The sequence below is a fragment of the Nelumbo lutea genome, chromosome 1 (assembly GCF_056320005.1).
Source record: "Nelumbo lutea isolate HS-2025 chromosome 1, American lotus-T2T, whole genome shotgun sequence".
NCBI lineage: Eukaryota > Viridiplantae > Streptophyta > Magnoliopsida > Proteales > Nelumbonaceae > Nelumbo > Nelumbo lutea.
In genome coordinates, this window is record NC_142684.1 from 91391719 (window position 1) to 91463807 (window position 72089).

Sequence of the window (72089 nt, forward strand, 5' to 3'; positions counted from 1 at the left end):
CTTATGAATTTATTGTAAATGAATAAAGTACATATTTGATTCATGTTCCTGTGATGTGTTTCTGTGTAATACCCTTAAACTGGACACTTATGAGACTCGTGTCACTTTAGAATGTTCAGAGCCATTGGGTAAGTCTAGGGATATTTATCCTACTAAGGCTGACACTGGTGTGCTGCCAAATGTTGGGGTGGCCTGTCTCAGCCACCAGGGTGAGACCCAAAGCACATGCAGTGTAGAATTAATAGAACCTTTGAACCGGACCGGATTTCTAGTATTGCCCTGGACCTTGGATATTGATGGGCAAAACTGGAAGGTTATACCTGACCCCTAGACTCGATTATGATACTGCACTATGTGTCGGATTGGGCTATCTTTGATATACCAATCAGTGAGATCCTTAGCGGGGGTCAAAACCTGGGTATGTTGGGACAGTTCGAGAATTCATCTGAGTGGGTGATCATAGTGACAGGATCATCCCCTTTGCCGGACAAAGGTAATGATCAGGGATGCACTCTCTCTGATGGAAACCAAACTGCCGGTAGTTGATTTCAATCGTTGAAATTTGTTTTGCAAAATATATTTATATACATACATATATATATATATATGTTATGGTTTCAAAATGTTTGCAAAATGTTTTAATTCTCGGGATCCATGTGAGTAGAGAGTACAACACTGTTCCTTGCAGCTGAGGGAGAGGTCTTTTCATGTCAGGCAACGTTTGATCATTATGGGCTAAGAGGTTAAGTGTAAGACCATTGAGGGTAATACCTGATAGGATAATCTTACATCTGCCCACAGTCCCTCGGTGTTACAAGGTGGCTTGGCCCAGGGACCACTTAGGGTAAGTATTGGGCCCATAGAGCCCATGTGATGGGTTTTAGGGGGTGCTCTATCCAATACAGTGTATTCGGCCAGGCCTTGTAACAAAGGCTGGTTTGAACCCATGTGGCTGATGTGTAGATCAATGTTTGGGTCCCAAGCCATACAAGGAAACCCAATTGGGCAGCAGTTTGGAAGGCTAAGTGAGCATATAACCTTAATGGGCCTAAAGCCCATTTCGAACTTGGTTGATTTGATAAGTTAAATAAGGGGCGAATTCTGAGATTGAATCAGCAGATGGGATTGGGTCTTAACCCTATCCACTCAAAGAGTCTAGATCTGAATATGATTCAGATATGGAAAGCTCCTAATGAGATTAAGAGAGGGCTGATCTAATTTGTAGATATGATAAGGGGTTAACCTTATCACTTAAAGGGACTTTTGGTCCAAATATGATTTGGATCAGCAACTCCTAATGGGATTCGGAGATGATCCCTTTAAGGCTATAAAAGGAGGAGGGGGCAGTAGCCTTTAGATACACAAGAGAATACATCCTGTCTTCAGAGATGAAATCACAGAAGAGGGAATCCAGCACATCTATGAAAATTCTCTTTTTCCGCCTCCTTCCTGCTGCCGCCACACCTCCAGTTCGATCTCCAGTTTAGTGGAAGAAATCAAGATTGGATCTTGATATCCGTTTCTTGTGAAGGGACTGATAGGAAGTTGTGCTCACGTGCTGTCCTGCTAATTCTTGCGAAGGATTAGGTTCTTGGGAAGAACACTGTTGATTTTGCTCATTCCTGCACTGCGCTATCTTCAGTGGGAGCAGTCTTTGGATCATTCCTTAGGCGTGAACAGATCCATTGGGAGATACTACTTCTCTGTATCAGGTATATCTCTCTCCTACTATTTTTGGTTCAGATCTGGTTTGGTTCTTGGCTTAAGATTGATCATTGAAAAATATGATTTTTCTAAAATAGGAAATTCAATTCCCAGTGGAGGTGGGAGAAATTTTTGAAATTCACCCATTCTATTCCGCAAGATCCGGGCGTCCATAGGATGGATCTCCCATCCCTTCAATGGATCGAATGGATTCCTTGGGCGGAGTAAAGCTACAACACATCCACTCACTCTTCCACCAAGATGACGCCCTTCGAACCAGTTTACGGGATCCCACCGCCAAGTCTGCTGACTTATGTACCGGGCACCACTCGCGTAGGGGCAGTTGATGAATACCTACGTGACCAGGACATCATCCTACGTGAGTTGCAACACAACCTTCAGGTAGCTCGGAATCGGATGAAATGTCAAGCAAACCAACATCGATGTGAAGCTTCATTCATTGCAGGTGATTTTGTGTATGTGAAGTTGCATCCTTATTGACAGACTTCTGTGGCATTTCGACGCTCTATGAAGCTTGCCCCACATTACTTTGGGCCAGACCCAATCATTGAGAAGGTCAGTTCGGTGGCCTACCGATTGGCCTTGCCACCTGGCTCTCAAATCCATAATGTATTCCATGTCAGTTTGTTACGGAAGCATTTGGGACCAATCACCGCAACTTCCACCCAGCTACCCCCAATCTCGGATACTTCAACCATCCTTCAACAATCGAAAGCTATCTTAGATCGTTGTATTATCTACAAGGGCAAATACCGTCCAAAATCTGAAATCTTGGTAAAATGGGTAGGGGCACTAGCTGAGGATGCAACCTGGGAAAATGAGTGGCGCTTCACCAAATCATATCTTGACTTCCTTGTGGACAAGGATCCTTCAAGAGGGGGGGAATGATACGTGCACGAACTATGCGGCAACATCAGCAGGAGACTCGGTCAAAGTTGTTTTTTAGTTGTAGTATCTTGAATAAACCTTAGCCATTTCTGTTTTCATTTCTGTTTTAGTCGATAACCCATTTCTGTTGTTGTTGTTAAGCTCCTAAGTTTATGAGGGAGCAGTTCCGATTTTAATTCCTAGTTTGTAGCACAATAGGGCTATAAATATAGCCTGAAGGAAGGGAATGAAGGCATTGTCTTTCCTACCATCGGATTCTGCCTCTCTCTTCTCTTTCCCCGACTCTCTCTCTCTTTTTAAGCTCAAACATATCACATTAATAACTCCTGGAATCACTTCAGTCGAGTTTTAGCCCATAATACACGAAGGAAATGTAGTCGAACAGTTCTCAGGTCTAGAACATCAGAATAATCAGTCGATGCAGTTGAGGAGATCTTACAGAGCACCGACCTGCTCTGATACCATGTTTCCAAGAAGAAGAAGAAGAAGAAGAAGAAGAAGAAGAAGAAGAAGGAGAAGGTGAAGAAGGAAAGAGATGTGAGAGCCAAAAGAATCATTGCTAGCAGCGCCAGCATTGTTATTTATATGTTAGGGTGACCAAGACAAATAAAGAAGAGGAAAAGACAAAAATTCCCTTTTGTGGTATATAGTACAAATTTCATCTGTTTCTCTTTTGTTCTACATCTTTGTAGTGTTGAAGGATTGAGCTTAATAGAGAGAAAGCTGAGAAGTTACATTGCAAACCCCATATGGTTGGGGCAAGGCTCAAAGGTTGATTTGAGTTGAGTATCTTTATAACATTTTTGTCTTGCAAAAATTGCCTTAAGCTAGAATATCCTGCTTTTGGGTAGGAAGATTTGTATCACAAAGCATGGGTGGCTTCTAGACTAAAAAGTAGGCCCAAATCCATTCCATTTTTCTACATGTATAATCCCAATTCCACAACACAAACCACTTTAGACCACAACTCCTATGAAAGAAAATAACTAATGTGATTATGGATGGCAATTTTCCTTGTCCCCACCACTCCCTAACCCAGTGGGGACAGGGATGGAGACTGTCATGACAGAAATGAGGTTAAGGAATGAAGTTCCTACCCTGCCCCAACCCGACCTCGATTATATATATTAAATATTATTTATATTCAATATATAATATTATTTATGTTATATATATCAAAATATATTTAAAATATTATTTATATTTTAATTTTTCCCTTTATTTTAAATAAATCTTATTTTCTAATAAGAAACTTTTAATTAAAAAATGTGGAGATTTGGGACAAGCCAAAAATATGATCCCTGTCTTGTTGCCATTCCTACATGAGTACGTATGATATGGAATAGATTGATCAATAACTAATAGGGTACAAATATAGTCAAATAAGTTTTTTCTTTACCCCAAATTTTAATCCAGGTGGAGGGGTGGCCACCTTAATATTTTATTAAAAATATAATCATAATACATAATAAAATAGGGGAGGACATAGCCCACCTTGCCCTAATCCAAAGTACATAAACTCTCAAAAATCCTAAGCTCACTCTTAAGCTACCACCCATTCAGACTTCATTAAGAAATAAAAAAAATATAGATTTGGAAAGCCTATGCATTCATCAAATATAGGCATTTTGATATGCTTTTATAGTTGAGAAGCCACTAGGTAAGTGGTTTTTGTCATGGACTCGATTCCCTCATTTGCTAATGCGTTAGCCGGGTAATTCACTTCTTAGTGAAGAAAAAATAGATGCAATCTCATGAAAAACATAGAAAATATTCCATGGGGGGTTTGGAAAGATTAACAAGAATTTGATTATCACATTATCACATTCCACCTTCACATCTAGCCAATTGAGGGTCTCTCTCTCAACGGGAGGGTTTCTCTCTGCGTGAGGGTCTCTCTCTCTCAGCGGGAGGGTTTCTCCCTCTGTGGGAGGGTTTCTCTTTACGTGAGGGTCTGAGTTTTCATTTATTTCTCTTTATATTGGTGTTTGTTGGAGAGGTTCTTTGGACAGATTTGAGAGGCGATGGTTTTAATCTTTGTTTTCCCTTTGCTCTTTTTCTTATATCTATTGGGCCTTGGTTAAATTTGTGTATGTAGTGTGCCTTTGGGGTCTGCCATGGGTATCCATTTATTTTGTAATGATGTTATCGTTCCTAGCAAGCCTTTTTTCAGTGATCTTTGAGTTCTCTACGGTGACGTTCAAGCTCCATATGTTTCGGTTTCCATAATGACATGGATGGGTGGTTTTTTTGCACATTTATGTCCCTACAATTACAAGTCACAACTTTTTTTGTGCACTTTTGGCTTTCTGTGGGGGCCATTCCTTGAATGTTTGGACAGTGGAGTGTTAGGGAAAGTTTTGTAACAGGAGGCATCTTGGGTCTCTCCCACTTTCATGTTTTCAATTATTCCATGGATTGGCTTCCATGGGTACCTATTTTCTCTATACCCCTTGAGGGTTTCACATAGTTGATCTGGGCTCATTTGGTAGGGAGACACACTTACTGGCTTCATCTCTATTGGAGGCATTTAGCTAACCTTTTTGGCATTTTTTATATTTGCATTAGTTGTAGAGATTTCTCAAATCGTTTTTTCTCCCAGTGCTCATGGTTACTTGTTTTCATCTCGGCATGATTAACATGCTTTTTTTTTTGTATTTTTCATTACTTTTAATTTTTCTACTTTATAACTTGAGCATTTATGAATGAACTTGCCTTTAGACATCAAAAAAAAAAAAAATCAATCGAGGTCCCAACGCTGTTTCAAACCATCACAAAGGGCATAAGCCTCTACTTGAAGGGATGTTGTATGACCATAGTAAGAGACAAATCCAAGTAGGAACCTGCCCTTGCTATCCCGAATAATGCTACCCCCACCTCCAAGTCCTAGATTGCCTCTATAGGCTTCATTCGTGTTATGTTTTATGTAGCTATCTAGTGGCAGAACCTAAAGAACTTATTTAAATAAAAAAACATGGGCTTAATCCAGACAATAACTTGATGATCTGTCTAGAATTTACCTTCATAAATCTTCGGCATCTCTCAATGTAGTCATCATGGACTCTTGTCCGTGGATGGTTGAGTCTCCGAAGGTCCCAAGGGGATGGCTATGGAGAGAGAAGAAGTGAGAGAAGGACGACTGCTAAGGATGGTGGGAGAAGAGTAGAGGAGAAAGAGATAGAGTGAGAGAGTCTCTTTGAGAAGCCCTAGGGTTAGGGCTACATGATCATCTCTCCTTGTGGGGAGAGTTGTTCCCCCTTTTTATGGAGAGAAACTAAGTCTATAAGGAGAAGGATTTAAAAGGAGACATTTCCTATTAGGAAAGGGGATCTCTTTTTTTTTTATGTTGACTATTAAGGGAGCATCATTAGGGTTTTGCCACATGTCTCATGAGATATCTCAAGGATAAACTTTCCTTCCACCTGTGGATTCTCATAATCCATGTGTGCTACTTCCTTCTGTTACCCTTTCTAAACCGTCGTGGCGTGTGTGACGTCATTATTTGCATTGCTCGCCTTTACTAGGCCTATGGGGCGTCCCGTTATGCTTGTAATTTAAAGACATCATTATCTATAGTAATTCCGCACCTGTTCGAAGTTCATCATGGGCCTGCACATGCCTAAAGCTCATTGCAGGTTCACGCATGTCTGAAATTCATCACAGATCCGCGTAGGCCAAAATTCATCGCAACCTGTTTTGGATATGAGTTCATCGCAGATGTGCGACGAATTATGAACTCATCACAAACGGGCAATGGGTTATGGATTCATCATAGGCATCCATGTAGTGTTGGTTTGATACCCTCTGTACTCTAATGGTCTTAATGACCACTATGTACCTACATTAGCCCCCTACTTATCAGTAAGTGGGAACTTACTGATAAACATTTTTGTCATTTTGTTTACTTTGGGGTTTTGTGATGGGGCGATGAGGAACATGATTGTAGATGTTGTGGGGGCTATGCGTGTTGGGTGGGCAATGAGCATTCTGTTTGTATGTGGGATGATCCATGGGTCCCTTCACAACCAAATTTCAAATTACAGATCCCACCCATCCGTGTTCCAGATGGTAGTATTTGTAGAGTTAGTTATCTTCTTGACTCTAACAGATGGTGGGGATTGGATTGTTTTCATAGATTCTTTTTTATCTGATTTCAATTCAAAACATTCTTAAAGTCCCTATGTCTACAAGATCAAGTGGTGATGAGGGCTGGTTGTGGACATTGGAGTGTAGGGGTATTTTTTTCTGTAAAACCTGCCTACAAAAATATATCCTCTATTTCAATTGACTCTAATCAAGATGGTGCATTTTGGAGGAGGTTCTGGAAATTGAAGCTTTACCCGAGTATTTTATTATTTTTTATTAAAAATATTACATGGAGAATTGCGTACACGGGATAAAATCTTTGGTGTAAGGCCTGAAGCGTTATGTCCATTTGGGTGTAACGACATTGAATCATTGGAGCATTTATTTTGGTTTTGTTCATTTTCTAGAGCTATTTGGTTTGGGTCTTCTTTATGTTAGAGACCGGGTCAACCTTCAAATCTAATTGTTGCTGAATGTATTCAGAATTTTGTGATTGATCATGATGAGGAGATGATGTCTGACCTGATTTTCATGATCACTGTGTTGGGGAATATTTAGGAAAACCGTAAACAAAAGCATTTTCCAAAGGTATTTGGCTTATCCCATGGATGTACTTCAGAGTGTGTATCGTTTCTGCGGGGAATGGCGTAATATTCAACAAACAACAATACATGAGGTTGAGTGGGGTTCAACACATGAGTGGGAGTATGGAATCAAATTGTGTCCCTTCTGAGGCGGATGTAATTATTTACACTGATGCTGCTGTCAAAGATGGATCCAATTCTTTTGCATGGATGATTATTGGGGTGAATAATAGGTCTATCATGGTAGTCAGGCATCACTCCATCTCCCCTTTGCACTCCACTAGGCTATTCTCTCTCTGCTTTAAAGCATTGCTCGGTGTTTCATCATTAGAAAATTTGTGTGATAAATGACAATCTCAACGTGATTACTACATTGCGAGGGACATTGCTCTCTTTTTCATGGGTCACTAAACCAGTTATATCTGACATTAAGAATGTTGGTGCTAGTTTTGATGATTTATGTTTCTTTCATGTGCATAGATCTTTAAACTTGATTTCTCATACTTTGGCTACAAAATTTTGGGTAATTCACCATGAGTTAGTTTGGATTACTGCTCCTAATGTACTCCTTGACTTTTTTAGCAATTGAAATTTTAATTAACACAGAACCATTGTATTCATCAAGATGGCTATTTCTATACTTGATTTATTGAACAATTAACTAGTGTAGTAGCATCCATACAATGTTCTATAACTTTTTAGCAAATTTCTACAACATTCAAACAATTTTGTGTAGTTTTCTTGAAATTTCCTACAATATTTTGGAGTTTTTTTGTATTTTATTTGCCATTTTTTGTAATTTATAGAATATTAATTTCTATAATTTCTTAACATTTGTAAGGCCAGTGGGCATGTGGTGGTGGTCTATACTCTGAAGTTTGAGGAGAGGAAAGAAAAGGAAGTAGCCGAACCCCGAAGGGGTTGCTTACATATCCTCTAGGGAGGGATCAGGCCAATGTAGTTCACCGGAGTTGGAATTCTGATGATAAGTGGGAGAAAATGGTGGATGGCTACATATGAAGATAGGAAAAGATTGAGATGGACAAGGGAGAAAGATAGAAAATGAGCTAACATCAAGGTGATAGAGCAAGAATAGTTCCAAGGCCCCTTGAAATTGATGGAAAGCACCTATTTATAGGTTTTGGATGCACATTCCAGAGGTTTCTTAAGTTGTGATTTTCCTATATTACCCTCCTATTTTAGAATGTTCTTTCTAAACATTTAAAGCATGTCATTAAATCTCTTTTTAGAATTAATTCGTTAATTATCATTTTCACGTATCCTTTTGTCATTTAATTCACATGTCGATATCCATTCTTGTATGTGATTAGTTGGATTTATTTCTATAATGTTCACTTATTATGCACATGTTTACTTTTATTCAAGACTGCACTTTTGGTTTGTAGAATATTCATCTTTTAGTTATGTATAAATTAATTTTATTATTTTGTTACAATATTCAGCACTTATCAGTAAAATGGACTGAATTGACCCGGGTTCGGTCCCGGGTTGGTTGGATTGTGTACTTATGTAAGACCACCCTCTTACAACATATTTTGCAACGATGGATGTATGAGAGTGCAAATATATTGAGATACACCGTATAATGAATTGCAATGTAGAAGAGCAAACCAAACAACCATCCATTGTCGTTTTCTAAGAAAACAGTTTAAAAACAAACTAAAATAATTGTCATTTTCTCAAAAAAACAACACAACCCTTCACCTAGTACAACACTTTTTTTTGAGAAAACGCACCTGGAGAAACGATCATCAGCTCCAAAGACTTACTAGTTGTAGTAGAGACCTGGGATCAAATTCTAATTTTATCATTAAAAAATAAAATGGCACATGTGGACCAGTTTTGTTATGGTTTGACCAAAAGTATGTTTTTATAAATAGGGTTGAACTATGTTACCGGAAAGACATGATATTGAAAATTTGAAACTATCAAAAATAGCATTCCATGGGCACAAAAGAAGCCTTTGATTGGTCAAAACTCTTTGATGCCTTTACTATAGCATAGATTTTTCCCTTATAAAAAGGGTAAATTACAAAGACCCCCTTGTACTATGACCGTGAGACAAAGACCCCTTCTGTTAGCCTTCCATTTAAGGCAGCCGTTATAATAATTTTTAATCCCCATATTATCCTTGTAATAATTATTTGAACAATTGGAAGAAAAACACTGTTCATCTTCCTCGACCTCACCATGCACGAACAGCAGCAGCAACAGACTTCCATTGAAGTCCTCCCTCTCTCCCTCTCTCTCCCCCTATCTCTCTTCTTCTCCCCCTTTCTCTCCCCCCTTTCTTATTTGAGATTTCCTCTGTTTTCCGTTCCTTGCAGATGGAGAAAAATCGGACTGGGCACACCAAAACAAAATTTCTGGGTGAACATCAACATCGGAAGTAGCTTGAGTTGGGTCCGATGCCAACCCTGAATTAATTGCTCCAAAATTATAATTCATCTGATGATTATATAGAGTTACAACAACAACAACCATGATCAGAGTTCATTATGATACTAACCCATCTCTGATTTGTGACTGTTGAGAGGAGGAGTCAAACATTCACAAATTTATAAAAACACATCTCTGATTTGTGACTGAGAGGAGGAGCCAAACATTCACAAATTTATAAAAGGCTTTGGCTGATTGGATCATGGCTGTGAATCCAAGCGACGGGCGGTAGTTGGATTGTTGGAAAGATTCTCTGGCTCTCGTCTTCTCCTCACCAGTCACCCCTTTACACACTCCATTATTACTATGTCTATGTAAGTGAAAAAAGAGTCACAAGAGAGAGAATATATATGTATTGTCTGAACATGACAACTGATCCATCCATTCAATTTCCAAGTGGCCCTTAAAAACTTTACCTCCATTGATACCCATCTCCCTATCCAGCTATCCTCCGCACCTTGCTTTATTCTTCCCTCCTTGAGTCCCAACAGAGTCAAATAACCACGCTAGCGAAAGAAACTGGATTCTTGTAATTAATCTGTCATCGTCGTTGTTTGGTATAGATTGAGGTTGATTGGAACAATACTAGACGAACGAGCATGGCTAGTGTAGGAGGATGGAGTAGAGAGGAGGAGAAGGCGTTCTAGACTGCAATTGGGATGCACTGGGCTGCTGACGACTCAAAAGACCGATGGGAGAAGATTGCTTCCATGGTTCCAAGTAAGACTGTAGATGAACTGAAGAAACACTACGAAGTTTTGGTCGAGGATGTAGGTGCAATTGAGTCGGGCCAAATCCCGATTCCCACTTATGTCAAGGAGGAGGCTGCCAGCAGCAAAGATCATCATCTCTTTCCTGCTTCTGCTTCTCGGGCTGCTGATAAGAGGTTGAACTATAATTTTGGAACTGGGTTTTCTGGGTTGGGCACTGATTCAGGCAGGGTTGGCATCGGATCCAACTCAGGTGGGTTAAATAGGTTTTAAGAGAAAAAAGGGTAAAAAAAGAAAATAGAAAAAGTTTAGTGGGGTATTTTGATAATTTAACAGGGTTCTTTGTCTCACGATCATAGTACAGGGGGTCTTTGTCACAAAACAAAGTACAGGGGGGTCTTTGTCACAAATCCCATAGTACATGGGGAGTTTTTGTAATTTACGCTTATAAAAAATGTGTCTGGAAATGTATCAAAAAGTCAGGTAAATTTAAGGTCCTGTTTGATTCATGGGAATAGGGGTCTGTAATCAGAATCTAAATGGGCGATTCCGATACCAATGTTTGGTTGGGCAGAACAGAACCCCCATTTCCATTCCTGGTGGAATGACATTTCTCCATTTGAAAGAATGGTCATTCCCTTCCCCTCTTTTGGGAATAAAATCCCATTTCAGCTGATTCCAATTCCTGTCTGAATCAAACAAACTATGGAAATAGACCATTCTGATTCTGATCATGAAGAATTACAATTCCTGTCTGAATCAAAGATGAAGTTGTTTAAGAATATTACTTATTTCAGAGCAGGGATAAGACACTATCTAGAAAGTGTGGGTTGATTTCAGACAGTCATGAAACACCAAGTGATCAAATATATATATACCACTACAAGATTTATCTCAACCCTATTGTAAATTCAATACCATTCTTTAGTTCACAACTCAAGACCCAGAAGGACTCGCCGGGTTAAGCATAGCAAAGGTAAGGCTTTACTAACCGAAGCCAAGCTTAGTTTAGCCAAGCCTATTTATTATGTATACCTCATTTTAGGTTCAAGATAAGACAAACTAACCTTCAGAAAGGTAGTCTCAATATAAGCCCAGTCCTTTCGTATCCATGTACCAATCCTCTTTTGTAGTCATTACAGGGTCTAATAAATTGAAGGCCCCATTTGGTTCGTGGGAATAGGGATTTAGAATTGGAATCAGAGGGTTATTCCAATTCCAATTAATTAGTTTCAGAATCTCATTATTATTTGAGAGAATGTCATTCCTTGCTTTTTTATCGGGAATGAAATCCTATTTCTGCTGATTTTAATTCTCATTCTCATTCTTATCTGAACCAAATAGACTATGAAAATAGACTATTCTAATTTTGATTTTGGAAATTTTTGATTTTGATTCTAATTTGATTCTGACTGCAAAACAAACAGACCCCAAATTTAATTTATTCATCAATTTGATATACAATAACTACCAAAATAATCACTCAAAAGTGTAGAAGAGGATGATGAAAAGACAAAAAAAAAGCCAATGAACTCCGAAATTACTTTCCAACTAGTAGATTAATACACATTCATCATCCATGACTGCAGGTATGGCATAAGGTTGAAGAGTACAATTTATATGTACTGAGTTTCAGATCAAACGTAATATTGCTCCAACTGGACATCCTTCCCCTTGAGAGGTACATACTCTCCAAGGTAAACTTCAAGATGATCCGCCAAGCAGGACTTATCTATGTTCTCATGGTGATACGACTTGCAGACGAAGTAGATCACAGTTTGGACGACCAGACCCAGGAGAATCAAGAAGAAGAGCAACATGACACAGACGATTCCATACCCAACTCTGCTCGCCGCACCCAATGACCACCCATGTACAACCAGCTTCTCAAATGCAATCTGAATTAACAAAAATGCCAGATTAAACAACAGGACGATTGCACTAGCCACCCACATCTTGCCCTTGATCAAGGCTTTGCTCTTGATCATGGCTTGAATCCCATAACTGTCTTCCAGCACAGATACCACGCTCGCCAGGTGCCACACGACGGTGATGTAAACCAACCCAACCAAGTAGACAACCAGAAGAACCAGTAGAACCGCCATTCCGGCAGCACCGGCCGGTCCGACAGCGAAGGCAATCAGGATGACGATTAGCAGCGCGATCATGTTGTAAGCAAAAACGATGATGAAGTTCCACAAGAAGGTGACCATGAGCCTTTTCCAGACCTTGGGGACAACGCTCATGATCTTCCTGAAGGTGATTTCCTTGGCGGTGTAAACGCAGGCAACCGTGTAGACAACGGCCGACGTCGAGAGGAGGGAGAAGATGAGGACGATGAGGAGGTAGGCGGCCTTGAATAACCAGAAGGCGGTCCATTCGGAGGAGAGGCGGTCGAGGATGAGGTTGTATCTGGGGCTGTCAACTGGGGTGGTGTCTAAGGAGTCCTCGTTGCGGAGGATCTTTGCGAAGAGGAATTCGGATATCTGGATATGAGCTAAGAAGATGAAGGAGAGAGGGAGGATGAGAGATAAGGTGATCTTGGTGAAGATCTTCGACCATGAGCAGATAATCTTGTAGGCTTCTCTGTAGATGCCAAAAAACCCCAGGAACTGGAGCTCCTCTGGTTCTGTATCCATGGTTGTTTGAGGAATCACTCCCTCCTTGAGGATATCTATTACTGGGAATTGCAACAAGACGGGATTAATCGGAGATGTGAAGAGAATGGACTTGTTGTGGGGGTGATTATTTTACTTTTAAATTTGATAAGGGCCATAGAGTGCTTGGACTTTGAATTGTCAAACAGCCCCTGGTCTTCCATTGAATTACCAAATTAATTGAAACGTATTCTTGGGGGCAAGATTTTTTTTTTTTTTTTGATAAGCAAACAAGTAGGACAGATTTTTTGAATGAAGAAGGTATCTAGGGATCTGGCCATCTGGGGGGTGGTCCAGTACTGTATCAGTTAAGCAAAGGGAGTCAAAAGCTTGGTTAGAGACCTGAAACTTGCCATTTGCCTTTCCTCTAAGGCCCCGTTCCTTTCTCGATAAATAGAGGGGTTTTCCCGATTCATATATTGGTAAATCGATTTCTCTACAAGTATCGTAAGTGGTGGGCAAAAGTTACCAAAACTTAATTTTATAAAATTCTCCTCTAATAATAAAATTTATGGATAAAAATGGCCAATTGTTTTAATTTATCTAGATAAAATCTTAAATTTTTAATTCGGATCAGACTGAACGGTTGGACCAGAAAACTCAGGAACCAATCAGATAATAGGTTCTGTTTCACCCTAAAATCATTTTTGCCAAAAACCACTGATTTAATCAATGACCCATTGGCCGAGTGGTTAAGCTGTTGAACCATTGACCCGAACAAAGGTTTTTGACCATTTTTTATTATTTTTATTATTTTTTTAAGTCAGAATGAGCCATTCATTCAAGCTGAATGGTTGGACCATTCCAACCTGAGAACCGGACTCAAAATAATTCTTTATCCGGTCCAATTTAAAAAACCGTAGATAAAATTGATGATAAAACGAACATGAATAAATACATATAAATGATTTACCAAGGAGACAAGGAGCAAATGAGGCTTAAATGATATTAAATGGATCCATCATTCCATCCCACAATGAATAATTGGAGATTAGTAAAGCCAAAGTTCTGTTTGAACAATTAACATCTCCAAGTTTTAGTTTGGCAAGCCTTACTATGATGTGGCAAAGCTGCAAAAGGAAGATAGGTTTCTATTATTTCTTTTCAAAGCATCCTAGAATTTAATGGTTAGAATCATATTCAACTAATAGGCAATACCTAAATTCTCAAGAAGCTGATGTGGGACATTGAGCCCACATGTGGCTAGTCTAGAGGGACCCAGAACGATGGACGGTCGAGATTTGATTGACCTAACTTTGCCTGTTGACTGGTCGTATAGCCATGTAGACCGTCCATAGTAAGATAGGACAGAACATTTATAACCATTTGGATTTTATTAGCAATGGCATGCTTGTAATTGGAGGAAAGTGGGGGTCTTTCTTTTATAAATACGTTAGAAGGCGGCAAGAGAAAGACTCGTCCACTTTGACCAGGTAGTACCCCCGCGAAGGTGCTGAGAACGTTCTGATATTCTAGTCTGACGTCTGGTTTTGAATTTTAAATCCGACGTTGAGTCAACACGCCAATATTGGATAATATTTATGTTTTAAATTACTAAAATAACCTCGGCATCTTCTAGATGGCCAATTATGTGAGAAGTCAATGTCTTGGAATTAGAAAATCCACACTTGTGATTCAGTTTTCTCCACACATGGAGAAAGGATGAGAAAAATTTAAGATGTGTAGGTAAATCCATTATCCATCCATGATTTAGGCTGCGTTTGGTTTGAAAGAAGGGAAAAGTGGGTAAATCTGTATAAACCCTACTACTTGTGATAATTTAGGGGTCATTTAATAATGGCTGAAGTTGCAGAACTAAAAGATTTAGTTGCTTTATCTTTTAGTTGTTAAAATAATTAAGCAATAAAATTTTCAAGGATATAGTGGTTTATCCAATTCTAGCTTTCGTCATTAAGGAGCCCACAATCTCCTTAAAATCTTATTCGCTAAAAGACAAAATGATAAGCTTTTTAGTTCAGCATCTTCAGCTGTTATCAAACAACTCCTTACTAATTGTCTAATTTGTAGAATTTATCCTCGAACTTGGTTGACAGAATTTGTTATATCCCCATTTCCTTGCCACGAAGCCTTCAATTTTTGTGTGTGAATAAAGGCATCTTGGGTCCCATAATAGCAATTTTTTGAACTATTGTTCGGGAACCGTTTAGGCAATCGGTTCCATTTTACCCCAAACTCGACCCCACTGACTCAAGAAGTCAAATCATCGATCCATTCAATATTTTTTGGCCATTTTTCCTATTTTGATTATTTGTTTTATTTTATTTTTATTTTATCATTGAAACAAGCTATCTATTTGAACTGAATGGTCAAACCATCAACCCAGAAACTAATGGATAAAACGATTTTGATTCTGATCAGTTCTAGCCTTGGTGGTTCTGGGGTCGATTCCAGGGTCTAGCCATGGAACCTGTTCTTTCCTTACTCCCCTTTGAAAAAAAAATACCATGTTCTTTGAAAATGTGATTTTCAATAACACCAATATAGTTTAAAGCTTATATTATCTTTACTGGTCGATTAAATTAAGTAAATTAATATTTAGTTTATCATTATAGGGTTCAAAACTTATAATTTAAATTTAAATTTTGTAAATATTACGTTTTACATTACTTATTGTACACATTCAAATATTAAAATAAAAACAAATGATCAAATAACTTAAGTAACTCAATGGTCAAGTGAGACCATGGCCTTTGTAACCATGATTCTTTGGGTTCAAATCTTCACATTCCAAAAGCATTTTGGGGTTTATTTCAAGCCAAGTTTGATTCCAAGGAAAATTCAACCAAGGTCGGTTCATCAGATCAGTTTGGGTAGGATAAACCCCTAGACCCTAGAACCAGCATGGGTGAGGGTTGGTTTCAAGAATTTGGAACCAGGCCCTACCCTATAATAGATTGGTTAGGGTCGGTTCAAGGCCGATTTGAAGTTAGTTTCATTTGGTTCCAAGTAGAAGCTACCCATTTGCTCACCCCTAGTTCCAATTAATAATCATGATAATTGGGTCTAATAATTATATCTGATTATACTAACATTTATTATTATCTATATTAATAACAACTCAAACAATTATATTTGATAAAATAACCTTAATAAAAGTAATAGTAAAACATTAAATGTTTATATGTTAATAAATCAAGTTATTTAACCAAAATTTTCTTATATATTATTTATCAAATGTAGACATAAAATATTAAATATAATAAAGATATCTAATAATCAGTTTGGGTGTTAATCAGTTCAATACAAGCAAGAACTAAGAAGAACCCAATTATTAATTAGAACAAAATCATAGCACCCAAACCAAAACTATTGCCCAAAAACTAGAAATACATATTCTAATGGCATTCAGAAACAAAAGAAAAACAGAGATAAAGAAAAGCAAGCAAAGAAGACAAAAATGAAAGAAAAACAAAGACAAAGAAAAGAACGAAAAGAGGACACACAAAATTTACATGGTTCGGCTTATAGCTTATGTCCACAGGTGAAGGAAGAGCAAAAATCCATTATGTAATTTATAATGGAGAGGAATACAGAGCTATACACTCAGAACCTCACACACAGAAAACACTAAATCCCAAATACACCTAAAGTCTCACACTTCTCTCATAAGACAAAAGGCTAAGTATAGAAGAAGAAAAACCCTAAAATACACAAAAATCCCTAGCAACCCAAGCCCTATGTTTCCACCACAAACCACTATGAAATTTTGCCATTGGGTTTTTCTCAACTTAATTCAGAGCTGGTTCATTAAGTGAGTCGCAACAAAGAATTCAAGGCATAACATAACAAAAACAAATAAAAAAACTAAGGGGGCATTCTACAATTAATGTGAAATGTTTTTCTTGTTGTAGGTTTAAAAAACAAATCAAAACCACCTTGTTTGAAAACAAATTGTCTTAAAATTAAAAAAAAAAAACACAAGTAGCTTGTTCTTGATTGTGTCTATACTTTTTGTTTTCAAAACTAAAATCTTGTTCTTGAATCTAGTTTCAAAATTATGTTTTTATCTGATTATTTAACATTATTTTCCATATATCATATAATTTCTAATATACTAGAAAATTTGATTTTATTTTAAAAACCAATATTTTATTGATTCCAAAACCAATTTATTTTTTTTCTTTCGAAATTAAAAATATATTTAAAGAAAATGTTTTTTATCTTTTTCCATGTAACAATAAGACAAATGAATTTATGTTATATAATGCCCCCCTTAGTTATTGCATTAAACTAGGAGATAAACTCAATTTCCCAATTGAGTCAGATAAGAACCCTAATCCCATACAAAATAGTGCTCTTAGAAAACCATTCACCATCTGATGTCAATTGTCCATTCAAAAAACCATTCACCACATCAAGGTGTTGGTTCTGTAGGCGTTTATTCAATAAATACTACCAAATAGGGCCACTTCAGCAGTTCCCTTTTCTTGTTATTCCTTATGCACCAAGAGTGGAAAAAGTGGACTTCGGTTTTTGTGCACATTTACCATTTGGGGAAGTTATTTTTTAAAGTTTCCACAAACGGTTAGGCATTTTTTTCACTATTACACTGATGTGGTGCCTAGTTGTCATAAACGGTTGTAATTATTACCATTCTAAGTGTTACAAGAAAATAAAGTACAAATGTTGAATGAAAAAAATGTAAACTGAACCAAACACATAAAATGTTAGTCCCCAAATCGATGGTCTAAATTAGGGCTGTTCACGAGTCGGGTTGGGTCGGTTTACTGATGTTTTTCCAATTGACCCGACCTGGTCAGGTTACCTAAAATTGAAACCAAAACCGACTCTGAGTTAAACAAAACTAACCTGATCGGTTTGAGTTGGTTTGGGTCGGTTTCGGCTCTAGTGACTTAGTTGTTGTTCAAGTGTTCATTTTTGGCTCTACATTCCCAAAGGAAACCATCATTTCCTTAATGTTTTGTGGCCCATCCATGGATCCAGTTGTGGAGGGAGCAGAGTTAGAGAGACAACTTAGTTAAGTAGGTTGTAACTAGGATAGAGACAACTTAGTTAAGTAGGAACTAAGTTGGTTGTAACTACTAACTAAGAACTAACTACTAAGTCAGTTCGGTTCGGGTCGGTTTTGATTTTCACACATGAAAATTGAAACCGAACCGAATCATCGGTTTATGATTTTTTATAACCCGAAACCGACCGGTGCTGAAGAAAATTCGACCAACTCAGGTTGGGCCAGTCTGGGTTGGTCGGTTTGGTTGGGTTGGGTCTTCTTTTGAACAGCCCTAGTCTAAATTGTGGGGGGACGAGTTCACATCTGTGAACCCACCGTGAATCCATCATAAACCGAATCATCAGTTTATGATTTTTTATAACCCGAAACCGACCGGTGCTAAAGAAAATTCGACCAACTCAGGTTGGGCCTGTCTGGTCTGGTCGGTTTGGTTGGGTTGGGTCTTCTTTTGAACAGCCCTAGTCTAAATTGTGGGGGGACGAGTTCACATCTGTGAACCCAGCATGAATCCATCAATAAGAAGTTACCATGTTGGCATTTTGAATTTCAATATTAGTTGATGGATGTTTTTACATTTAACAATTAGAACCTGGTTGAATCAGAGACAAAATATAAAAAACACATTAAACCCACTTTCAGTAAGGGATTTCATTGCAATTCCTCACATCCCACCAGTGATCTCACTGTATACTAATGTTCTTGGACACAAAATCCACTAGCAATGGTCTATCCGTAAACAAGAAATCTTCTTTTTCCTCACATTACTCTTCCTCTTCTCCTTCCTCTCTCTTCTAACCTTCTTCTTCCAATCTTCTTCCTCTTTTATGAGTTCACACTTCCCGTGAACCAAACTCAATTCCACCACTACATGTCCTTCCGATTTTATCAATGTTCTTATTCTGTAAGTCTCTCTCTCTCTCTCTCTCTAACGGCCTGAATTATGGCTGAATCTCCTTTTAGGTTCTGTTTGGTTTGAAGGAAAAGGTAGGGAAAGGAAGGGAAAGACAGACCAATACAAGGTTTGTAAAGGTTTCCCTACCTTTCCCTTCCTTTTCCTACATTTTCCTTCTCAAACCAAACGTAACATTAGTAACTTTATTGGGATGAAAAAAAAGGAAGAGGATTTTTTCCCTTTTGATTTTATTGCTTTAACGAAAATAGAATAAAATCATCTAATTATCGCAAAAGAGGCTACTCCAATATATTACATTGGTTGGAACTTGGAAATTTCTCCCACGGCCTATAAACTGAATTTCCTCCATTTCCTTTGACAGAGCTCCTTTTTTCCCTGTAGATTGGCATTTCTAGTACTTAAAAACAATTTCTTCTTTGCTAAGTGTAATTTCAAATTGGAAAAAAGAGCCTTTAGCTTTGTATTGAAAATATCAATTTGTCCTCTCTCTCTCTCTTAGTTCCTTCTGATCTTTTATTTTCACAAAAGGTGCAAGAGACTTAACAGTTTATGTTTCATCCTCTTGTATTGTCCAAAGTCTCTCTAAAATCCCTTTCCATGAAAGCCAAAAATTGGTCTGAATCGTCTCATCAATTCTTAAAATAGTGTATGTGTGGACACTTGACAGTTAGGTGGTTAGAACCAAACCTACTGACCTGTCAAGGCAGTTGTACAAGATCCCAACCGACCAACTTCTCCATCCTTTATAAATATGTAAATCTAATTCATATTTAATATAGAAAAATACAAGAGTTTTATCTCATTGCACTAGCTTTTGTCATCGCATATCTACGTTGTTGTGTGATTTTCTTCATCGCAGTTCATATCTCATCGCGTGTCTCCACTTTTGTCATGGTATCAGATCCTTGACAACGATCAAGACTCGCTTCGTCCCTTCCCACTATATGAGTTCTTTTCCCATCAATGGAGTTTCTTTCCTATCAGCAAGTAGCCATCGTTCTGTCACGACAGCAGCCACAACTTTCAACAATCAAGATTCTTCATTAGACTTTGTTTTCTCCATCAACGATTGATCACCAGAGGTGACTACGGATCTATGTCCAAGTTCTCTGTATTATTTGCATACCTCTGATAACCCTAGATTTGTCCTAGTTTCTTGCCCACTCACTAGATACAACTACTTCACTTGGAAACTTGTGATGCACATTTCTCTAAGGGAGAAAAACAAATACAGATTCGTGGATGGTTCACTACAGAGGCCAAGCCCGTCTATGGTAGAAGAACAAGCATGGATCAAAGTTAATTCCATGGTGATAGCGTAGATCTTCAACTCCTTGGCTTGTGAGCTTTACGAGAGTTTGCCTACATGAAATCAGCTAGAGACATGTGGAAAGAACTTGAAGAACAGTTTTCTCAAGGACAAGCTACAAGAATCTATCAACTCGAGCAAAATCTCTCCAACCTAAACCATGGAGATCTCCTAGTTTCTTCCTATTTTACAAAGTTGAAAGGTCTTTGGGATGAGTTGGGTAATTTGTCGCTCATTCCTAACTATGATTATGTGATTAACTATAGTGCGATCAAAGAGATAATAGCAGATCAAGAGAGAGACAATCTCTACCAATTCTTGGTGGGATTGAACGGTGTTTTCAATCATGTCAGATCCACCATTTTGGGCACAGATCCACTTCCTACCATTAATCGACCCTATGCGCTCATAATTCAAGATGAGAAACGTCAAACTCTAATATCTCAAAAGACCACCTATCCTATGGATGTTGCTGCCCTAGTTGTCTCTAGATATGGGGATTGAACTTCCAACTCTCGGCCCAAAATATGGTGTGAACACTATAAGCGCCAAGGTCACTCTAAGGATAGGTACTATGAATTGATTAGATATTCTGAAGGCTGGGAAAAGTGGAAGCCAAGTCGTGGAACCAAGAAAAATGCTGACTCTGCTAGTGACTCATAGATTGCTACTACTACAACTAGTGGCCCTCCCAAGCCTCACCAATATCTCATACACCTGACCAACTATGCTTCGAATATGTCTAGTAAGGCTTTTTCAACTACAGTTGGTTCTTCTTATTGGATTCTTGATAGTGGGGCACCTGATCATATGACTCCAATAAAGTCTTCATTTCTGCATCATGAATTGCTGGCTTTTCCTTTATTAATAAACTTGCCAGATGGTTCAATTTTGTTTGCCACTCGTAAAGGCTTAGTCATGATAAACCCAAAATTTCTTATTCATGGTGTGCTATATATTCCTAGTTTCTGATTCAATTTGTTATCCATAAGTAAACTCACCACACAGTTACATTTTACTACTATTTTTCTCCTACTTCATGTGTAACTAAGGATTCAACATCCATGACTGTGATTAGCAAAGGAATGTTAACCAATGGAATCTACTACCTTCAGCCTATACATCCTTCTGTAGCTCTCTTAATCACCAACGTAGACGGCTATAATACCTGGCATAAAAGACTTGGACATGCATCATCAATGTAGTGATCTCTTCTCTCCGATTGCAACATCACTCCACCAAAGCATGCTTGTGACATTTGTGAACGGGCCAAGCACACTCGCACTCCATTTCTAATAAGTGCGCCTTGAGCCTCTACTCCATTTGATCTAATTCATTGTGATATTTGTGGTTCCCACCATACTCCAATACATGATAGTGCTCATTTCTTCCTATCCATTATCGATGATTATAGTAGCGCAACTTGGGTCTTTATCATGAAACACAAATCAGACACATATTCTTTCTTTGTCTCGTTTTGTAATATGGTATGTAGACAATTTAATACAATTGTTCACGCAGTAAGATCCGGCAATGGTAAAGAATTTCTATCTGGGAGCATGCAGTCCTATTTCATGAATAATGGTATCATGCATCAACGTTCAAATGTTGATTCTCCTCAAAAAAATGGCATTGTTGAGAGGAAACATAAACATCTCCTCAAGGTGGATAGATCATTGAGATTTCAAGCTTCCTTACCGTTATCATTTTGGGTAGAGTGCATTCTAACTGCAGCCTACATCACCGACTACTTACCTGTAGTTCCCTTGCAAGGAAAAACACCCTACGAGATGTTATTTGACAAACTTCCTAGTCATGAACATTTCCACACATTTAGGTGTTTATGTTATGCCCAAGGACGATCTCCCAGCAAAGACAAATTTTCCCCACGAGCTTCTTGTTGCATATTTGTGGGTCACCCTTATGGTCAAAAGGGGTACAGGGTGTACAACCTTGAAACTGGCCAATTCTTTACCTCTTGTGATGTATTATTTTATGAAGAGACATTTCATTTTGAATAAAAACACACAACACCATTGGACAACAACCCAGACATTGTCATTCCTCTACCACAAAATGATGATCCATTCATTGACCCATTAACCCACCATCATGGATCCTGCTAGCACACTCCATCACCGACATCAATGGATCCTGCTAGCAACCCATTAAACCCTTAATTGAAAGTTCAGAATACAATATCACCTGAAACCAGTCCTAACACTCATGTTGAGTCTTCACGTCCACAACATGACGGACAATAGCTTGTGCACCTAAAGGATTATATTTGCAACATTCTCACTTCCTTGATTACTCTAAATGCCACATCTTCCTTGCCTCCAAACACTTCTTATTCCCAAGTTGTCAAAGATCCTAATTGGTATAAAGCAATGGATGATGAAATTGTTGCTCTAGAACATAACCATATATGCACAATTGTTAATCTGCTGCCTGGCAGGAAGCCTATTAGGTCCAAATGGGTTTACAAATTAAAACTTTGGGCAGATGGCACAATTGAGCGATATAAAGCCCGCCTCATAGCCAATGGTTATACCCAAATTGAAGGTCAAGACTATCATGACACATACACACTTGTTGCAAAATTGACAACACTTCGTTGCTTACTGGCTCTTGCTACTATTAAAGGATGGGCATTACATCAATTAGATGCCAATAATGCCTTCTTACATGGTGACTTGAGAAGAAGTATATATGTCAATCACCCTAAGCATTCCTAAATATGCAAAGAACAAAGTATGTAAACTTCAAAAATCTTTATATGGCCTTAAACAAGCCTCCCAGTGCTGGTTTGGGATGTTTGTTGATGGTCTTCATAAATTTGGATTCACTCAGTCCGTGGTAGATTACTCTCTTTTTACATCTACATAACTTGGCTCCTTCTGGCTGTTCTTGTCTATGTTGTTGCCCTTAAAGCCCACCTCAATGAATGCTTTCATCTCAAGGATTTAGGCCCACTTCAGTATTTTTAGGGCTTGGAAATCACTAGAATAGACTCAGGCATTTTTGTTTGCCAGCATAAATATGCCTTGGATATCATTACTAAGACTGGAATACTTGAGGCAAACACAATATCTCATTCCATGGAACAACAACGACAGTTTGTGGATATGGATAATCCATTACTAGTAGATCCTTCTCAATATAAAAGATTGGTGGGCCACCTCATGTACTTGACCATTCCATGCCCCACAATTCCTACATGTACTTAGCTTTCCAATTCATATGCTCTCACAATTCCTACATGCCCCACGAAAGGAACACATGCTGGCTACAAAAAGGATATTCAATACATTAAAGTTGATCCAACACAAGGCATCTTCTTTTCTTCCTCCTCAATTTTGTCACTCCATGCTTATTGTGACTCAGATTGGGCTACGTGTCCTTTAACGCATCGTTCCACAATTGGATATGTTACTATGTTAGGATCATCTGTTCTCTCATGGAAGACTAAGAAACAAGCAATAGTCTCCCATTCATCGTCAGCTGAAGCCGAATATTGGGCTATGGCAATGGCTACAAGTGAATTGATCTGGCTACAACATGTTTTTTGTGACCTCACACTCTCATTGGAACAATCCATCCAACTCTTTTGTGACAGTGTCAAAATAGTTGTACAAGATCGAAGATCGATCCAAGATCCCAACCAACTGGCTTCTCCATCCTCTATAAATACGTAAACCTACTTCCTATATAATATAGAAAAATACAAGAGTTTTATCTCATCGCACTAGTTTTCGTCATCACATATCTGTGCTGTTGTGTGATTTTCTTCATCGCACGTCTCCACTTTTGTCACAAATGTGCAGATTCCGGAAACATAAAAGCTTGTTATACCCTCTGCATGGTTAGTATATTATCTCAAATTTACAAAAGAAATGGACTGTTCTCGAAAATTTTGTAAGTAATCATTATTTAGTATATCACTCGCCGGATGCAGGATTTTGTGGGTTAGGGCTCAGCAGAGGAGAGGAGGAAGAGGGAGTTCGAAGATGATTGGAAGAAGAGGAGAGGAGGAAGAATAATGGGAGGAAGAAGAAGAAGACTCTCCACTCATCACTGGATTGACCTTGGTGTATTTCGCGTCCACGAATGCCATTGTACAGTGAGATTGCCGATGGGATGTGGGATGCTTTTGGGTTAGGGTCAACTGAGGAGAGGAGGAAGAGGGAGTTCGAAGTAAATACTTGAAATTGGGTTTAATGTATTTTTTTTTGTCCTTTTGTGTCCGGTTTAACCGGATTCCAGTTGCTAACCGTAGAAAGCCCTAACTTAAGCCAAAATTCAAATTACTGACATAGTAGCTTCTTATTGGTGGGTTCACCGAACTCCGTTTTGGTTAGTTATAAACTTTTCTACTGATTTTTAACTAAAAAGGCAAAAAGGACATTTCGCTTTTGCCAAAAATCAAAAGCAGATTTACTAAGGAGGACAATACCCAATCCCATTACAATCTAATTCGTTTAATTTTTATCTATTTACAATTCTTGTCATCAAGCATTTTCCTTATAAGGATCAGCCTATCAAATTGCAAATAGATAGGGATGGTGGGTCATAGCCTTCTCCAAGCAGTTCAGCCAAAACTTCAGCCCCCAAACGGACCTTAGAACTCGCTGTGTTAAAAATTTCTTGTCCACTAGCTATGACGCCGACACTAGTCTAAATGATAAAGTCTAATATCCAATCTGATTATATTATAATATTTGTATTAATTTATTATTTATAAAAGCTGAAAAATAGTTAACTACTTTTTTTTTGTGTATTTTAAAAATTTAAAATGGAGCCAGATTAAATCTAAATTTGATCCGAGTCTGTTAGGATTTGAATTTGAATATAAACTCTTTAAATCGGATCAAATTTCTGATTAAATTTGGATGCAAATTTTCAATAATTATATTGGATTGTGTTACAATCCATTTGTCTCATGTTGGTAGTATGAGATGCTGTTGTGGGGTATATATGTGCTTGAATTCCCTAACAGCTAGTTTTTAGGGGTGAGTTCTTTTAAGACACATAATAAATGGTATCAAAACCTACACTATGCCTCCCAGTTGCAATCATGCGGCACAGGTGGTGACGTCGGTATTGCAGTGTTCGACTGAGACTAGATGGACTAGTGCAAAGTCAGTTTGCGTGGGTGCCGGGACTGTGGAAGCATGGTAGGATGTTACGATTCATTTGCCCCATGTTGGTAGTATGAGATGCTAATGTGAGGTATCCCACATCGGTAGTGTTGTGGGGTATATATGTACTTGGGTTCCCTCTCTCTAACAGCTAGCTTTTAGGGGTGAGTTCTCCTAAGACACGTAACAAATTGAATTCGAATTTTTCTGAGTCCAGTCTGATTACAACCCTAATAATAAAGAACAAAATACCGGCATATGAAAACGTTTTTACAAAAAGCTCTGAAAACATGGGCAACAAATAAAATTCAATCTGGCCTGCTCAAGGTTTCAAACAGTTCTATATGAAACAAGATAAGTTGTATGCGGATGCGACTTAATGGCTGTCTTTTTCTAGAATTAATCCAACCGTGTTAGATTTGTTTTTGTAAGAGTGTAACTAATTATTTATATGAACAGAAATCACAATATGATACATAAGAGTTAACTTTTCATTTCTTTTTCTTTATCGTTTTATTTTGATGGAAGTATGCATTGTGCAGAAAAGGATCAAGAGATATAATATTGATGGGCAGTACCCATCTCAGAAAATTAAAAGAAATGAGTATGGATAGGACAGAGGAAGAATGTTATAGGGGACAGGATGCGACCCCCTGAGCAAGGTTGTCTACCTTCAAACTTGCCTCATGAATTGTTGGGACAAAAACAACAAGAGAAGTAATAGTTTCTTCCAACTGCTGCTATTTATTTGGATTATCTGGGCGATCACATCTCCAGTTCATGTTTTGGACAAACAACTTTAGCCTCCAGTAGAACCAAAAAGAAAAACATGAACAATCTGCAAAAGAATTTGAAGTTTTACTGATAAATGGTGCAACTTCAGCATATTCAGACCTCAAGTTGCCCAAGGGCTTTTGATCAAAATTGAAGTAACCCCCTCAGAGGATACAACCACAAATTTATGGGGGCATTCGAGTAATCATCAATGTTCTTCAAAACTATTACGCCTTGATATGCAGTTAAGCCCTTCCTCCAAGTATCCAAAGATTGTGGCTCAGGACAGCATTAAAGCATGCACCTCGTCTCAGTAAAAAAAGGGGGGGCCATGCTATTAAGCAAATCATTAATGCTTTCCAAGTTCAGGGAAATGACATGTTGACATGACTGTCGAAAAAAGATCCTGTGCAAATGAAAGTACCATATAAGTAGATGTATATCATTATGCAAATAAGGTCATGTTTAGGAGTGCTTAAGTTAAAAATGTGCTTAAAAACAAGTGCTTATTCAAATATTGGGTGTTTGGTAGCCTTTTTCTCTAATAATCATTTGTGACTACTTTGTTATTCATTTTCTTTCAAATATTCAAAATATACCCTTTACTTTTATGAAAACACTTTTACAAAAGAACTTTTATAAAAGTACTTTTACAAAAGCATTTTTAAGAAAGTACACTTACGAAATCATTTTTATAAAAGCACCTTTGTAAAAGTACTTTTATAAAGTGCTCTCATAAAAGTACTTTTGCAAAGTGCTTTTGTAAAAGTACTTTCATAAAGTGCTTTCTTAAAAGTGCTTTCATAAAAGTACTTTCTTAAAAGTGCTTTTGTAAAAGTACTTTTATAAAGTTCAACTAGGGATAATTTTATAAGTGGTATTTTAAAATTCAACTATGGATAATTTTGGAAGAATAAAATTTGAATAAGTGCTTATTGTTTAAGTACTTAAAAAAGTTAGAAATTTGGGCTTAAAAAACTTATTTTTAAAAAAGCACTCATTTTGGGCTTATTTCCAAAATACCAATAAGTGTTTAATGGCCCAAATAAGCACTTATTTTGAATAAGCACTCCCAAACACGGCCTAAATAGAAGGAAAGGATGACAAAAACTATGGATTGATGAAAAATGAATGGGACATGATAGGGAAATATAAAATATCTGGCACAAGTTCACCAACATCACCAAGTAATGCATATACATCAAGTTCCATGAACAAAGAGTAAAGTAATGTTATTCAGGAAAATGACATGTCAAAATCGGTGAAAAGGAGCCTATGCAAATGAAAGTACCATATCAATACACAAGGATCAACAGCACAAGTTAAAAAAGGGTGGCAAGGAGAGAGAGAGAGAGAGAAGTATGACAAAAGCCAAGGAATGCTGAAAATTGAATGGGACATGTTAGATAAATCTAAAATATCTGCAAGGGTTAACCAACACTTCTAAGTGATGCATACACATCAAGTAAATAAAAGAAAGATTACAAAAGATACGGAATGATAACAATAAGTGACAGAGAAATGTAATATAACTTCAGGAATTCGCCCACACAAGAAAGCTGAAAGTTATGAAGGTGAATTAAAAAAGGCAGAAAAATACCTGTTGCTGATGCTTTCTCCATATATTCAAGATATCACCTGAACTGAAGCAATCTCTTCCTTTCACGGTTCTTTTTAAGGGTAGCAGCATTCTTAGAACTATTTCTAGCACAAATAGCCAAAAGATGATGCTGGTTTGCGAGCTACAGTTCTACCTTTCTTGGACACCCACTTCAATGGTAGATTGTTTACTAAATTAACAATGTCTTTAGAATTGCTTAATTCAACTAGCCTTTGTATTTGGTCAAGCATCTGGCTTGTCCGGGCAATTGAATCATCAATTGTGTTTTTTTCCACAAATTGAGCAAGATCTCTCTGAATTGGCCATTCACAATCACAAAGGTTTCCCTGCATTGACCATTCACAATCACAAAAAGAGAACTCTGATCCAGAATACCACACTAGATGTGACTGGCTACTGTCTTTCTGGCTTACAACTTTTGCAAAAGGTGCTCTTTATCACCCAAGGTAACAGCAGCATCTAGAATTTTCTGTTCTCGGTGCCAAGATGTAGAAGCAATATATTCTTACTTAACATTTTGAAAGGAATCACTTTCATCTGCATATCTATGAAGCCAATAACTTGAATGCAATTCGTTTGTCAGCTTGTGCACCAACTTACCAACTCGTTGGAGTACACCAAGATGTGAGTCATCATATAATTTCAGCTTCAGCTTAACATGATAAGTTTCTATGGCCCCAGATGCCTCCTGACTTGCAAGTGAAAAACCTTTCATGGTAGCGAGCCACATTTCTATCAGACAAGAAGGCAAAAGTTTATTTTTTTATGCACAAGTTCAATGAAAATGTCCAAAAAAGGTAATAGCATAACAAGAAGAGAGAATCTAGCCAAGAAAAAAGTACATCGAATAACAATGCAACAGATTAATTACCAATCTTAGGCACCCAGCAGGCCTTCAAATACTGCATGAAGGCAGTCTGATCAACAAAATATTGGATAAACTCCCCCATTGCATCCTCCGAATCCATGCCACCCCAGATGGCATACACTATTTATCCTAGACGTTTAAGAAACTCTTGCTGAACTTCAATTTTATTGCACTCCTTGATAATGTTCCTCAGCCATGATCTATGAACACGCCAGAGGCAAAAAGAGAACAGGACAGCAAAATATATCCTTGCAACATCCAAATGGTAAAGGCATGGATGGTTTTGTATTGAAACAGAAGAATAAACAAATATTCACATTTATTCAAAGCATCTTGCCTGATTGGATCAACCTATGCAGCTGCATCGTCAAAACCCATTGATCTTCCAAGCTGAATCAACAGTACGTGCTCGATCCAGAAGAGATTTCATCCACTTCAACATGTCCTGCTTGGAAGTAGTACATGTTGTGACCCAGGCAACTGGAAGGGCATGTTGTCTTGAATCAAATACAAGTAGTGTACACAACAATGTTTTAAAATGCAGAGGCATGAGGCGTAGTAAGGAATGTAAGAGGTGTAAGCCTCCCAAACACAAGGTGTAAGTCTCCTTAAGAGGAGGGGAATGGGGAGGAGGGAGGAGGAAAGAGAAGGGAAGGAGGATCTAATTTTTCTTTATTTTAATAATGTTCTTTTATATTAAGAAGAATCAAGATGTATAGCACTAGCTGAAAGGGGTTATTTATCTTTGAAAAGGGGCTGGGGAGGGGGGGGTGGGGTGGTTGGGGTGGTTGGTTTGGGCAGCCAAGTTCCCCAGCCAAGGGAGTCCTGGGGCGGATTTCCCCTTATCTTCCTTTCCCTTCCCTTTCCTTTTCTTTCTTTCCTCTTTTTTAACCTTCTCTTTGTTTCTTTTTCTTTCCCTTCACTTTCTTTTCCTTTCCTGTCCTTTTCTTTCCTTTTTTTTCTTTTTTCGTCTTTTTATATGAGGTATGAGTGAGGTGCATGAGGTGTACACCTCTTGCACGCCTCCAGGTGTACACAGTGGATACTGCCACACAAAAACACCACATATCATAAAAGTTCTGTCCATTAACTTCCTGTTGTGGCTGTAACTATGTACTAGTACTACTTATTTTGAGTTCTTTTTATGCCAACGTTGGATTACATGGCATAAGACCATGATATAAAAAACAGATAAGTTGTTGCAAATTGCAACTACTATTCTGTTTGAATCAAAATGAAAGGATCTGTTTCAGTAGAATCCTGATAGAAGAATACAGGTTTCTTCTTGTGTTCAACACATAACTGAATACTAGCTTGAACCTCCAGATCCAATTTAGATGTTGACCTTTTTATAATCATCCCAAGTTTGCGAACATACTGGAATGCAAGGGTAGTAACTTCTGCATTTGAACCACAGTAGTGTTGAACCCCTTTAATGTGCTTCCAAAATACATTCTGCTCAGGAAGGCCAAGATAAATCATTGACATTGATTGCTGTTGGATCTCGTTAACAGACATGGGATTTTCTTAGCACCAGGGTCAATAGCATCTCTATCTAGTAGACCATGGCAAACAAAACCAGACTTGTTTATATTATGAGTGCAAGTGATGAACAAGCATACAAGCACTTAACTCTATGAAGTGGCAAGTATAAGCTGTGCAGCGCCCCTCATGGATTGTGGTCTAGCAGAACGATTTCGGGTATATCTCCTGCTTGGTAATATACCCCCACCTTCCCCATAATTCTCAGGTCCAAAAGAGCATCAATAGCTTCACAAAGAAAAAACAAACAAAAACTGTAAAATAAATTTCTTTTTCAACATAGATATTTATTCTGCTGGTCCATGTAGGACAAAAGAGTTAAACATGTTAAAAAAAGATGCATTAAAAACAATTAAAATAAGACTGCTTATAGAAAGGATTGAGAGCAAGTGAAGGCACCTGTCTCCATTCCTACTGCCTCCTTCAGTGAGAAGTTTCCTTTCCAATGGAAGGTCTACTCAGTAAATGTACAAAGTGGAGCTGCCTGCTATTCGGGGGTTGCATACCAGTTAGACATAGCTGCCAGTTGGCTGACCCTATTCTTCCTAACTAGGTTGGGTTGACATCCTAAAAACCTATGGAATGGGCATCAGATGATCAGACAAAAGAATATGAATCCATCCAAAGATGCACAAACACTAAGCTATATAAGACACTAGTAAACGTCTATGTGCATTTGCATGTGGCAGTGCCTTCGATGAAGGTAGATTTGTTTTGTTTCATACTTTCATACTTTCATGCATTTTCTGTGTTTATTTAACCCTTATCTATCTATTGATGATAAAGTGTGGGGGATGTATGTGTTATTTCTTTTTTTGATTCCCATGTCACTCTAGTCGCAAAGACTCTTTAGTAGTCCTTTTCTTATATGGTTATAAGTGGGCAGTATCTGAATATTATAAGTGGGCAGTTTCTGAAGTGAGAGTAAAGGACATATATGCCCTCTTTATGCCTGCTGTATGCTTAAACAAGGGGGGTAGAAAACGTCCAGTGAAACATCCATAAAGAAGGGGCATTTGCTCTTTTATATGTAGTATAGATATAGATATAGATTTTGTGGCAATGTCAACCAGCTACATGCTATCACAATTAACCCCTAACCTAGTTAGCCCATCAAAAGTTCACTCTGATGTCTTATCCCTAGAGAACCCTCTCAAAGCACAATTATGTCAAAACAAATTTCACCTCATTGAGCATAAGGATAATCCCTACTATACCTAGAACCTGCTATCCCCATCAAATGCCATTTGCAGATTCACCATCTATCAAGATCTATGGTTTTTCCAAAGTAACAATAGTTATCCTTATATATATATTATATCGATATTCTTTTAAGGAGGGAATTAGGAGGAAGCTATAACAGAACTTTCTTTTAAGGAGGTAATAAGAAATTTTGTACAATTCTTCATACTCCAACTCCCAAGGAGAAGGACCAAAGAACTTCAAAACAGAAAATTAAGCATACTGTAAGATTACCAAATGTCCAGTCTCTACCCATGCATTCAACAAAAACTACAGGAAACTATACAAAGCCTTCCTTCCTACCCCACCTCCAGCTACATAATCAACTAAATAACTAGCTGACCTTGGTCACAACTATTGGCATATTTCAACCTGGCCCTTGTAAAGGAGCCAACTCAGCTCTAATAAAGTATTAACAGCCTAGTATCCCTGTAAAATACTAAAACAGTCTATCCGTTACGATTTTTGAAACTCCAAGGTTCCTGAAGTTGACAGTCTACATCCCTGAAAAATACTAAAACTCCTTGATTCCCAAAAGAGTAGCAATCAAAGTTGATGGTATACATCCCTTATGTTGCAAATATCCATATTCTGTATATTTATTTATTAATGAAGTTTTGATTGTTTCCAATCAAAAAATAAAAAAAATTGGAGCTTAATTTGTATGTCTTGCATAAAAATAAGATGACAATCACTTGTATAAAAGATTATCAAATAGTTGTTCTCACATACTGACTATTACTTCAGGTGTGCCCTATCCATTATTTAATATAAAGGTTAGTGAAAGTTAGATCTCCATGTTCAGGAATGACCACAGTTATTAAGCAGCGCTTTGTACACTTTTTGAGTCTTGATTATACTCAACACTAAAACTTATTCTTTAATTGTGATGCAACAATGTTGGATGAGCTATATAAAATAGAAAAGGAATAAAATAAAAGAAGGCCGTGGAGGAGATTTTAAGTTCTTTTCTAGTCAATGATATGTTGGTAATAGAGCTGCCACAAATAAAGGACAGATCAAATAGTCAAGATTGCACTCTTTCTTTGGAAAACATAGGTTGTAATTCCCTGTCCTGGTTTATCCATCCGAGATATTTATATATTTTTTATAATTGAATGATAATTTCATTAATAAGGAAAATAAATTTTTACAAGCATCCCATGGAGAGGCACGAAGTGCAAAGTCTCCTATAACAGTAATTACAGGTTCTCAAAAACTAAAGATTACAATGCAGCCCAATATAATAGTTCCCGAGAAGTCCCTTGTTTAGCAAGAAAATCAACCATTACATTTGCTGAACTGCCCACCCACTGGATTCTAATATTCATGTGCCTTGTGAACCATTTAACTTTCTTATGATATCCCTAAACAAAGATTGTAAAACCAATGTGTCAATCACTTGTTTGCAACTATGCCACTCTAAGTCATCCTCATGTCTTGATTATAAAGCATCGTGCCCTAATTTTCCATGCTCAAGTTGAAGTCAATTTGGTGGCTCCATAAGTCATACAGCTCAACCACTCTTTCAAGCATCCAAATTTTACTCATCTTTCCCATGTATAAGAGTATGTTTTTCAAGATTTAAAATTTCAATCAAGATGAATGCCAAGATAGATAAGACCAATTGCACCACATTTGTCAATGAATAGACCTTTGAAGATGCAATATTAGCATCAATGAAACAACATGATGCCTGCAATTTGCAGAGACCTAACAAAAAAGGAATTCAAAGCTAGAAACATAAGGTAAAAGACTTGCAGCCTATGCTTCAGATACTCATCACTCTTGTAGGTCTTTAGGATGCCTTTTGGCCTCTTTCTTCCTCTCTCAATGTGAACCTAGTCGGGCATTCCACGTTAGAACATTCTCCAATTACAAATGCATCAACCTGGTCATAAGGAATAAGGGCCACATCATCATGATTTTCAGCGATTCCAAAATTTATCCAGTTCAAATCAGCATTAAGGGAAGTCTTCCTCTGGTGGATCTGGAACCAGAATATTGAGGATCACTTCTATTATGTCCATCAATTGTATCAAAGCTAGTCCTAAATGCATCTGGATTCCTGAGGAAGCAACCTATATGTTATCGATAATAAAAAGAATAATGTGCATGGAGAAGTTATGTGATCCAACTCAATGTTAAAGTTTCAGTAACAGATTCAGGAATTTAGAAAGAAATATCAAATTGTAATGCCTTGCAGAATCTCCAAGCACTTTCATATGCTATCCAATAAATATCACAGATTGATAATCTTGTGGAGTGCAAAATCCAAAGAAGAAAAAAAAAAGAAGGAAAGAAAGAAAGCAGTAAAGGAAGTCTCTAATCTGATTGCACAAAAATAAATTCCATTGAAGAAAAAGGTTTGGAAACCAAAAGAAAGTGCCCTTGATTGCACGGAGCCAAAAAATTATGGAATACTGAAGTCTGAAGGCCTTAATCAAAATTCAAAACTATCTAGATATTCAATGACCACAAAAATAGTTGCTTGTGTTGATATATATTGGCAATGTGAAAAATGAATTCACACTCCGGTTTAAGATGCAATTACATGGTGACAAACAAAAAAATTTGGTCAGATATCTACTGGGAAACTGGCTCTGGAGCTGAACTAGAAATGAAAAGGAACTAATTGGGGAAGTAAGAACCAAGTGCAGTGTATCACACTAAATTCATATGCATAAATGCAAAAAATCAACATTATGACCTAAGGCTTTAGAAAAAACTGAAGTCAAAATGTAGGGTATGTATTAGTTTTTATCAAACAAGAAATGGGAAAAATAAATTGGAAAGAAACTGAAATAGTAAAGCAAAGAATCTTTGAAGTGTCAAAACGCTATACATTCCCAGCACATACCATCCATAAGAAGAGTCCATGGGACAATGGTTTAACCTACCAAGAGGATTGAAACAACCAAGCAAGACTAATAAAGACTAGTCAGATATATATGTTGCAGATTGTGCATTCTTTAAGATCAGGAACTAAATAAAAGAATAGATATATAAGTCCTCTAGCATAAAAAAGAAATAAATGAGTTCACAAACAGAGAAAACATTGGAGATGACTAAAGAAGTCTTTGAAATAAAAAAAAAATCAAAATAAAAGGCGAACTATTGCAAAGAAAAAAATGAAATTGAAATAAAAAGAAAGACAAAACGAGAGGTCATTTCAAGATGGATAATGAGGTCATATAACTCAACATTTTGCACTTTGTGAGTGTCTATTTTAATAGTCCCAAGACAACCAGAGAAGTATTGAAACTAACCTACACAATGAGAAATGTTTTAAAATGCAGAGATGTGATATGAAGTTTCCCATTATCTTGAGGCGTGAGGTGTAAACAATAATGAAATAGGCATAAACCTAAGAAATATATGCTTTAAAATATAATAAATAGAAAAATAATTAACTTTCCCAAAATAGGAAAATAACTACAAAAATTATAATTGCAATATCTAATAATAAAACAATCAAATTCAAATGCAAAACTGATAATTAAGCATCATGATATCATCCATAAAGCCTAATGTCCAAATGTCTATAGTTGCATTTTCAAATTAAAATTCATAATTCCCAAGAGAATTTCACAAAGGAAAAGCTAAGTTATAGGTTAGTTCCCTAGTTTTGTATACCAATTAGCATGTATATAAATTTAAAAAAGGTTAGATCTTTGATAATAATATAAATTTTCCTGTCAAAACATGACAAATCATTATATCTAAAAGACAATAGCATTTTAAATCCATTAATTCCAATATCTAAAACACAACAGTAAAAATATACCAATTAACAAGTACTTGATAGAGAAATTACATGCCAAAAATCATTGGCAACTAAAGAAGGCTCTAACCTTATAAAAGATTCAAGAGAGATAATGAGGAAAAGGAGAAAAGAAGAAGGGAAAGAACCTTTGTTCTTTCTTTTTCTTCTCTTACATCCTTGGATCTTTTATATTTAAGTAATAAAACCTTAAAATAAAGCATAAGTCATGATAATATGATAGGATGTATCAATACACATCCAAATAGGATGTAGAATGCAACCATAGTAACAATATTACAATAAGTTGCCCACCTTGTGATTTTTGTCATCTAGGCACACCACTTAGATGGGCACCACCTTATATGTCATGGCATTTAGGGCAGGTGCCCCACCATGGGCACTATCAATAAGCACTCTAAGCTATTAAAGTTTAATGCTTCACAGCAAATCATTCTTTTCATTTCATATGAAATGCTAACTACTTTCCTATTCTTCTAATATTTGTAGGCAAAGGAGAGAAAGAGAAACAGAGGAGATGAAGAGAAAAACAGGTGCAGCCCCCTGTTAAGAACAGAGCCCCTGTTTTCTGGAAATAAAAACAGCAGCAGCTGTAGCAGCAATAGAAGAAGAAGGAGAAGAGCCCTCTGTTTCACAGAGAGAAAAATTGAAGAAGCAGCCAAGGATCCTTGTAGCTTCCTAAAAAATAAATGTTTACCTGTCTTCAGGAAGCTGTGAAGGATCCTCTCAGCAACCAGCCAACCAGTCCTCTTTCTATCTTGCAATGCACTACAGTCCCCTCCCCTTCACTGACCATCTCTTCTCTTTGGCAAACCCTTCAGTGGTTTTTTGAGAGTGAGAAGAGAGGAGACTCTGTTTAACTGTTTTCTTGTTATGTGTGCACTCAAGTATCTTGCAGAAGTGAGGTAAGTTCTTTTATATGGTAATACATAATAACAGTGAAGGGGGTATAAGTTGAGTCTGTATCAGTCATACGCCTCCAATATAAAACACAATATTAGCATATGCCTTTCTACCATTGTTGCATGGACTGTCCTAAATGGATGAAGTGTCCATTTAGGACATGCATCAGACTCCGACACTCTATGGATTCTTGAAGAACACTTCTATATAAGACTTTTCTCTGTCTCCTTGATTATTCACCAGAAATGAACAGCTAATGTACACAATGAATGTAACCTTTCCTAATAAAATATATGAATGTAATCTTTCCTAATAAAATGTTTTTGTTTTTTGAAAGAAGGTAAAGCATAATGTATTAATTTCAAAAGTATGGTTCTCTGTACAATGAGATGTTGTACAAATGGATGCCTAAGATCCCCAAAAAAATCCAACTCCAGAAAGGAAGCAGAGAATATACTATCCTTAAATACAATGTTTACAGATAGCCAACTCTTTAAAAGTTTTATTGCCAGATTAATGACCCCTGATTCTGTAGTAGATTTCTACTCAAATTTTGTTGTTCCTTTCATACCAGATAGCCCACATAACTGCAGCTGGAACAACCGATCAGCAGACTATTTTCCTTTCGCAGTCATACCTGCAACTCCACTCTTCTAAAAGCTGCTTCACTAAGCTCAGAAATCAGCACTGCAATTTAAAAAAAATGGTACCAAACGTAGGAACTAAAACCACAGTGCAAGTGATTTGATGATTCATCCTCACTTCTACACATCACACAAAGCAAATCTGGTGTGGTGAAGTTAGCAGAAAATATTTTGTAAGAAATTTCGCACAAGCTGCCACCCACAGAAAAAAAAAAAAAAAGAAAATTAACTTCTGCTGGAGCAGCAGTCCCCCATTGCTTGGAAAGTTTTCACCTGCCTCTCCAATAATGCCATTGTAGAAGGATTTCACTGAAAACACTTCCAACTGTGTCCGCTTCCAGTATCTAGGATCATAGGCTTGCAGGTTTATGTGTTGACTTTGGAGCATAAGATTCAGCAACCTTCACCAATTTGATCTCTGTTACCCCAAATAGAGCCTGGAAGAAGTCTGTCCCCACAACATGAATCCAATCAGGAATATAATCTTGTCCCATCTGCTACTTTGAAGCCGCATCCTTCGAAAAAATTTATTAAAAGCCTTGTAGATACCCTTCCAAACACCACAACTTACATGTAAGAATTTGCAACATCCCAACCATTTCTACTTAAGCCATATTTCTCCAGTATAATCTTTCTCCAAAGAATTTAGTTCTGTGGAGAATCTCCAAAACCATCTGCAAGTCATATTCCGATACGTGTCAAATTCCCAACCCTGTGCCCTTATCCATATAACAGTGCTTTTTATATGCCACCATACAAGAGGAATACACCTCAAGTATATGAGCACTTTTCCTATCTCAAGTATATGAGCACCTTTCCTATGCTTTAGGGAATTATTAGAGAATCTTGATTTGCGTTTTACTAAAACTTGCATGGAGACTCAACATGAGGTGTACACTTCCTATGCTTTCCTTTGACTTTCCAAATGGCCTTAGACAGGGTGACCCATTCATAATTGCAATGCAGACCCTATCCAATCTGTTGAATATAGCTGAGCAGAGAAAAGAAACACAGGGTGGTTTCAAATTAATCAAAGGTGGGACCCAATCACCCGCCTTTTGTTTGCAGATGATTGTTTAATCATGTAAAGGCTGAACCAAATCAAGTAAGAAAAGTAAAAGAAATCCTGAAAATTTTTGAGGAAATGTCGGTAGAGAACAAATCTGCAAAAATCCGGAGCTCAGTTCAACAATGGAGTTCACAGAAGAAAAAGAAATTTTTTACTACAATTACTCTAAATGTCACACATGAAAGTTCAAGAAAAATACTTGGGAGAAAAAATCTGGTTTCAAGGGAGAGATACAAGCAATCATAAAGAAATCTGGTTTCAAGGGAGAGATACAAGCAAGCAAAGAAACTTTCACAGGCTGGAAGAACTACATTAATAAAATCAGTCATTCAAGCTATACCCAATTACATAATGGCAACCTCCCTTCTATCCATAAAAGCAATAAACCAAATTGACAGTATACAAAAAAGGTTCTGCTGGGAAGGTTCTAATCCAAAAAGATCTATCCATACAATTGCTTGGGAGAAAGTCTGCAGACCAAGACAGAATGGGGGTGTAGGCTTCAGAAGGTTAGGGGAGTTCAATAAAAACATGTTCACTAAACAAATGTGGAGGTTACTCACAGATGAAACAGGCTTATGTGCTCGAATATTAAAAGAAAGGTACATCAAAAACCAGTCAAATTTCAATTTAAAAAAGAAAGCAAATGACTCTATTTGGTGGAAGAGATCTGTGGACATACTGGGGCAGATCAGATCACAGCTATGTTGGCAGGTTAAGAATGGCAACCGGGTTCATATAAAGGACCCTTGGATTCCCACAATGAGAACAGGGCCCCCTGTGCTAAGAGAAGGCACCCAACTACAAGAAAACCTGTCTACTGTGAACCAGTTAATGGATGACCAAGGAAACTGGAACCATCAACTCTTGTAAACATTCATAAGGTGCTTAAGATAAATAAGAAAGTAGATCTCAATAGAGTGATTGAAAAAGTAGAGTTAAATCTTGGGAGGAAAGGCTTTGTAAGAGTTCGTAAAAAAGATAATAGAACAAGAAAATGCTTAAATCCACAAATTCAAATTACAAGATGGGGGGTTCAAAAGAAATTTGAAAGTTGGTGTGTGGTTGAAAGCCTTGTCGAGGTAACTGATGGTGTTGAGGGTTGTTTGAATGTTTAAGGGTGGGTGGTGTGGTTAATCAATTTGAATCTATGGATACATGTTGGGTTTCAATCTTTCGATCTTAGTCGGGTTTTGGATATAGGTTGGGTTTTAATCAATTTGAATCTAACCATGAAGATATTCCCTTTTTTCTCCATCTACAAGTACAATATCACCATTGTGAAGGAATATTGCTATTAGAGCATCTTTCATAGACTTTCCTCCTAGTAGGAAATAGGACTTTGTTGGGGTATGTTAAACTTTTGCTGTTAGTGCATCTTCTATGGATATTTGTTGAGTTTAGGCTGATTTTATGCTGAACTTATGTACAAATTTATTGTTAATTTTTTAAATGTTGGTTGATACAAGGTATGAGTTTTCAATGAACTTGTGACCATTCATCATATGGAGCTGTGTAATTCGAATATCAAAATAGCTCAAAATCAACACAAGTTGTTTTACACTTGTCTTGGGAAAGTTGTTAAGTGCTATAATAACTTGGCATGTTCAGTGTTTGTGTCAATACAGATGTCTGAAAGATGTGTTAACTAGTATGTTGATCCATGTAGGCAAACAAACCAAATGGGAATTGGTGTGAATATTTTGCGTGGGCAATTCATGAAGGTCTTGAGGATGATGGCACTTCATCCATAACAACTAAGAAGTTCTAGAGACCCAAATTGATGAGCTTGACAAGTTGGTAGCTGACATGGATAGTCGTCTGCAAATATTTGAAAAAATATTTTTTCACTAACTACATATTTAAGAGATGAAAACTGTGTTTTATAATTATTATATTTATGATTGGGTTTCATTACTTGTATTTGGACCTTTGTTTTGCATAAAATATATACTTCATTGTAAGACTTGCTGCTTTTTTGTTATGGAAGGTGTTATATACACTTAACAATGAGGCAGCTAGGTATTATGTTTAGAGCAATTGAGAGGACTTCAATATATATATTTTGACAATCTTCAGTTTTATAATATTGAAAAATGGAGGTGGTATTGAGCAAAATGGAATGACAGAATAGGATTCTTGAAGCCAACCCCTTATAGATAAGACAGGGTTATATGATGATAGTCTTGAAAAACAAATCATGGTTATTTGGCTTTGATAATTATGGTTGTTTGCCATGGATTTAAGGCCATTTACCCAGTTCTGTGAACAAGTAAATAGGGAGCCAGATTTAGTTCAAGCTTTTGATTATACCCACAAAGTGATACTATGCAAAAGAAATTTGGGTGGGGATCTAGATTTAGTTCAAGCTTTTATCCATGATATTTCTTACTTCTATATTCTACCATGATATTTCTTATATCGTCTAAGACAAGTATGGGTCCAAGTAATTCAAACGAAAGAAATCGAGTTTTGAACTTTGAATCAGCACTATACAGAGGATGAAGGTCAGGTTTAGATTTCTTGACATTGCTTGGTTGTTAAATGTTGCACTTTGTGCACTTTCATAGTGAACTTGATACCATTGTTTGCTGATGCATGTGAATCCATTGGATGATGAAAAGCTATGGGGGTTAGGTACTGCTAAATGTGGGATGAAGTGTTGATTGAAGTTCAACTTTCTATTGCACAATGTGAAGTTCAACTTTCTATAGTATCAAAGAAGTATACAAGAACCACATTCATATACTATTTCAAGTAATTATAACAAATTAATATTGCAAGGATTTTCCGAGGGTGATTTAGTTAGATTATTGCAATGAAGCTAATTTTATGCTCATACATTAGCAAAATCAAAAGAATCATGGATTTTTCTAAAACCACTATCTTCGTAATTAGAAGGGTAAAATGTATTTGATCCATATCACTTCAAAATTTAGTGTTTAGGCACTTGCATTTGTTTTATCCAATTAAGAATCTTATCAATTATAACATCTCATTGGACCATTTTGATAGGAAGTTCACATGGAAGTGTTATTGGTTAATGGTCTAACGATCTAGACTGGGTTCATTCTCTTACCAATGTCATGTTTATGGCTGGATGCTATTCTAAATTAAGTATAGCATTCTTTTTCTATGGAAGCTTGGAAAGATAAGTGCTTCTCTCATTATTCAATATTTTCTATTGTAAAGTGAGAGAATTTGAACCTTTTGTCCCAAAAGCCTATGGCGAAATTAAATGGTTGTGGCATAACTTTTATATACTTGGAGGCCATTGAGAACTAATACCTTTACAACAACTATTATACTTCTCAAGTGTATTGCACTATACTCATGTGAGCCAATTGTGTATTCATTTGATGGTATCGTCTTAAAGAAGAAGATAGAAGAAAGTAAGCTACACCCAGAAAGTCTTGTGCTAAGTTTAGAAAATAAAAATTGATGGTTGAAAAGCTTAAAGTTATGTTATTAAATCAACATCCATAAGTCCTAATATTCATCATCCATAATAAAAAAAAAAACACATAAATACTAATTAAAAGTTTTACAAAAGACATAATACAAAAAGTGCAACCATTAATGCACTGGGAAGACTTATAATAGTCCATATGTATACCCAACTCTTCAACACATTTGTCAAGATTTTCTCCATCATTCACCTTTTCAATAGCTTCATCTGAATTAATTCTAGGTTCCACCCATTCAAAAACCTTCAAACTTTGTCATCATTGGGCAAGTATTCCTACTTACATGGTGATAAAAATCAATACATCTAATAACCTTCAGTATTATAGAAAGTATATAGTCTATGAGTTTATTATACTTGCAAATACTTTGTCGGGGAACAACTTGTTTGGATTCGTAAAAAACTCAAATGCTTGAATTGTACATTTTTTTACCATAACAATATATGGATTCATATTTGCAATTTCTAGAAGGTGGATATTCATGGGTGGATTGGAAACTCATTAGCAATCATATTGGAATTAATACCCTATAGTTGAGTAGGGAAAACAATACATCTTTATAACAATTAATGTTTTATAGTATCCCCCTCCTAGACCCCCATTTATACCCGAATTCATACCAGCTTGTTTTTATTCATAAAAAAGGATTTTTTTTTGTTGGCCTAGCATTATTAGTAGAGCTATAAATAGGTTGGCAAACAAATAAGATGGAACTCATGTATCCAAACCTAATGTGATAAGAATCGTGGCATTGATTGAAATGGGTGAATACTTAATTAACTAAATAAAACCTTTTTTATTATTTGTTAGCACTCAATTTTTGCTTGGTCCCTTCTTTAACCCATCTCCTACATTCCGGATGCCCGATCAGACCACACCAACCACTTTAAAACATGCCTAAACCCTAAGAAACCAAAATTTAGCCCAAGTGCCCATAAATCCACCGTTAAATCTACTTGATTCTCTTTTGATGGTCTTGATTATGCCACATCACCATACCTGATCCCCGATCAAAATCAATCACATGAAACAAAATCCTCAAACTACCAATCAAGCAAAATTTCAACCCCAAATCCTAGATTTAGCCAATCATCCATCAGAGATCCCATTTCGACGCACATAACACTACGATGCTCCTCGAACCTAAAACTTGTGATCTGTACACACCTGACATAATCAAACCCTTCCAACAGCCTCATGATCTAAATCCATACCTACCCACCAAATTTTACCCCAAAATTCTCTCGTCTGATCTAACATCAAGTCTGGATTCTATTTTAACGAATCTTATTGATCAAAAGCTCACCTATCACAAACTTCTATCATCCAAGCCTATTCTGACCAAGAAAACCCCACCACCATGTTCATTGACCCAAAGAATCCCATCACGTCAAATTTCACGACTAAGCACCTACTCACCAAATTTCATTCCAAAATTCCTCCATTTGACCATTCACCAAACAAATATCATATTTCAGCAAATCTTATTGATCCGAACTTGTCAGCCACAAATCTCAATCTTTCCAACCCCATTTGTCCAATCAGACCTTATCATTGTGTTCAGAGACCCAAAAAACCCCAATACACCAAATTTCATTACTAGATTTATCCATTTGACCATTAAACTAAAGAGATACCTTTTTTATCCATCCGATTGAACCGCCACATCAAGTGTCCAACCTAGGATCTTAAGTGGGTGGGGACTGATGTCAAATCCTTATTTAACTCCATTAAAACACCTGGACCAATGATTTTGAGTCTAATAGGCTTAAAAAACCAAAAATGCCAAACAAACCCTTCTTAAAATCAAGCAAAGACAAAATAGCATTTAAAAGTTATTTAAATTTATGTTTTTTGCCACTGCCAGCTCCAAATACGGAACTATAATGTTTGGCATGCCCCAATCCCTCATTAGACGCATGTAACCCATGAGAAACCACCCAGGAAGGGTCAACTACAAGCCCCTTTCTCTCAAAATCTTTGCCCATTTCGATGAAAAAACTCTACTGACTACAAACACTAACTGGATGAGTTTCAGACCCATCTCCCTCCATTTTCTCTATAAATAAAGGCTCAACTCGAGCTTGAAGGAGAGAGAGCTTTGCAACTTCTATAGCACACCCAAATTTCTCGAAGCCCCAGAATCCCTGCAGCCAAGCTCAAGCCTCATCCTTTGTTTTCCAGTCTTAACACCAGAAATGCCCAGCCTAGCTCTTGGTGTTAGAAAGCTTGTTTCAATGTCGTACACGAGAGATAAATCCCTCATTCCATTGTCTCTTTGCTTTTAGTTTAGTTTTAGGTTGCTTAAAGCTTTAAAATCTTGGACAATTTGCATTCCCAACTTCCTCCAAATTGAGAAAAAGAGGTAGAGAGGCGAGGGTCTTAGGGAAACTAGTACCTAAGACCCGATAACATAAGCTTAAATCAATTCTAGGCGAAGTTGAGAATATTTTTGCTAGATTTTAGGAACTTTGAACAATCTTGTTAGTGCATGTTTTTGCTGAAATTTGATCCTAAATTACTCCCGTAGTGGGCTGCTATAGCAGCTTGGAGAGAAGGGTGGCTAACACCTTCCCTCTCCCAATCCTTTGAACCCAAAGCCTTTCGGTTTAGTGCCTTTCCTTGGCAGGGAATGGAGTCACTATCAAGGCCAATAAATCATTTTTCAAATCAAAAAATGAGGGTCCATTTCCTCTAAAAAAATGGGTGGCGGCTCCAACTTCTTTTGAGCCAGCCATCAGCTTTTTGGAGCTCACAGCTGGTGACTCCACTCTCAAATTCGTGCTCAGTGTTTGTGCATTGTAAAGCCTAGCTTGTTTTTTGTTAGTTGGCGATTAAAAATCGCACCTCAATAAGGCTGGGCGTGACAGACCTTCCCAGTGCAATCATCTAAAGCCATTCCCATTCCAAAATCACACCTAAAGTTATTCCCATGTCTTTGCTAAAATTGTAACCAAGGTCTTACCGAAAACACTTCTTCAAAATCATAACTCAGCCTGACTTCATCGCAACTCAAATCACCCTCATCGCAACCCAAAAGCTTGAAATCGCATCTCAGCTTGACTTCATTGCAACTCAGATCACCCTCATCGCAACCTAGAAGCCCAAATCGTAACTCAGCTTGACTTCATCGCAACTCAGGTGACCCTCGTCGCAACCCAGAAGCCCAAAATCGCAACTCAGCCTGACTTCATTGCAACTCAGATCACCCTCATCACAACCCAGAAGCCTGAAATTACAACTCAACCTAACTTCATCGCAACCCAGAAGCCCATAATTGCAACTCAGCCTAACTTCATCGCAACTCAGACCACCCTCATTACAACCTAGAAGTCCGAAATTGCAACTCAATCTGACTTCATCGTAACTCAAATCAACCTCATGACAACTCAGTTCAATCTCATCGCACCTAAATCACACCCATCTACCCTTTTCGTGCCCGTTTATCGCATTGCACCTTCTATCGTAGCGCGCTAAATGTCTACCACAACTAGCTTTCAGCATAGCAAAAAAATCATATAGTTTCTAGATGCTTTTTTTCCTTTTTTGTTTTTGTTTTTTTTGTTTTTCTTAGGTTTTTCTTTCATTTTCTTTCCCTTTGGTAATCTCTCAAAAGTTGTATGTGTTCCTTGTTCTATTCTTTTTCTCCTCTTTGTTTAGTTAAAATGCACCAAGAGAACTTAGCTTCTATTAGGTCCCCAAATGTGGCTACCTGGAGACTTGTAGGATTGCTTGAAAACTTAAACATGTGGCTGCATTCTCTTATTGTTTTTTGTTTTGTTGCTTTCTTATTCAATTTTCTTGCATGCTTGAATACTCACAATCACACATACTCTCATGTAAATAAAATTAGAATCCAATTTCACCCGTTGGAGGAAGGGTAGTAGGTGTGTGCCCCGAGATTTTGGTCCTTAAAAACTCCACCAAAACCTTCAAACTAGTCACCAACCAAAGAAGCCCATTTGTTCTTAAGTGGAGGTTTGAATGCTAGCAACCTTGTTGGAACCTTAAAGTCTAAAACTCCCCAAACAACTTCATGTATTGCACCTAGGATGCCCATACGTAGGAGCCTTAGATGGAACTAGGATAGAAAGACCTTAGCATAATTAGGGCTAGGACACTAAGAGTGTTGCACTATGTGGTTGCCATCCTTGGAAGTATGATCAAAATAAACTTTAAATCCCTTAAATGAAAAAGCTTAATCTAAAAAAAAAGCATCAAAGTACCCTTAAGCTGTTAATGTTACACCCAAGATCAAAGTTTAAAAACTTAATCAAATCTGAAATCAAGATCAAAATCCATTAAGTTCTCCAAATCTAAAGATTCCATTTGAAATACCTAAAAAAAGCTTGTCTTGCCACTCAAGGTTGTTCTCAAGGCTAAGTAGATGCATTTCCTTATGAGATTAGCTCTTGGGAAGAAGCATCGAAATGCCAATTTTGACCTCTCATGTGCTTCATCATGTGCCCATCTCAAAACTAAGTAGATGCATGACTCTATGAGCTCAACTCTTGAGGAGTAGCATCAAAAGGCCATTTTGACTTCTACTATTATTCATCTTATGCCCATTTCAAGGCTAAGTAAATGCATAACTCTCAAAGTTCGACTCTTGAGAAGTAGCATCAAAAGACCATTTCGACATTCCTTATTTCCTGGAGTATTTAGTAGGTATGCATATGGCAAGAGTCTAACCCTCTCTTGACCAATATCAAAAGATACTTCATCTCTTAGTTTGTGCAATTTGGCTTCGCCATGTGGCTTTTGAATTCTAGGATGTCTAGTAGATGTGTGTATGGTAAAGGGCCTAACCTCCTTTTGACCAATACCAAAAGATATTTTGCATAACCTTTGTCTAGAGGTATCTAGTAAGTACAAATATGATTAAAGGACTACTCATCCTTTAGTCAGTATTAAACGATACTTCACTGGTATTCGTGATCTTTTATTTAAAAACTAAAGGTGTTACAATAATGGCCTACTAACCCTCTTCTTGTTTTTGACAGAAAATTGATCAAGCCTTTTCTGAATATCCAGGATGTTGTTCACTCCTTAAAGACCGGTTTCTTGCAAAAGCATATGATATTAGAGCCATTGGAGGGGCACCCCATTGGGAAAATGTTATGAACATATCATTGGTGCAGTTGGAATGGCCAATGCTTAAGGCGGCTTTTGAATATTGGGATCCAGAAAAAATGGTCATCTTTTGGAGAAATTAAGATGTGTCTAACATTAGAAGAGGTAGCTTATGTCCTGCAAATGCCCATCGAAAATGAGATTGCCTTCTCAGTTGCCAGGCAGGGGTACAAAGCCGACCTGTGCCAGTTCTTAGCATGCAAAAAGCCCCAACTATAGATGGCAGATGAAGAATCCATTACAATTCAGTTTCTTCTAAACCACAACACCCAAGTCTTTAAATCAAATAAGCTTGAGAAAAATAGGGAAGGGCAGAAAAATGCCTTGTTCATGGCTATCGCAGGACATCTCCTCTTCCCACTTAACCGCAAAAGGGTTCTTGCAAGACTATCACAATACTGCATCAAATCAAATAAACATTATCAGTCACCTTGGTTCTCATGATCTTAGCAGAAATTCTAAGGGGTCTAACCATGTTGTAGACACAGAGTGTGACTGTTCCGTGGATCCCTCCAGATCTTGCAGCTATGGTTGATACAACATCTACCACATTTGGTCATCCACATCGGAAAGTTTTTATCTCAGCCCACATACAAGGTAAAAGAAATATTGAGCACTAAAACAGCCTTGACAGATAAGCAAAGCTTGGCGTTATTGCAAAGAGTTGTGGAAGGAAAGATTAATTGGAACATTGGGTTGTCTATCTAAAAGGGTGCAATCAACCTCGCTTAGCCGTAGAAGGAAGATAGAGAATAGTTCTAGCAGGCTTATATGGATCAGCACCATACATCCCAATATGAGTCCGAAGGCAACTAGGCTTCACATAGTTCATTCCAATCATCGATGACATCAAAGGGGACATGGTTGATTTTACCATGTATTGTGGGAACATGGAAAGAAAGTTCGAAGAGCATTGGGCTTCTAGTGAATAGGAATTTTCTACCCTATTGCCAACCTCCAAGCCGATGTATGATCATACATACAGGGATTGGGTGTGTAGTCAATGTTTCCCATCACCTCTAGCGCCACCGCCCGAGCTTCCCACCCTAGCAAGGCTTCCATCCATAGGTACCATATCAAAGGAATCTCTCAAGTGCTTTTTAGATGATCCATACTTGAAAGCAGCACTAGAACTTCATGAGCAAAACAAGATAAATGAGGAGCAGGAAGTAAGGATCGGAAGGCACAATGATTCTATAAGGAAGCAAATAAGAGAGCACATCAAGCAAAAGCGGAAAATGGAAATAGAAGAGTCAAATTTAAGGAAGGAAATTATGGAATTAAAAGAGAGATTGGAAAGTAAAAGGAAAAAGTTGAGTGAAGCCCAAGTAAGTCATTTTGAAACAATGGAGAAATTATCAGAGGCACTTCAAGAAAAGTAAAGGGTGGAAGTTGAAACCAAGGAAACTCGTTGCCAGTCCATCAAACTAGGAATGAGGCTACTAGTGCCCATACCAAATATGAAGAGTTAGTCAACCGCGTGGAAGCATACACGATGCTGATGGCAAGTTGAATGGTGATACTCAAAGGCATCTTGACTTACTATGGCATTGATATTCCTCCCAACTGATTAGGATTGTTGTTTTTCCTTTTCTTTCTAAAAAACATTAAAAAAAAAGTGGATGTAATGAACATTAATGAAGGAGCTATATTTTGTTTTGGGCCATTATTGTCTCACTCAAACACTAACAAAATCATCAAATTCATCGAATTAACTCAAAGCAGCAAATCAGTTCATCAAATAGCAAAAACCAAAGCTAAGTTGTCAAATCAACTCATCCAATCAAATCATCAAAAATCAAAACCAAATTTACTGAATTCTTTAAGCCAATTCATCGAATATAAAAAATCAAAGCGTAAAAAACCAAAATTAAGTTTACAAAGTTAATAAAATAAAAAAATCATCAAAATCAAAATCAAAAATCAAAAATAAAAAAAATAAAAAAATAAAGAATAAAAAAGAGTCAAATCAATCTCATCAAATGTTGAGAATCAGTTTCTTTACCTTTTTTCTTGCAACTAGTGAATAATTTTTTACCTCCTCCTGGCCAACACAAGGACTAATAGAATTGTGACCCATACCTTCACCCACACCATGGAAACCGAAGGCACGACCTCGGAGGGTTCAGGGTAGCAGGACACAACTAATGTGGAGACTGCTACACCCGCTACTGTTTCAAACAACATTTTCCTCTGTCTTCAAGAAAGGCTGTCAAAAATGTTTGCTCGGGTGGATTAACTCTCAGAAAGAAATTCTACCAATCCTCAAGCTACCGCCCAAGCTCAAACCTTTGCCATTCCACCACTACTGGGATCCCTACCCCTTTTGTATTCACCGCAGGTACCACATTGCCAACCCCAAAGCCACAACCTACCGTCTTCACCAAGCAACCCACAACTCCAATAGTCAACCAAGTTGATGACTTTAAAGAAGAAGACCCTCATGTCTCCCAGTCTATTCTCCCAAACAAGCCAGTCTCAATTGTGAGCGATCCAATGAAGAAGGAAATGGAGAAAATGAAGGAAGAAATCTAGAAGCTAAAAGGAGTTCATAACCTGGGAACTATGGACTTTAAAGAATTGTGTTTATACCCTAATGCAGTACTCCTAGAGAAGTTTGAATTGCCTGAACTAGAAAAGTATGATGGAAAAGGATGCCTACAAACCCACCTTAAGATCTTCTATGGAGATATGTTTCAATACGGATCATATGAGAGGCTCCTTATCCAGGTGTTCCAAAAGAGTTTGATAGGAGATGCACGAATCTTGTTCACCATGTTAGACCCCGTGAAGAAGTCCTAGAAGTAAGTTTCTGAAGCTTTTTTGGATCATTACTCCTTTAACATGGAACTAGTTCCCGGTCGAGATGACTTAGAAGCCTTGTCACAGAAGGAAGGAGAAAATTTTCTTAAGTATGCATACCAGTGGAGGGAAATGGCATCAAAACTGAGGTATCCGATGCCTAAGGAAGAAATGGTAAGGATGTTCATAAAAACGTTAGGTGAGCCATACTATTCAATGTTGATTGCCCAACCTCTTAAGGATTTTAATGAGGTTGTTAGGGGGGCCACCAGGATAGAGGAGGCCATAACACAAGGAAGAATTAATCCCTTAATTGGGAGAGTTGGCTCATCCCAAACCTTTGCCAGAAAACCCCCCATCAAGAAGAAGTTAGAAAATGATGTGCATACTATTTCGTCATCCCCTCACCAACAAGTTTGGCCTAATTTTGTTGCAGCCACTTATTCTAGTAATCCCCGACCACCATTTTACTTACCTACACCATCAATGTCAGCACTTGTCACACCCCAACCATTTCATCCAGTGCAACGTCCATGACCATACCAGCCACCCACTCTCCAGTAGCCACCGATGGTAGCTGACCAAAACCCTTGAATCCAGAAAGAGAAGAGGATAAAGTTTACCCCCTGCCATAACCTCACTCTTAGTTATTGCCTGCATTGGTAAAAGAAGGGTGCTTGAGTTTGTTGACATGGAAGCCGCCGCCAAAACCTAAGTCAAGAGGGTATGATGAGAATGCCCACTGTGCCTACCACCAAGGCCTAGGGCACGTGATCGATAAGTGTTGGCAATTCAAGTATGCAGTTTAGAGGTTGATTGATGATGGACACATCACCTTTCAAGTAGAGCAACCAAAGCAGCAACCAATGGGGATCACCAGAAATCCCATGCCACCACATAGAGTAGGACCAAGCAATAGCATTCATTTCATTGAAGAAGATAGGAAGTTCATGGACTCCATAGTGTTGATTGTTCCTACAGGGACCCTACCTATAGTATCAGTGTCGTGCATTCAACCACCATTTGCACTATCAGGCCTCCTTTTTGCATCCTAGTCCATTCTACACAGTCTGCCAATAACCCTTTCACCCCTTCCACTGTATCCATGACAACCTCCCACAAAAACCCTTTGTCATTCCCTACTTGGAGCTCTATGGAGAAAATTCATCCAAGGTCCCATGGAATTATTACACTGAGCCTGTGGTGGCACAAGTAGATTGAATTAACTCAGGATGTGGAGCCTTATTAAGATGTGGAAGATTCCTACCCCCAAGGCAAGTGACTGGGGCAGTGGATAAAAAAAATGCCAAAATAGGGGAGGAACTAGATGAAGAGAGCAAAGTCAAGGAGAAGGATGATTTCCTAAAGGCCATTGAAAAGTCTCGATACAATGTAGTGGATCAACTAGCAAAAATACCAGCATAGATTTCAATACTTGGATTGTTATTGTCTTTAGAACATCACAGGAACCAGGTTATGGAAGTTTTCAAGAGGACCCTTGTCCTCCCAAGTATAGAACTAGAAAGGCTAGTTAGATGGTCGGCATGATTTTGGCTCCTGGAATCATAACCTTTTCAGATGATGAGATCCCAATAGATGGTGTTACTCACAATCTTCCATTGTATATCACAATAACTTGCAGAGGAATGAGGGTCCCTATTGTTTTGGTGGATAATGGGTCCGGTTTAAATGTTTGCACTCTTGGAACACTACAAGCACTCAGAATGGGTATACACAATGTGAAGAAGAGTTTGGTTAGGCCAAATTTGGGAGATATAACACTTAATGTGACTATTGAAAATGTTACTTATCAGATTCAGTTCCAAGTTCTAGACATTCAAGCATCTTTTACCCTGTTACTAGGGAGACCTTGGCTTCATTCTATTGGAGCCATACCATCTTCCATTCACCAGAGACTAAAGTTGGTCCATGATAATGAACTCATTACAATCCTTGGCGACAGATAGATTGCACTAACTACAGAATCATCAGTTCAACACCTAGAGGAAGGTCTAGGTTTCTTCTCTTACCAATTTGAAAAAGGGAATGCCATCGAGAAGGTCCAATAGGCAAAGAGAGCTCAAGGAAAGATAACACCACCCCTTTGAATGATGGATCATGAGAAGTTCGATCCTAGCAAAGGGTTAGGTATCATGCAACAAGGGAGATTGAACCCTGTTAAGGCTAAGGGATCTCTCCTTCAATTTGGAGTAGGCTATAAACCTGATGAACGTAACCTGTTTGGCCCATGAGGCAAGAACAAGAAAGGTGTACCTCTTTCAACACCCCTCCATTTTGTCAAGTCTAGTAACCTAGCAACCATGCCTAAGCCAGCACCAATCCCTCAAGTCAACCCTGAAACCTCCCTTGACATCCCGGACATTTCACTGCTTTTTCTTGGAGACCAAGAAGATCAGAAGGACATCGACTCGTCATCAAAGGCATGGGAGGAAAAGGATACTGAGGTGATCTACATGCCTTGTTGTCCCATCGATTGGGGCAAGGTGAAAATCCCTATTGGACCAGAGGTAATTGACAAGCTCGAGGATCGTGCCATTTGGGAATCCTTAAATGGGGATGTATGTACAATAGGAGGTGAATTCATGGAAGACCCTGCCTAGTCAATTGTCCCTTTGCAACAGCCTGTTCGTAACTAGATGTCTTCTCCAACTACCTTGGGCCCAAAGGCTCTTTCTCTTGAGGTTTGTTAAGCTGTAATTCTCAGACCAGGGGGTCAATGCTTTCTACCCTGTGTCTCAATCCCGAAAGCAGTTTTTATACTCCATTGATCCAAATGAAATGAAAATCCTTTTGTTAAACTACGAATGGCCTAATCCCCCTCAAAAGGGTACATAGGCAACCTTGGTTCACAACTTGGGCCCGACCGTTTTTTTTTTTTTTTGAAAAATCTCCTTTTGGTCCAATTCCAATTCCCATGTTTTTGCCTCATTTTCATCTTACAGGAGCCCGAACCCATCTCACCAGCCTATGACTTCAACCTTGAGTTAGACTTCGCTCTCATTGGAATAGAGGAGGAACCTCCTGAGGAGGAGATCCCTCAAAGTATCCTAGATCAAATTGAATAGAAAGAGGAAAGAAGACTAGGAGCTTACTCAAAGGAAGTTAATCTTAGAACTGATGATGACCAAAAGTTGGTAAAAATTGGGAGCCATTTAGTCTCAAAGCAGAAACTTGACATAATAGATTTGTTGAAAGAAATAAGGGACGTGTTTACATGGTCCTACAAAGACATGCTAGGATTGGACACCGACTTGGTGGTACATAAGATTCCCATATATCACAATGCAAAGCCAGTAAAGCAAAAGCTCAGGAAGCTCCATCCCAAGTGGTTTTTGAAGATTCAAGAAGAGGTTAAGAAGTAGTTTAAGGTAGGATTTCTAGAAGTGGCAACTTAGCTTGAATGGTTAGTCAACATTGTGCCAGTGCCTAAAAAGGATGGAAAGGTTAGGATGTGTGTGGATTTCCGGGATTTAAACGTCTCTAGTCCCAATGATGATTTCCCATTGCCAAACATTGACATTCTTATTGATGACACGGCAGGACATGAAATGGCTCTTTCATGGATGAATTTTTAAGGTATAACCAGATCAAAATGGCAGAAGAGGGCAAAGAAAAGATGACTTTCATAACACCATGGGGAACCTTTTGCTACACGGTCATGCTGTTTGGGCATAAGAATGCTAGGGTAACTTATCAGAGAGCAACAACAATACTATTTCATGACATGATTCATAAAGAATTGTAGGTATACATGGATGACATGATTGCCAAGACCAAGAAGGCAGAGAATCATTTAAAGGACCTTCGAAAGCTCTTTGAAAGACTCAAGAAATTTTGCCTCAGGTTAAACCCCCAGAAATGCATATTTGGGACATACTCAAGAAATCTATTGGGCCTTATCGTTAATGAAAAAGGGATTGAGATTGACCCTGCTAAGGTCAAATCCATTGTTGATATATCTCCTCCCCAAATAGAAAAGAAGGTTAGAAATTTTTTGGGAAGATTGCAATATATCCATAGATTCATAGCGCAACTTACACCAATATGCAAGCCGATTTTCAGGTTGTTAAGGAAGAATACCTCGGTAAAATGGAATGAAGATTGTCAATAAGCATTTGACAGAATTAAGGAGTATTTGACCAACCCACCAATATTAGTACCCCCTAGGCCTGGGGAACCCTTGCTTATGTATTTGTCAGTACAGGAAGATTCCGTTGGATGCATACTGGGGCAACATGATGAGACATGTAAAAAGGAGAGAGCCATTTACTACCTAAGTTGGAAATTTTGTGACTATGAGATAAGGTACACTATGCTAGAAAAAACATGTCTAGCTCTCGTTTGGGCTTGTCAAAAGCTACACCATTACCTGTTAGCTCCTCTGGTGTTGCTTATTTCTAGAATGGACCACATCAAGTATTTGTTCGAGAGACCAGCAATTACTAGTTGAGTCTCTCGTTGGATCATGCTCATTTTTGAATATGACATCAAGTGTGTGACACAAAAGGCAATCAAAGGATAGGCCATTGCAGACCATTTAGCTAATAACCCCACCTTGGAGTATGAGGCAATCCCAACAAGTTTCCCAGATGAAACCATTTTGGAAATACAAGTGGGGAATAGTTGGAAGGCATACTTTGATGGAGCATCAAATCAAAGTGGATGGGGAATAGGAATGATCCTTGTAGACCCCAAGGCACTCAATTTCCTTTATATATATGTCTAGACTTTCCCAACACCAATAATACATTTGAATGAGACGCATGCCTAAGAGCAATCAGAATGGCACTAGATTGGGGCATCGATGAAATGGAAATTTATAGGGATTATTTCTTGTTCATTAGTCAAGCCAAGGGTGGCTGGGAAGTATGGGATGAACGACTAGCGTTGTATCATAATTATCTTAAGGAGTTGGTCAAAAAGTTTAAGTGCATTTCCTTCAATTACCTACTTAGAGAGGGCAATCGCTTTGTGGATGCTTTGGCCTCCCTGGGATCAACCATGCGTTTACCCCCCAACATGGCAGTAGAACCAATTGATTTAAGTTGGGATAGTGAGCTTGCTTATGTGAGTAGCATAATAGAAATCACAATAGAAGACAAAGAGTCAGATGGTAAACCAAGGTTCTATGACATAAAAAATTTCTTGGAGCACCAAGCATTTATAGAAGGGGCTGATCTCAAGATGAGAAGAACTATAGTCAGGATAGCAGGGCATTTCATCTTAACAAGAGGGGTCTTATATCAAAAGTCCCTAGGACTACCTTGGTTGAGATATTTAGATGGAGAATAAGTGCAAAGAAAGATGGAAGAGGTACATGGTGGCATATGTGGCCCTCACATGAATGGGCATATGTTGGCCAAAATGTTGCTCTAAATGGGATTTTTATTGGATGACAATGGATGAGGATTGTTGCCGAAATGTGTAGAGATGTCATGCTTGCCAAGTCTTTGATCAAAAGATAAATGCACCTCCCTCAGAGCTACTACACGTCAAATTTCATGACTAAACACCTCCATTTGACCATTGAAAAAGTAATATTTCATTTCGGACCCTCTTGTTGATTGAAAAACCATAAGCTAAGACCACGATCTGAACTAAATCAATCAATCCACATCTTTGACTGTCACTTCCATCAAATTTGGGATGTTTGAAAATGCCTACCCACAATTTTCAATGCAAAATTCCCCCATTTGACCATTCATCAAACAAAGATCCTATTTTAGTATCCAAACTTGTTAGACACAGATCTCAATCTTCCTAACCTCATTTGTCCAATCAAACCTCATCACTATGTTCAAAGACCCAAAAAATCCCCACACACCAAATTTCATTACCAGATTCATCTGTTTGACCATTAAACTAGAGAGATATCTTTTTGATACACCCGATTGAACTACCACATCAGCTGTCCAACCTAGGATCTTAAGTAGGTGGGGACTAACGTTAGATCCTTACTTAACCCTATTAAAACACCTGGACCAATGATTTTGAGGCTAATAGAATTAAAAAACTCAAAATTCCAAATAGGCCCCTACTTAAAATGAAGAAAAGACAAAATTACAATTAAAAGTTATTCAAATTTACATTTTTTGCCACTGTCAGCCCCAAATACGGGACTGCAACGTCTGGTACATCCCAATCGAGAAGACTTGTTGCACAAAGAAGGAAGGGTCAACTACAAGCCCCTTTATCTCAAAATCCTTGCCCATTTCGGTGGAAAAAACTTTGCTGAGCTATAGGCACTGTAGCTGGATGAGTTTCAGACCCATCTCCCTCCATTTTCTCTATAAATAGAGGCTCAGATCGAGCTTGAAAGAGAAAGAGCTTTCCAACTTCTATAACACACCTAACTTGCTTGAAATGCTAGAATCCATGCAGCTAAGCTCAAGCCCCATCCTTTGTTTTCCAATCTCAACACCAGAAACACCTAGCCCAACTCATGCCTTGTTCAAGTCTCATTTGAAGTATTTTCGGCTGCGAGAAAGCTTGTTTCAAGGTCGTACACGAGAGGTAAGCCTCTCATTCCACTGTCTCTTTGCTTTTAGTTTAGTTTTAGGTTGCTTAAAGCTCTGAAATCTTGGAGAATTTGCATTCCCAACTTCTTTTGAATTGAGTAAAATAAGTGGAGAGGCGAGAGCCTTAGGGAAACTAGTACCTAAAACCCAATAACATCACCTCAAATCAATTCTGGGCGAAGTTGATAATATGTTTGCCAGATTTTAGGAGCTTTGAATAATCTCGTTAATGCATGTTTTTGCTTGAATTTGAGCCTAAATTACTCCTGTGGTGGGCTGCTATAGCAGCATGGAGAGAGGCTTGCTTAACACCTTCCCTATCTTAATCCTTTAAACCCAAAGCCTTTCAGTTCAGTGCCTTTCCTTGACTGAGAACGGAATCACTATCAAGGCTAATAAACCATTTTTCAAACAAAAAAATAAGGGCTCATTTCCTCTAAGAAAATGAGTGGCAATTCCAACTCCTTTTGAGCCGGCCATGAGCTTTTCAGAGCTCACATTATTATATAGATAGTTTATGCCTTTTGCGATGTTTTTCCAACATAAGGATGAAATTCTATATGAATCTTTGCAAGTCTAATTGTAAGTCAAAACATACATATTACATAATGCTATCAGCATTTCCACAGTAAATTTAGGTATATTTTTAGATTTTAAATTTATTTCTAGTGGTTATGCTAAAGGTTTGACCTAAATTTTGTGAAGACTAATTAGGAAACAAAGGATTCTTGAACACTAATGGTATAAAACTAATTAATGATGTTATATAATGATACTATAATTAGACAAATAACAAAATGTTGAAGAATTACACTCACCAACATGGTCTTATTGTTTATCTTAGGTTGTTGGTTCGTATTCGTGATCCAAATTTGTGTCAAAATACCATTGAAGTGTATCAATAATATTTCCTTATGATAAAAACAAAATATTGAAGACTTTAAAAAAGCAAACAACTCATTTTATTTTATTGTTTCTTTATGTTTAACCCCATACCTGGTTTGTTTGATTATCAAATGTGCTTGAAGCTATTGAAGCCTATAGTAATTTTGTCATGCTAATGGTTTTTTGAGCAACAAAATCATTAAGATCTAGAGTAGTTGTCAATTCCAAGGTGCCCGTATTCATTGCATATGGTTGACATGTGGTAGCTAACTAATTAAGATCGAGAATATTTGTCATACTTGGACCAACATCATATGACTCCTATCAAACAAAAAATTAAAAGTAGTTGGATATGTGATTTGATATAATACTAAAGCAAGATGAGCTAAAGGTTGAGCTTCCATTGTCGAAGTAGCTAGATTTTGTGATTGAGATCATTTTTTTTTTACTTTCATTTCTTTTCTTAAATGGTTGCTTTATTCTACCATCACCATGACTAGTCTTGCCACTCTTGGGCTTCTTTGCAAATTTTGTCACATTGTGTGTGAGATCATGAAATGATATTGCATTATCAAATCTATCTTCCTTTCCTTTTGTAAATTATCAACATTAACTAATTAACAAGATCCTAGTTGATTTCCATGTGGATATGCATTCAAACCATCTTCAATGTTAATAGAATGAGTTGTGTACCATTTGAAACTTCCACTTTTATTATTTTCTCTATTTCAATACGGATCTTTTGAAGCCCATTCAATGCATACTAACAAGTTTTTCCATTTTCTACAACTTGATTAGATATGTCTTATGAAGTTTTCACCAATTCAATTTCCCTCATAATATATTCATGATTAGGATCAAGTTTAATTGCACAACCATGGTACTCTATTGCAATTTCATCTTTTGCATCACTTGTCCATTGTTTCAAAATGTAATGGGATGAAAAATGCATTATCCTATTTTCATAAATCACTTTCAATGCATGACCACAAAGCAACCTAACATACTCAAAATTCTACAACTACATGAGACTAAAAAATCCATTGGTGAAAATAATACAACATACACATATTTTTTTGTCATACATGCTTATTTTGGTCTTAATCCCTTCATCAACCTCAAATTTACTGCCTATGATATAGAATATGAAATTATGATACACCTCAAATTTTTTGAAAATTGTAGAAATATAATATCTATAGCTTGTTTAAGAATCAACACTTGTATGATCAAATGGGGTTTTCTTTGGATCATCTTGAAATCTATATCCAATTCTTTTTGCTGTTTATCTTTCACAATTCTTTTTCATAAAGCACTTTCAATCCAAGAATTGAGGTATATTCAACAATGACTTCAAATAGCCCTTAACAAATTATTTATGCTTTCACTCCTTTAAGTGTTTTTCATGTTAGTAGAAAAGTGATTCCTCCCATAAACCAATGCTCACTTCCCTCATTTCAAACAACCCTTTTAATCACGTTTTTCCTTTTAGATCATAATGACAAAGCATTTCTTCTTGTACTGTAAGAAATTCATCATCTTCTTCATATATCAATTTGCTAAAATCTTTCTCAAATATCTTGAAAACACAAAACAGATGAGACAGGTGTTTAATTGCATTCTGATAAATCTTCCAAATACAAAGACAATATTAACATCTGAAAAGACATTATGTGGCCTTTTTCATTGTTGACATTGATTTGTTAAGATCGTTATTGGCCTTTTCCCACCCATTACATTCAAGAATGCTTTAAAAACCCACCTAAATGACTCAACAGTCTCATCATACATTAATGCATCCCCAAATATTATTGTTTTTCTATGGTGATTAGCAACAATAAATGTTCCAAATAGTCATTGATCTAGATTGGTTGTGAAGGTGGTTTCAAAGTATATTACATCTCCAAAAAATTAATACCCTTCTTGCATCATCCCAAAAGGCATTTATAACTTGATCCTCAAAATCAAGTTTTATGGAGTGGAAGGATGATTTCTCCATTTGCAACTTCTCAAAAAAATTTAAAATAACTCTTACACCTCACATTTCCATATTTTTTGGCTCTATATGTAAATAATTGCAATAATCAACATGAGTGAATCTCAGATTCTTAACCCCTCGAACTTGATTGGGCATATATTCTATGGGATGGATTTTGATGTTATCACTGACTTGTCTACAAGATCAACTTAAGAATTTTGGGTCGTCATCATTCTCCTATGTGACCTTAACATGTATGTATTGCTTGAGTTACAATCTCATGATTGTATTTCTTTTCAAACTAAATAATGCAATATTGACAATTTTCTTTCAAAGTAATAAGCATGTGTGTTTGACATCCATATTTTGTATTGTTACGATGATAATTCACAATATCCCATGGTCTGTCTTCACAAAAACCTTGGGAAAAATAGCATAATGTGTTATTTTATTACCCCACTTTTGTTTTATATTCCTTAGTCCTTTGAGTAATAAGCCCCAGTCTTCTAATACATTCATTGTAAAAAAAAAGCATGCATCATCCAAATTTTCAAACATCATTCCCAACTCTAGTTCTTCTATTGTGCTCTCTATCTCATCATCAATTACATCATCAAATATTAATTTGCATGCAATATGGCAATGAATATTTGCAAGATTTAATTTTATCTTCACTATAGAGCCTACTGCAACCTTCATCTTAAGTATCCATTTAAATTTTTTTGCTATAATAATAAACTTCCTGTTGTAATTCACTTCATATTATTATAAGCATACAATAACAAAAGCAAATCTGGGACAAGCATTTAATGCATCATAAAAATTATGGAAATAATGTGAAAGAAGTTGTAACTCAATAAGAAGTGACTCAACATTATGGGTGGTTTAAGATCAATAGTGTGAAATTCCATAAAACCTAAAAGATCAAGGAATTCCATTTCAGTACAAAGGGCAGTGCTAAAAATGTTATAACATCAATGAGAAATGATATTAGGATAATTTGGATCAATTAAGAAAGCCACCCTTCATTCATTCATATGTATGTTGATAAAGAAGAAAAAAATATTGATAGTCAACAAATAGTTCTATGTCAAATGTTTTAGGTGCCTTCAATTCACTTTCAAATCTCTCTTCCTGTCCATGTTGAAGGAAGATACAAGACAATTGATTCACAAAAAGAATACAACCTTTCTTGTTTTAAGTGGCATGTTGAAAACATTGAATTGAAGGGTCTTTGTGTATTTATAGGATGATAATTTGGCCTATATATTGAATATTTAGTATTATTGGATGGTATGACTTTTTAGATACTTTTTTCTTATCGTTCCATTTCCCTTGTCTAATTTTAAGCATGTATTTTTAGATAAAGAAAAAAAAAGGCAAATAAGTTTCCATTGATTAGTAACTTAAACACCAAAACTATAAAGGAATAGGTATCATCTTTTAGTAATCAACTGTATTTAATCCATTTATTAATATTAGGTTATTGCCTTGGACTACAAGGGGATGTGCATCTAGGACAATGCAAGTTTGTGTTGGCAACAAAATATGTCCTTTATACTTGGAAAATAATCACACCACATGCCCAAAAGGCATTTGTTCCATAGTTTTAGTCATTCTTATTCCTAATCCTTCAAACTAATATGTCTACTCATTGACTTTGATATTAGATTTCTGGCATAATAAAAATAAGGTCCTTTTATCCTTGAGGATAACCTCTCTTAGTGGTTGATCTCTACTTAACCAAAATATGGGTGATTCTTTCATTCTTTCTTTTACCAAGTAGTTATTGCACTATGCATATTTTTTCCACGGATAAATTGTTGGGGAAAGGAAGGAAGCTAGCCGAATCAATAGGGTGTTATTAACAACAGTAGCTTAGGTTTAATGGTCACATCAGTGATAAGATAATTCATTCCAACCGAATAACAATTCTAGCTATCTACTTCTCCATCAACTAAAGATAATGTATGATATGCAAGGTATTAGCTGAAGCCCTCTCATTGAAATCCTATTTGTATACCAAATCAAGTAATTTAAAATGATATAGTAATAGGGTAGGGCTCAGATGATACGTTGGGGCGAGTACATTCTGATCACTGATGACTGCCAGTTTTGGAACAATGGCATTTGGTCTGTTGAGAAGAGAACACTAATAATATAAGGATTCGAAGAAGAAGAAGAAGAAGAAGAAGAGGTGAAAGAGGATAAGCATGCTTATAGTCAGTTGTTTCTTGCCACTAATAGATTCCACATTCACAGACACCAACTATGTAGTGAAATTGCCAATGGGATGCTTCTGGATCAGGGCTTGGAGGAGTGGAGAAAATGGGAGGGATTTCAAATAAAATCCCAAATCCCAAATAATTGAAAGAAGTCAATTTAAGTGATTTTTTTTCCTTTTGTGTCTGGTTCCTTTCAGCTAATGATTGAAAGCCTGTTAATGTTAATAACAATTTGAAGTTGCCGATGTGCATGCTTCTTATTGGTGGGTTCACTCTTCCCATAAACCCACAGATTCAAAGGATGCGAACACTCTATCCTCTCATCATTTTATCGGAGTTGAGATGAAGTGGCAAATATGCCAATATAAGGGGTTATGTGGTTCATAGTTCATTTCATATCATACAAAATCAATGGTATTTTTACACAATGGAATTTTCCCTAAAAGTATTGAATATTTTATTTGTGAATGGAAAGAATATTCCATTTCATGAATTGGGATGATGTCAATTCATTTCTAGAAATCACACTAGGAAAATGTGTTTTTGCTTTCAATGATTTCAATTTCATAAATCAATGACAACACGTGTAAGGTTGTGAAAATGTGACCAAGTTGTGCCAATAGTGTCACTCTAAATCTACCGGATGGTTATGGGCAAGATTCATTACTAGATCACTAAGAAGAATGCACCTTGGAGCATGTAAGTACAAATTGCTCCATGAACACAATGTTTGTACATGATGTTGAAAAGGGAGAGTCTAGTTGTGTTGCATTTGCATTTAGTTTAGTCTGTAACAGGTGTTCCACTATAGGTTCAACAAATCTAACCAATATGGTAGCCATGATGTTACAAATTTAGCAAATGACTCAAGCTAAGATGGTCCCTTTGGATCCCTCCAAATATGGAGGTGTAGGATCAAATTTACATAATTCTGTGTTTTCTGTGATGAGGTTAATGGACCTCACATGCACCCTATTACAAGATAGGGTTTCCTAAATGCAAGAAACCTAAGAACATGTTGAGAGCATGACAACCACACACCAGGAATACCTTTGAAGTGATGGGTTGGTTGGTGTTGATTGCATTGCTAAATGTGACAGGGTATGACCAATTCATGTGATAGTGTACGAAGGCAGCCCTGAGAATTCATGAAATGGAATCTTATGAGTCCTCTCCGTTCGCCTTCACATTTCCACTGCGTGCGAGCATAGTGACTTGATTCACTCTTCTTGCACGTGGATAAAAGGTTATTTTAGTCTTTTGACCATTTGGATTCTTTGACCAGATAATGACATGTGGATGACACATTTAAATGCTAAGGAACATTAAAAACTAGCAAAAACATTCAGACGCTAAAAATACATTAAAAACCAGCTAATGGTTTGGTGGTTATAATTCTATCTATGACTAGATTTGTTGCCTTTTTAACCACCCTTTTCCCATATGTTAACACATCATTCTCTGCCTATTGGTTATAATGCAGGCTATTGTAGCTTATGACTAGCTGCCACCTTTTGGTTTTAGTCCAATGTGTAAAACCCAATCTTGAATCCATCCTTTTCCCGGATACTAACATGTCATCTATCTTCTCTCAGTCTATTGGTTTTAGTCTAACATATAAAATCCAATCTTGAATCCATAAACACATGTAAAAACCGATGGTATAAAGAGGAAACATGAATCTTAGATTTAGTAATTGTATTTCAATTGAAAAGGATTGAAAATTCTACATATGTTTGCTTAATGTTATATGTACATCCCATATATCTTGTGTTCCATTTGCCTCATAGAATTGCATTTCTTGGCCTTTAGTGGTTCTTGGTTTATACCTTGGTTTTTTCTAATCTAGGCGGTGTTCGGTTTGGTGTTTATCTCGTGGAAAAACCGTGGTTAGAGCCCGTCTATAATTTATTCTTTGATCTCTTGCTTCACACTCTCGCTGAAAGGTTGAAACCCTATTGTATCTACTTCACATTTTATCACTGGAGGTCTCCACCACCGGCTGAATCTCTCCACCGTTACAATTCTCCTCCACTAGGTCACCTGTTGATGTAAGTTTCTCTCTTTATCTCTTTATTAAATTATGTTTCAAGTGTTCACATCTTGTTCTTGACAAATGTTAGATCTACATCCGAAAAATCCTTGTACTGTGTTTCCCTCTTGATGCTAAATCCTGAATGGCCGATAGTTATATTTGTTTTCTCTATTGTACGAACAATACTATATTCTCTATTGTGTGAATAGTACTGTTATATTTGTCTTCTTGGTGCATCCAAGGTTTTTCACCATCCATCTGGTTTGTTATATTTGTTTTTCTCCTTCACTATGATTCAGTAACGGATGGGTTGCTTAGCATCTTCGTTGGTTGAGGTAAGCCAAGCTTAAGTTTAGCTAATGAACACCACCGCAAACTGCCTGCAAATTAAGATTAATTTATTAGGCTTACCATTAATCCATAAACTCTATTATAGAAATGGGTATTGGAGAAGAGAAACTAGCATGGGGAATGGATCTACAATTTGTGCTTGTGAAATTACCTTCTTTTAAACCTTGTGCTTGTATCAGTGAAATAAATCACATCATTCATTTTTGTCAATGTCCAAATCACATCATATGATCAGAATCTCCATTTTCAAGTTGTGATTCGTCCTCTTCAATTTTCATGCTCTTGAAAGATTCCACAAAGTTGATATTTGCTTGCATGTTGTGGGTGCAACATACTTTGCACTGTTCTTCTTATCTCTTTTTTAATGGTGGTTCTTTTATTTTTGTTTAGGTACTAATCATAAGCATGGTGGTTTATCCATGCACCATTTTAGGAAACTAGTTGAACAATATTTTGATGTTATGCTTGTCTTACAACTAGTACGGTAATCAATGGATTATTAGTTTGTATAAATCGTTTGATGCTATGCTTATCTTGCAAAAAATTGTTTTATTAATTGTTTAAATATTAATTTTTAATATTTTTGTCAATAAAATATTAATTATTTTATTTAATTTTTTAATGTTTTTATCAATAAAATAATATTTTTAAATATTTAAATATATTTTTTAGTTATTTTATTATTGTTTTATAAAAATTAATATTTATTGGTTAATATTAATTCATTGATGCATTTTTCAATATATTTATCATATAAAACACAAAAATTAGATATTTATGATTAACTATGTAAATCATTCATAAAATGTATATGAGATACATAGAATCAAAAAGTGTAGCATGTACTGGTCCACTCCATGCTTACAGAATGCCACTGTGGGTATGGACTAGTCCGGTCCACACAGTTTGTCCGTAGTTTTAGAACAGTTATAGACTGTGGTGTGGTGTGAATTGGTCCCTGCCACAGGGTATGGTGTGGAGTAGTCCACACATACCAATTTCTCATCCATATTATAGAAAACAACCTACTTGCTGTTAAGAGGAGTGCTAGGTTTTCACCTCTTTATTTCCGCTTTTAAAACATGCATTCAATCTGCTTCTTAACTGCTTTTGTTGGCATGGCATGGTGTTGCTACAAAGATCACTATATTCAATATAGTTTGCTATAAATATCTTTGCCTCCCTAATAAATGCTTGCTCTGTATTGTTTCTTGTTTCATATATAATTCGGAATTTATGTTGTTTATATTTTGCCATAGGCAGCTGAAGTTCGAAGTATTGATCTGAACTGAAACTCTGGCAACGGTGACGATGAGATAAATCACCATCAATTTTTTTCTTTCCTCTTTCCTATTCTTCTTCCTCTCCTTCTCTCTCTCACCTTATTTTCTCATTCCTCCCCAATTTTTCGGCTGCAGACCAGACTAAATCACAGCAAGGTTTGTTATCCTCGATTCTCCTTTCTAGCAAAGTATGTAGAAGGTCTGAAATGCATGTTAAATTTTTTCCCAATTTAAGTTTGCAATGCATCGTTATGTGAGTCGAGTTATTAGGTCATTAGTTCTGTATCGTGTTGAATTTTTCTATGTTTATTTTATTGTTTATCTGATTCAGCCCTATCTTTGTAGTTAATAAGTTTTGAAAGATCTCTATCAAATTCATCAGAATACAATAACATCACGATATAGGGAATCTGAACATGGGACACATGGTGAATTACTAGACTCAGCTCATGATATAGGTTCCCTGTCCGCTTACTAAAAAATTAGAATCAGGATTTGCTCGCACCTTATAGCCCCATCGAACTATCTTCTCATGAATAAATACAAAGAACGGGAAATGTTCCCAGGCTGAGTTCCGTGTGGAGACTGGATCTGCTCCTCACATAAGGCACCTCAAACGCGTCTCACTTGCACATCATACCATGCATTGGGAACATCTCCCGTATGAGGTGGATGTGCACGTGGGGAGCATATCCCATTCCTTCCGTATGAGGTGCTCTCCTGAGCAGATCCAGAAGAATATTAGGTTCCCTCTACCCAGAGAGACAGAGGCTGAAGTGAATTAGGACAACTATTCTTTGGTTTTTCTGAAATGCATCCGCATTTCATATCTTTATAATTGAATCCAATTTAAAATTATAAATCACCCCACAACTCCCAACGTATAAGATTCGATTCAAATTCAAGTGTGAAAGGATTAAGGACCATATTTTGATCCGGCTATATACGATCGGAAATCCAAACCCGATCCGTTTGCAGCCCTACTGGAATGTCGTTCTCCACAAAACAAGAGATGCAATCATGGTTCTGTGTTGGGGTTTAGCAGCAGTACCCAGATTTTAGCCTTGTTCGAGATCAAAATAAAGTTCTATGTTGCCCTATTTACAGTTATTGGAGAGCTCTGAGCTGGGTGGGATGGGAAGTTTAAAACTCAAGACTCAAAATCAAGATGACTATTTCAGCTTCAACTTGGGAAAACTAGGTAAGTTTGCCAATTCCAAGATAGTTTGCAGAGATCAGATCCAGATTCAGGACAGGGATTCATTAAAAGCATAAGGACTTTTCTAGGTGAATAACTTGATTAATATGGGGTTGCTGGTTTAACTTTTATTATTATTGTTCCGGCCTTCTTCACCAAGTTATGTTGAATGATCAAAATGGAAGCATCTGATCAGTAGTGCTCACTCCCATTTACTACTCACCTACTCATCTGCTACTGAAAGGAGCCCCACATAAAAGAAAACAGCAATTCAGCAAATAGCAACTTAGCAAGTTCAGTTCACAATTAGGCCCATTTACCAAAACAGACATTTCTTTTATTTAGAAGCAACTATCTACTGAAGACTCGCAGACAAAGCCCATTACTCTGGAACCTCTCCACAGACTCCTAACTCATCTATTGCAGTAATATATATTTGATATTATATTTATTTCTATTACTTCCATGGTTTGTCTCCTCTCTTTCTCTCTTCTTCTGCTATACTTGAGGCTCCTCAGAGGTTGGATCAAGCAGCGGTCACAGCTATCTTCATTCCTGCCTGACAGTGCCCAGCAATAGTGCAGATGAAGTAGTTCTGACCCCTCGCCAGTTTGATCTGATCGTTCCCTGATCGGAGTGTTCTAGCCCCTCTTGGAGCCGTGCAACTGCTGTAGCCATTTCTGTCTACTGCAACCACGTTGTGGATCGCTGGGTTGTACTTGAAAACTGCAAATCAACACAGCAGGCAGGCACACAGACACAGGATTCATTTGGGTCAATGTGGTTGCATATAAAAAGATAGGTTGTTAAGTTTTGATTGTCTACTGAACCAGAGATCGATGCTTACCGAGTAAATCACCGGCCAGGAAACGCTTGCCTCTAGGCCAGGCAGCAGTGTTGAAGGTCCACCCACCAGCATCCCCAACTGTGAAGGTTGCAGCTCGGGCTATCTCACAGTGAACCAGTAGGCAAAGAAGTGTGAGCCCAAGGATCACGGAAGGAGCTGCACTGTCTCTTCCCTGAGCCATCTTTTACTCGCAGAGGTAGTAAACAAACAACAAGAACAATCACAAGAAGATGGGAAGAGGAAAGCTCTGAGTCTGAGGGATGATTCAGGCAAGGAAGAAGGTTTGGCTTTTTATAGAACGAGCATGAGCGGGTGGCGGGTCCCATTGATTGAAAATAAAAGAGTCAGGCCAAAGTCACAATAAAGAAGACAATGAGGGTCTAGATCTGGAAGAGGTAAAAAGCCATTAAAATAGGCTAACAACCCACAATGGTGGCCGTGGCCATAAAGTTGGACTTTTAGGCTTGTTCGGTCTACGAGTCTGGCAGGATTTCAGCAAACTCAATCTTTTAATGGAGCTGCCACGGTGAGTCTGGGAGTACTTCAAAAGTCCTCTACCCAATACCACAATTAATATGCATTGGCCCATTGGGTATACACACTAGGCCCGGTCAGGCCAGGCTTACCCTCCAAGCCCTTGGAGGTTCTGTCTTGAAGATTTAATGTAGAACAAGGCTTTATTGAGGAGAGTTGAGATCATCATCATCCAAGCCTTATAGCAACTCGCCTTGCCTACATGAATCCTGTTTTATCATTTTATCCACGGTTTTGAAAATCGGACTGGACCAGATGGTCGGACCAGTTGATTTAGGAACCGCAACTAGTTTCATTTCACCCTAAAATTGCTCTTAGGCAAAAAATCATTCATTCGGTCAACAATCCGCTGACCTGAGCAATCAAATCATCCACCTATCAACCTGAGCAATCAAATTTTAATTTGTTTTATTTTTTTGTAAACCAGAACAAGCCGTCCGTTCAAATTGGACAATTGGACTATTCCACCTGGGAACAGGTCCTCAAAACAGTTCCCTGCCTGACTTTTAAAACTTGACTCTATCCATTGTTAAATTAAAACTGAATCAGACAACGAACCAGTCAAGGGTCTGGTTCCCGGGTCAAATGGTCCAACCATTCGAACTGAATGGATGGCACATTCTGATAAAAAAATAAAAATAAAAACTGGCCAAACCATTGAACAATTCAAATAATTCGACTGCACAGGTCAACAGTTTATTTGGTTTTTAGGGAAATAACGGCTCTAAGATAAAACAAAACTGACCACCTGACCAATTTTCGGTTTTTCTGGTCCAATCATCCCGTCCGATCCAATTTTAAAAACCATAATTAAATTATTAGAGCTTAAATCATTTTTCACTACTTTCATCTATGTACTCTTTGGTTACCCCTATCCCTTCTAAACCCTCCAATTTTCAAGAGACCACTTCTTAATCTTATGATAAGATACCCTCATTAATATGATGGGTAAAATTACTAAAAACGATGATTTGACGGTTTCCCATTTCCTACTTTACACACACAATTCAATAATACTTTTTAAATTAAAAAGTTTATTATACCCAATCTTTTCCTAGCCCCACACAAAAGGACCAAAGTTTAGTTGAAACCAATAATGGCTGTTCAGTGGACTGTGGAATCAATTATAAGGTTATACATCAGTAATAAAACACATGAAACCCACACTTTTTACAGTGAGGCTCTAGCGTGGAACTTTACCATTGGTCCCACAGCCCACTGAACAGCCAACGCACACAGCTAATGTTCTAGTATGGCAGGTTATTCCCATCAGCTAATTCGATTGAGTTGAAACTGCCATATGCCCAGGCCTAAAATTAATTTGGTAGGACCTTCCAACCCCAACTGAGAAACAAAAAAAGATTTCACTGTTGACCGGATCATTTAGTAAAATGATGAATTAGGTTAGATGGGTCCATAATGAATAAATTCTCAACCAAGTCATTTAATTGCATGAAATTGCAGCTATCAATTCAATAATGAGATGAGAGTTCCTAAAAATGTAGGAAAAGGAAGGGAAAGGTAGGAAAACCTCTCCAAATTTTGTATTAATTTTCCTATCTTTACCTTCCTTTCCCTACTTTTTCCTTCAAACCAAACATATACTTAATGACTAACTTCTTTGTGCACCTTTTCAAATTTCTAATTTTATTACTCATCTTGTAAAATTCCTATTTTAAAAGTGAATACATTTTACACTTTATATTCTTAATTTTAAATCATTTTAGATAAGGTTTAGCCTCAAATTGATCTACATTGCAGTAAATTTTAAAAATTTGCAAGATAATTTCACTTCAGCATAAAGTATTGTGATCCTGTTTCCCACCTCAAAATGAGACCAAAATTTCAGTGGACAGGAAAACCATTTGTCAAACTTGTACCCAAAACAATTATTAATGAATGGTTGATTTCTACCAATCAAAGCCGTAGAAAAGACTTCATTTGTTTCTGAAAATCAACTAGTATCTTAAGAAAGCTTCAATTTTAATGCCAGCCAAAGACAACTTTATAGTAATGTTTTATCTTTCAATTGTAAAAATAGAATAAATACCATATATAAGTTGTTTGCAAATGGAAATTCTTAACTTTACCAACGTTACCTATATAACAGATATTTGCCACAAAATTGGCAGACTTAGGCTGTGTTCAGCAATATCAAAGGTTTTTGTTTTTCAAAGCACAAAAGCAACTATCACATTAAAAAAAAAAAAAAATAAGGGAATATAATTGTTTTTGTTTTGAAGAACAAAACCATTCATTTGATCACACTTCTTTAATAGATTTCAGAAGTCCTGTAAATGTAAAACAATTTCATTTTGGTTTCAATAGCATTTACACACATGCGTTCATTACTCGACTCAAAATCACCTGAATTAAATAAATATATTAATACGGAATTAGTTCATTATGTTGAGAATGTCTAAACAACCTTGTTTTATCTGAACTTGTGTCTTACAACATCAGCGCTCAAGTTTTTCTCTAAACCAATTTATTTCTTTTCACAGAAATCTCTCAATGGACTTGTTTCAGATTTTATGATTTCATTCATACATTTCACAAGGGTGCACAACTCTAATCATTATTTAAAAGAGTATTCTATTCGAAAAAGTGCCAATATTGGGTCGAGTTTTTTCAGTTTTTTTCCTTTAAATTAACACCTTTTTGATTCATAGGCTCAGGAGTACAAATACAAATGTGTACAGTATAAATACATACAAAAATACAAGGTTTCACGCTCTATAATTTTGCATTTATAGTCTTCCCAAACTGAATCATATTATTTAGCCACTCTGCAACTTGATTTTCTTCTCTATTATTTGTGACTATTGGACTTCTAGACCATTATCCTCTATTTGTGATATTCTTGCAATGGATCCATAGGACATTTTCTAATTTTTATTTCTAGAGACAACAAAATTTAATTTGATGGTCTATTTGGTGTGGTTTATTTTACCCACACTTCCCCATATTTTCCTTTTGTATTGTTAGACTTTTATTGGATTCTAATCAACTATAGGTCATTTGTTTATCTTTTTATGACCATGGGGGTGCCTAGTTAGCGGTGGTAATTGGGCGGGTTGGGTTGGATTTAGTTTAGGTTGAGTTTCAATCCAATCCATCTAACCCGCCACCCCGTTAATGACACAGTTATATAAAATTAAATGGATTGGGTTTAACCCAAATCCACTTTAACCCAATCCAACCCGCCCAAACCCATTAGTCTTATATTTATGGACTTGAAAAACAAACTAACTCTCTCTTAACAAATAAGTTGGTCATAGCTCGGTGGTTGAAGTTACATTTTTATTTTCACACAAGTAGTGAAGCCATTTGACTATGTCCAAATTTCGGGTTTGATCGAACCACTTAGGTTCAAACCGGTCAGAGCAACTTGAACTATCTAATTGGATTATCTTTGAGCTAATCACATCAAAGGTGGTTGAACCGTTTAGATTTAGATCAGTCTAGTCAGACCGGACCGGACTGGTTCAATCAATGGTTGATTGACTTGGATTGGCCCATATCAGGTTTGTGCACGGGTTTGGGACCGAATGACTGACCTGAAGCGGCTGGTCCATATCGGGTTGGTCCTGGATTCGGGTTGGGTTGTGTGGATATTGGTCGGAGTGGATGGTCCAGGCCGGGCAAAGCACACGAACACCGAACCATCTCGTTCGGAATCGTTTCTGATTTGGGTCAACCCCGATCGGCTTGTATCGGGTTGGGTCGGGCTACGTAAATACTGGTTGGATCGGACGATCCAGACCGGGCAAAGCAAGTGGTATCGAACCGTTCCACCAAGGCCTATTTCGGATTCGGATAGACTCGGATCAGTATATGTTGGATCGGGTTAGATCGCATTGAACTGGTCTGGACTTGAGTCAAATTGATTTGAATTTTTGTTGGGTGAAATGTGTTGATTCAAGAAAAAACTAAATTTAGTCAATAATTAATAGAAAATTAATGCATTAATTATAAATTATTTAATTCAAATAAAGAAAATTAAAGAAAATGCTAAGGAATTAATACTTATGTTTGTAATAATTAATCCAATGGTTATCCACAACCCAAACCATTTAAATGGGCGATTGGGTGATGGATTGATCACGCAACCCACCAAGTAAATAGGCGAATTGGGTGGATTAGATACTGGGTGCATTGGATGGACTCAATGGGTCGAATGAAAAATTGCCACCCCTATTTTCATTCCCTTTTTCGTAGATGTGTCACAAGATAAATCCATATGTTCAGCTATATCTTGAGATTATTGGCATATTTTGGACAAGAATAATATCATTGGTGCTATGTTTAATTCTGTCAAGTTTGTTTATGAAAATAGAAAATTTAATGGGGCTGCTCATTTTTGTAGCCAAGAAGGTGAAAGGCTATTTTCACTATCTGCTTGGAGAGGAGATCAACTTTTATACTTGTCTAGTTTTGTGAGCTTTTTGTAACCTTGTTGTGTTTTATTTATTGATAAACAAAATCATTCTTCTAAATAATCTTTTTAAGAGTCTAATTAGCTGCGATGTAGATGTTGCACAATAATAAATCAGAAAAATAACTAATCACGTTAAAGGAATTACATTCCCTTCATCAATTCTTACTTTTCATTGATTTATATTTCACAATATGAACTTACCAATCACGTTGAAGACTGTAACAACGTTCATTTTATCAGTATTTCACTTTTTTGCTTCATAGTGTAGGTTTTACATCATACATTTTGCCATGTTAAAAAAAAAAGCATAACCATCTTTATTAATTTTTAAATTTTCATGATAACAAGCTAGCTTTGGTTTCTTTGTCTTTTCATTAGGGATAAGTACCTAATTTATCAAAAATAGGATGTGCCTAATCACTCTCTTTTTGACAAAATCCTCCCTTGGTATCTTCACC

General features: G+C 37.2%; 4 protein-coding genes and 1 pseudogene across 5 annotated transcripts; 2 read left to right on the forward strand and 3 right to left on the reverse strand.

Annotated features, from left to right (window-relative positions):
- Window positions 1-12090: 12090 nt before the first annotated feature.
- LOC148876104 (uncharacterized) lies at window positions 12091-13092 on the reverse strand. Its single transcript, XM_088966369.1, has one exon. The coding sequence runs from the start codon at window positions 13090-13092 to the stop codon at window positions 12091-12093; it is 1002 nt and encodes a 333-aa protein (XP_088822495.1).
- Window positions 13093-20382: 7290 nt separating this feature from the next.
- LOC148876105 (uncharacterized) lies at window positions 20383-20829 on the forward strand. The gene has a single exon (XM_088966381.1). The coding sequence runs from the start codon at window positions 20383-20385 to the stop codon at window positions 20827-20829; it is 447 nt and encodes a 148-aa protein (XP_088822507.1).
- Window positions 20830-27845: 7016 nt separating this feature from the next.
- Window positions 27846-37556, reverse strand: LOC148876106 (uncharacterized; annotated as a pseudogene). Its single transcript, XR_016094974.1, has 5 exons — window positions 33275-37556; window positions 29854-30499; window positions 29059-29255; window positions 28733-28991; window positions 27846-28593 (listed from the first exon to the last, which is right to left on the reverse strand). The product of XR_016094974.1 is annotated as an uncharacterized LOC148876106 (transcript).
- A 13294-nt stretch (window positions 37557-50850) lies between these two features.
- Window positions 50851-51282, forward strand: LOC148876107 (uncharacterized). Its single transcript, XM_088966388.1, has one exon. It carries the CDS (start codon window positions 50851-50853, stop codon window positions 51280-51282), a length of 432 nt encoding a protein of 143 aa, XP_088822514.1.
- Window positions 51283-66124: 14842 nt separating this feature from the next.
- On the reverse strand, window positions 66125-67139 carry LOC148876108 (basic blue protein-like). Its single transcript, XM_088966118.1, has 2 exons — window positions 66657-67139; window positions 66125-66535 (listed from the first exon to the last, which is right to left on the reverse strand). Exons 1-2 carry the CDS (start codon window positions 66835-66837, stop codon window positions 66336-66338), a joined length of 381 nt encoding a protein of 126 aa, XP_088822244.1. The 5' UTR covers window positions 66838-67139; the 3' UTR covers window positions 66125-66335.
- Window positions 67140-72089: the final 4950 nt, after the last annotated feature.

Bases quoted from the DNA above. Each gene is read 5' to 3' on its own strand.
- LOC148876104 (XM_088966369.1), bottom strand. From the start codon at position 13,092: ATGGATACAGAACCAGAGGAGCTCCAGTTCCTGGGGTTTTTTGGCATC.
- LOC148876105 (XM_088966381.1), top strand. From the start codon at position 20,383: ATGAAATCAGCTAGAGACATGTGGAAAGAACTTGAAGAACAGTTTTCT.
- LOC148876107 (XM_088966388.1), top strand. From the start codon at position 50,851: ATGGTCGGCATGATTTTGGCTCCTGGAATCATAACCTTTTCAGATGAT.
- LOC148876108 (XM_088966118.1), bottom strand. From the start codon at position 66,837: ATGGCTCAGGGAAGAGACAGTGCAGCTCCTTCCGTGATCCTTGGGCTC. The intron at 66,536-66,656 runs GTAAGCATCGAT...GTTGATTTGCAG, and splicing joins CCTGGCCGGTGATTTACTCG to TTTTCAAGTACAACCCAGCG.